General features: G+C 42.6%; 3 protein-coding genes across 4 annotated transcripts; 1 reads left to right on the plus strand and 2 right to left on the minus strand.

The window, feature by feature from the left end:
* Nucleotides 1-20,429: 20,429 nt before the first annotated feature.
* Nucleotides 20,430-23,301, plus strand: CCL1 (C-C motif chemokine ligand 1). The gene is made up of 3 exons (XM_032279370.1): nucleotides 20,430-20,630; nucleotides 21,814-21,925; nucleotides 23,022-23,301. Exons 1-3 carry the CDS (start codon nucleotides 20,555-20,557, stop codon nucleotides 23,122-23,124), a joined length of 291 nt encoding a protein of 96 aa, XP_032135261.1. The 5' UTR covers nucleotides 20,430-20,554; the 3' UTR covers nucleotides 23,125-23,301.
* A 1,730-nt stretch (nucleotides 23,302-25,031) lies between these two features.
* On the minus strand, nucleotides 25,032-27,481 carry CCL13 (C-C motif chemokine ligand 13). Its single transcript, XM_032279383.1, is given in 3 exon segments — nucleotides 25,032-25,614; nucleotides 26,034-26,187; nucleotides 26,952-27,481. Coding segments are annotated over 3 exon segments (411 nt in total). The 5' UTR covers nucleotides 27,101-27,481; the 3' UTR covers nucleotides 25,032-25,506.
* Nucleotides 27,482-52,546: 25,065 nt separating this feature from the next.
* CCL8 (C-C motif chemokine ligand 8) lies at nucleotides 52,547-54,943 on the minus strand. 2 transcript variants are annotated; one of them, XM_032280903.1, is made up of 3 exons: nucleotides 54,419-54,494; nucleotides 53,614-53,725; nucleotides 52,547-53,186 (listed from the first exon to the last, which is right to left on the minus strand). In XM_032280903.1, exons 1-3 carry the CDS (start codon nucleotides 54,492-54,494, stop codon nucleotides 53,093-53,095), a joined length of 282 nt encoding a protein of 93 aa, XP_032136794.1. In that variant the 3' UTR covers nucleotides 52,547-53,092. The 2 variants fall into 2 exon arrangements, with proteins under 2 accessions (XP_032136794.1, XP_032136792.1); XM_032280901.1 differs by having other exon boundaries at nucleotides 52,602-53,186; nucleotides 53,614-53,731; nucleotides 54,419-54,943.
* Between the last annotated feature and the right edge of the window lie 16,836 nt (nucleotides 54,944-71,779).

Genomic DNA, 71,779 nt, shown 5'->3' on the forward strand with positions numbered 1-71,779 from the left:
GGAGTAATAAGATGACCTTCCTCTCTTTCAAGAACTGAAGGATATAATGACCGTGAAAGAGACAGTTGAGATGCTGGTAATGTTCGCTGTCATGTGTACCCACCTCCCCAACCCGAAGGTGTGGGGGGTGGGGAGGTGTGAGAGTGAGAGAGAGAGAGAGAGAGAGAGAGAGAGAGAGAAACTCCTCCACTGTGGAGACCAGTTAACTGCCTTTGGACTATGAACCATCTCCAGATGCCAGGCCTCAGCTTGCTGTTGTTTTCTTTAATTAGCAAGAATGAGCTGACTCAAACGTAGCCTGCATGGTTTCTGCTGTCACTAGGAATCCTCAGCAAAGTGACAGACATGCACTGCTAGTGATTGCAGACCTACCAGGTGCTGTGGGCTCAGGTGTCCCACTCACACTCACGACACAGCTGAGCTGGGGACAGGGAGGCATGAAGAATGATGACAGAAAACACCAGATGTTCCATGAGACCTTTGGCAACCTCCCCTTTCTGTGGGGCCCCGAGGACAGGATTGATTCAGCATCTCCTAGCTGAGCATGTGCTACCCTAAACTGTGTAATGTGGGCATGACAGGGCTCTCAAGTCAGACAGGCCTGGGTTTGAATCTCGGAGCTACCACTTTGAAGCTGTGGAGCCAGTCCGTTTGGTGCATCTCATCCGTAGTATGGAGAGAATAATACTGACCTTCACTAGGTAATTGTTGGGGTTCAATAAGCCAGTATGTATTAACAGGACAGCTTGGTGCCCAACAGAGTGTTTCCTGGAACTTGATGAAATGGCTAAAAAAAATTAAAGGAGAATAAAAGGAGCTGGGCGTGGTGGCTCATGCCTGTAGTCCCAGGAGGCGGAGGCAGAGGCAGATGGATTATGAGGTTAAGAGTTCAAGACCAGACTGGCCAACATGATGAAACCCCTTCTCTACTAAAAACACAAAAATTAACTGTGTTTGGTGGCAGGTGCCTGTAATCCTGGCTACCCAGGAGGCTGAGGCAGGAGAATCTCTTGAAACCAGAAGGTGGAAGTTGCAGCGAGCCAAGATGGCACCATTGCACTCCAGCCTGGCCAACAAGAGTAACACTTCATCTAAAAAAAAAAAAAAAGAATAAAAGGGCAAAAATAGCCAGATACTTCCAATTAAGACAAAACAAAACAAAAAAATCCCAGGGGGATTTACATTACTCATAGTGTAACTTTTTATGAGTTGTACATCAATGCAGTAATACACAAGCTGACCAATGAAATGATATACAAAAGTCCAGCAACAAAACCACATATATATAAAGCTACGTTATAGGATATAGTTTGTGTGTCAGGTTAATGGGGAAAGGAGAGACTATTCAAAAATTAGACCTGGAAAAACGGCAATCCCTATTAAATAAATTAAATTGGATCCTTACATTATATGATACATAAAAATCAACTCCACATGGTTAAATGTTTAAAAAGTCTTTAAAATCTTTAATAGAAAATATTAATAGAAGTATTTTTTAAATCTTGGAGAATAGGGTTTTTTTTAGTTTTAAAACTTTAAAAAAGTTTATTTAAGTTCTGGGATACATGTGCAGAATGTGCAGGTCTGTTATATAGATATACATGTGCCATGCTGGTTTGCTGTACCTATCAACCTGTCATCTAGATTTTAAGCCCTGCATGCATTAGGTATTTGTCCTAATGCTCTCCCTCCCCTTTCCCCAACAGGTTCTGGTGTGTGATGTTCTCCTCCCTGTGTCCATGTGTTCTCATTGTTCAACTCCCACTTATGAGTGAGAACGTGTGATGTTTGGTTTTCTGTTCCTGTGTTAGTTTGCTGAGGATGATGATTTAACCCTGTGTCTTAAGACAGAATAGTTTTGACTCTAAAAGAAGAGACTGATATGCGTGTATTAAAATTGTTTTCTTTCATAAAAAGACAACTTGACTGAGGAATAGGCTTGCTATGTTATTTTGTTTGTTTTTACCTAGATGATATTATAACTTGGAATAATTAATTTTGACATTCTTTTGTATTTACAGTTTATCAGTTGTTAATTGTCTTTGTTCAAGAGTAGTACAATAGATGCAATGATCTAACATTTAAAATTTTCACATATGGTATATTTCAGAAATTTGAAATTAAACAAAAATCTCAAAGAGCAGAGAAAGGACCCTTCAGGAAATCTTAATAGGGTACTAGGTCCCTTTGGAATTGCCAGTGGGTTCACGGCCTGACATCCTGATATCCATGTCCAAGGTGAGATTCTGAGGGCTAAAGGTAAATACAAATTGAACAACACTTTCTAAGCTGAAAGAAAGCCAACTTGGTTATCATTCATTCCCAGTTTGGTTTTGGATGGCCTTGGAGAATGCTGTGAGCACTGACTTACTGCTATGTTGATTTGGGCAGCTTCTCCACCATCCTGGAAAAGGAGACATGGGCTTTGCATTCTACCCTTGCTCCCTGGTAAGTTGCAAAGCTCTCAACTTTGCTCCCCAAACTTGAAGTGGTCCTTTGTTCACAAAGGGGGAATCACTTGAAATTATCAGATGGGAAATCTATAGTTTGTTGCTTTAAATAAAATAGGAGCAAAATGAGAAAGGTCACCTTGAATTTTCATACCCATGAAGGTCCACGTTTCAGCTTTCTTCCAGTGGCCAAACTGTATTCTACCTTGGGTCTTATAATCAAGCAAGGCTAAAAGCTCCCTGTTTTAAGTGTTTGCTGTTTGTTTTATTTTGGGACAAGAGGGAAAAGGGGCAAAGTGTGAAGGTGAGGGAAAGGTTACCACCTCACAAATATTTTCATTTATTTTGAACGTTAATATCTAGTGCAGTGCCATTGGCAGCAGGAAATTTATGTAATAGGAAACATCAGACTCTCCCTTGGATGGGCCCTGGACCATATTTGTGCTTTTCATTTTACCCCAGACGTATGGAAGGGCACCTACATTGATAATTGTTCTTTGTTCTAAATTGGGTAAACATTGGGTAAAAACCTACATTTGTTGCCTTTTGGTATATGCCAAAGACAAGTGAGAATGTTCAAGAAATTCTCTTTGGCATAATCTTAGTTAAACTGACCACATGTGTAGTTTGCCTGCAGAACATGTACAAGTACAGTCATTCTTTCAATCACAGGCATTTTGTGGTTTTCTGACATGTGTCTCCACTGTAGATATTACTACTTCTCTGCAGTTGGAAACTTACCCTTTTCTAACTGATCATTAACTAAGCCCTGGAGAAAAAAGAATTTACATGTTTTATTAATTACGTAAGGGCCCGTTTCACATCCTTAATAGCCAGGCGGAGTAAGTGGATCAAATAATGGAGAACGGGTACATTTTGTAAAAATATTTAGAAGTACCACTGTGGAGAGAGTGAGAGTTTCTAAAAGCTTGTTTTTAATATTGACAAAAATCATGATCAGAATTTGCTTCCATTTACTATAATTCAAGGGTCAAAAACTGAAAAGCTGAAATACCTTCAGAGTCCCAGGAGGGGCTGGCTATGACAGAAAACAAATGGCATCTAAAGGGGACAGGCAGGGTGTTAATTTGCTCCAGCTGATAGGTAGCAAGCAGGTTTTATATGGTGTCACCTACTTTTCTAATTGATCAAGAAAGGCTGGAGATTTTATGAGATTTGATGTTTGAATTTCGATAATTAAATAGTTTAAATAAAACATATGGCTCCAACAATATATGGTGGGCTGAGGCGTAGACTACTGGTTTGCATCTTCTAATGTAATCGAATTACTTTCACTCCTTCCTAACTTATTATTTGAAGTTTGATTTTAAGCAAATACATTTGCGGTTTTGACCAGCATCGTGTGGCCAATAAATTTTTAAAAGCATCTGTGAAACAATTCTAATTGGTTTGAATTTTGAAAAAAAAGAAAACTCAAAAAAGATGGCTTACTTTAACAGGTTACTTTAAAGGGCATCTACCAAGTAGAAGATTGGCAAGAAAAATTGGATCATAGGAAGAAGTACAGGTAGTAGGTTGAACAGTTTGAGGATGGATTTTTTCCAGAAGGAGCTAATTATATGACCTGCTGCTACCTTTCTTAGGGCCTTCTGATTCCATGGTAACCTGTTTTCTTGCTACTTTGCTTTGGTGCAAGGAGTTTCTTCTGCAGGTTTTCTCATCGATGAAAACACTGCAAGAATACCAAAGACAGCACTGTTTGTGTTAGTGATTTGAAAGAGCTGCATGGTGCCAACATTGATTACTGAAAGTCAACTAATGAGAATTAGAGACTTCTGAAGTACACCTGTTTGCTTACAAGTCTCACTTTGGGGTGGCTGGAAGGTTTTGGAAGAACAGTTTTTCTTTCTTTCTTTTTTCTTTTTTTTTCTGTTTCATTTTTGCTTAAGTTCCTCTTTCTGAGATCTGGAGACTGTCTGCTGTTTCCTGCTCACTGTGAACTCTACATTCTGCCTGAAAGATAGCATTTTTAAAAACTGTTGAAATGTTTTTTCTGTTTTCTGCACTGTATTTATAAATATTTATCTGGCTATATTTCTGTTTCTTTATCTTCTGGACTTAAAAGTGGTAGCAGTTCTTAGGGTAGCATTGCGTGGTGCAGAAATTGATAATTGCGTTGAGTTACTCATTATCGTACTTAACTCTGTGGTGGAGTTTGTTTAGTGTGTACAGGGACTAGAAGGTCAATAAAAATGAAAAACGTTGTCAGGATAGTGGAGTTACTACAATTTGTTAGACTTATACATCTTTTCAATAAAAATATTAGCGTACTTTTTAAGGAGACAACTTAAAAACAAGTAACAAATGGGAGATTATGTTGCAATGCACATACCAACAGGATTAATATAAGAACATATCAAGAGTGCCTTCAGATCTGCAGGAGGCTATATTCTTGTTTAGAAGGATTTAGAATATATTTCTTCATGCTGTTGACTTTGAGGTTGGCCATGTACCTCCCTTGAGCCAGTAGAATGCTAGCAGCTATGACATGCCAGATCCCAGCAGGAGCTTTGAAGGCCTTGCAAGTTTCTGATAATCCTCTTTCTCTTGGACCCTCTGCCAGTAGAATGTCCTGTCCTGAGCAAGAGCTGTTCCTTTAGCCTGGACCCTGGACTTGAGAAGACATGTGACAAAGACTGACCTGACCCACAGCTTGAAGCAGGACTACAGCTGGCCTGAAGACTTGAGAGCGAAAAAGGGAAATGTTTCTTGCTACCAGTCACAGATGTTTTGGGGTTGCTTGTTGCTGCAGCATAAGCTGACCAATACAGAAACTAATACCCAGAAGTGGGAAACTGCTCTAAGCAAAGGATAAGATACAGTTTTGGCTTTTGGAACAGACAGCAGAGAAATTATTCTAAGAGTTACACAAATGGCAACCTCTGTAATGCAGTAGTGAAACATTTGGTAAAACTGTCACATATGATAACTGGGAAGGCAGAAAATAAACCTACTGAACTTGCAGCTTTGGGAGAAGAGGTTCTGAGGCAGAACTGGTTAGTGTAAGTCAGTTTTTACTAGCTACATTTCATGAAGTACTACAGGAAAGAAATGATGTCAGCAAAAGGGCAGGTTCTTGGCAAGTGGAATTGAAAGGGGACATAGAAAGTCTAGAAATTCTAAGGCTAACAGTGTTGAAAGACGCAATAATCTCTCATTTCCAACCTCTGTGGTTGAAAATATTCTCAAAATAGAACATAGCTTCAAGGCACAAAACAAAACAAAGGCATGGCTATGAACACTCAGCCTGGCGACCAAGACCAAATTCAGGGCACAGCTGTCACTGCCTTCGTTACGACTTCTGATAAGAATATGGCACTCCCAGGGAATCCTGTCCGTCAGACAAAACGGCTCATGGAAAGGTCTCCTAAAGCCTGATGGTGTCAAAGTACTTGAAATTACATCGAGAGGGAGAGTAAGACATGTCTCAAAATGGATTGTGGATTTGGCTACTGACATTTCAAAAAGGGTTTTTGAGGGTTACATTGCTGAAAGTGCTGCCAGCCTAGATTAAATAAGACTGACTTTTTAAGGACATAGAAGAATCTTGAGCCCTAGCATTCTATAGGCAGGAAGCAGGCCAGTGAGATTGATAAGAAAAACACAAATACCCAAAAGAAAAATGGCAAAAATGAGGAATAGACATTTACATTTCACAGAGGAGGGAACACTTATGTCTGATAGATATAACTTTCTCATGACAGTGAATATTCTGACCCAGAGATTCCACTTTTCATATATATCTAATGGAAGTCTTGCATATATAAGAATATTCATGTATAAAAATGTTCAGCACTGTTTACTATGGCACAATTCTGGAAAAGACTCAAATGACCATCAAAAGAGAGTGTATAAGTAAACAAGAGAATGCTATGCAATAGAATAAAATATGGCATTTAAAACAAATGAACTGCAGTGATAATGATACAGATGTCCTAGATATTTAAAAAAATACTATTCAACAAATAAGTCCCTATAAACAGTGTGATAAACAGTATGATACCCTTTTTATAAAGTGAAAACTAAAGTAAAACATATAGATATATTTTAGAAACGCACATCACACATTGATCAAATCTATGGAAAAGAGATAGTTAGGGAGTTTGGGGCCTTGGTTACCTTAGGTTGGGGGAGTTAGGGAAAGCAGTATAGAGGGAAAATACAGTTGGATGTAGCTTATTGTCAGGGTCCTTGCTTTTGAGTCATGGCTCACATGGGTTTATGGCATTACTAAAAATAACTAGAACTTTAAAAGCAGGTTTTTGTTTTCGTTTCATTTTGTTTTGTTTTAAAGAATTATGGCATATTAGTGTTGAAAGGGTCCTAAGAAGTTGGTTAGTTTTACTCTCTTATTTTCCAAAGGAGAACATTGAAACCCAGCCTGGGAGAGTGGTTGGCCCAATTACACAATCAATAAGAGTGGCAGAGGCCATCCTGGAGACCAGTGAGATGAAACTTGTTTCTCTTGTCTTCCTCTTATCTCTGCACTGGCACACCCAAGCCAAGGCTGCATCCTTCTTTCCCCTGGTTCCCGACATCTAACCCACCAGTCAGTCCTGCTCTACCTTTATGACATACCTGGATCCAACTACTTTGCACTACCCCCTGGGCCAGCTGCGGCCACTGCCCTCCCTTGTCCGGTTCTCCTACCTTCTCTCTTCTTCTCCAGAAAATCTGTTAAATCTGTTCTTCATACAGCTGAGAGAGACGTCTTACTAAAAAAAGGATCAGTTTCTATCCCTGACTACACTTCATAATTGACTTTCTAATACACAAAAACTCTTTCCTTCCTCCCTCCCTCCTTCTTTCCTTCTTTCATTCCTTCCTTCCTTCCTGAAATGGAGTCTCGCTCTGTCATCCACGCTGGAGCGCAGTGCTGCCACCGCTGCTCACTAAAACCTTTGCCTCCTGGGTTCAAGCGATTTGCCTGCCTCAGTCTCCAGAATAGCTGGGACTACAGGCGTACGCCACCATGACCAGCTAATTTTTGTATTTTTGGTAGAGACAGGGTTTTGCCATGTTGGCCAGGCTGGTCTTGAACTCCTGACCTCAAGACATCTGCCTGCCATGGCCTCCCAAAGTGCTGGAATTACAGGCGTGAGCCACCGCGCCCTGCCAAGACTGACTTTCTAATACACCATGGCCTACCAGGCTTTACAGGAGCTGGCCCCTGCCCTCCTCTCAGACTTCAACCTTAGTGGGGCTGGCTTGATAACACAGCCTTTACTAAGTGCGTCCCTTCCCTGTTTTGCTCCCCTACTCCCTTACTACTTTTCCCTGCACCTCCCCAATCAATTACCCTTACTTAAATCTTTGTCTTATTCAGAGGGTCGCATAAGCAAAGATGCATTAGACCTCATGTTTGCAATTCTCTCTGCCTGGAGCATTCAGCCCCTTCATTTTTCACATCTATTTATCATTCAGGTCTCAGCTCAAATGCAAACTCCGTAATCCTTCCTCTAGTTATACCCTTTTGTTATATTTCCTTCATTGACTTATCCTGTTTGAAATTATCTTGTTCCTTTATTGGCTTGCATGAAAACGATGCCTTCCTCACAGGTATCAGCTCTACAGAAACAAATGTCTTGTGTGTCTCAGTTACCAGCACATACAACAGTGCCCAGTACAGAGTAGGCATCCTTTAAATATTTGTTGACTTAATTAATGAGTGTTTCTTGCTGGGAGGGATGTCAAATACTGCATCAGGAGTAAGATTTACAGTAGCTGCTTGAGTATATGCATTTCTAATGGGCGCAGCAATTGCCTGTGTGTAAATGGATACCGCTTTTGTGTTTTTGAGTGGTTGATTCTCTTTAATGGGTTTAGTCTGCTTCCAAGTACTTTAAAGTGCTCACAATTGCTCAGCTAATTACAAATCCCAATAAAAACCTCCATTAAAGCATATCTTCTAAGTACCTTCAACCCGATAATACTGTTAGAAAGAATTATATATGGTTGAAAGTAAGAGAACCACATTTATTTAATAATAGTCTTAAATTCATCTTGCCTTTCTGTTTATGTACCTGAATTAGTAAAGCCAGAATGCATTCACCTGCTTACTTGTTTACACAGGGGAGACGTTGGCAGAGGCTTGCCCTGGGAAATACTGATGTGGATGCTAAAAAGAAATGCTTCTTTGCAGGCCTTTGGAGGAGACCAATCTTATTACATGGCTCTGACCCATTCCATGTTCACTTGGCATGGATCTGCTTCAATGTGGGACAAGCATCTTTTGGGCTTGAGGGGCTGTGGTTGGGGAGATAAGACTGTATATTAACAGAATTACATGGAGTCTGATGGGTTCTTCAATAGGAGACTTCAGATCTACTGGGGAAAGAGAAGACAGAGAGCCATCACTAGCTACCCATTAAACACTCAGCCCCATACTCTGTCGGGGCATTTGGGTGGAGGTGTGTGTGTGTGTGTGTGTGTGTGTGTGTGTGTGTATGTGTATGATTAATCTGTATGAGCTTTGATTTCCTTATTTATAAAGTAGATTTACAACAACTATTCTATGCCTTGTTGTAAGGCTGAAAGTTACAGATGGGTATAAGGGGCTACGGAAGTCACAAGTTGCTGTGAACATATAAAGGACTGTTATTATAACTGGTAGCCATTGCTTTCTGCTTGGAGACCATCTTCCCTGACAACGTACATGACTTTGTGGTGAGGTTGTAACTGTTAGGGCCCATGAAATGCCCTGAATATGACGGAAGAATGCAAAACTCAGTCCTTGCAGGATTGAGATGACACATTGAATAAAAGGTAGGATTTCAGAGGCCTGGACGTCGTGCAGATGTGGAGAATGGCACAAAGGCTGAGACAGCCTAAGGAGGAGCTGAGCCAGGAAGCGAATGAGGTCTCAGGAGGGAATGCGTGCACGCATGTGTCATTGCAGGCATACAACAGCCTGTGTAGATGTGGGTGTAAAGGCTTAGGGTTTTTGTGTTTTGTTTTTTAGCTCAGTTTGTTAAAACACAGAGTAGACCAGGTTAAAGTCTCAGGTGCTGTGTAGATGGGGGCCCGCTCATTCGTTCATTTACATGCTCATTTAGCATTCGCCAATGCTTAGTACATCTGTGCATTGCGTTAGGCAAGGAGCTGAGAGTCCGGCCAAGATGGCGGGCATGGGAATGAATGAATTACATTTTTTTTTTTTTTTTTTTCGAGACGGAGTTTCGCTCTTGTTACCCAGGCTGGAGTGCAATGGCGCGATCTCGGCTCACCGCAACCTCCGCCTCCTGGGTTCAGGCAATTCTCCTGCCTCAGCCTCCTGAGTAGATGGGATTACAGGCACGCACCACCATGCCCAGCTAATTTTTTGTAGTTTCAGTAGAGACGGGGTTTCACCATGTTGACCAGGATGGTCTCGATCTCTTGACCTCGTGATCCACCCGCCTCGGCCTCCCAAAGTGCTGGGATTACAGGCTTGAGCCACCGCGCCCGGCTTGAATTACATTATAAGGCAGTGTGCATAACCACAGAGAGAAGAGCAAGGCGCCTGGCACTCAGAGAAGAGGGAAAGTTGGGAGGAGGTGGAGAAGGCCTCTGTGCGGGGGAGGCAATTTTGAACAAGGTTTTGTCAGAAGAGTGGAAGCTCATTGGCTGATGAAACAGGGAGAAGGTCACTCCCCAAGAGAGAGGAGGAACACAGGCAAAGAGCAGGGTGTGTCTGGCGGAAGGGTGTGAAATTCAGCCTAGGGGACATCGTGTGTTTATGATGTTATAGGTGGTGTAGGTTGTGGCCAGATTAGGAGGAGCCTTGCAGGATAAGATAAAATGTTTGGGCAGCATCCAGGAACAAATCGGCTGTGAGGAGGTGTGGAGGACGGGTTCAGAACATGGTGTCTGGAGGCAGACAGCTTGTGTTTAAACAGTCATCAGGTATCTCCCTGATGACTAGTTAAGCAACCTCAGACAACTCTGGGCCTCAGTTTTCTGATCTGCAAAGTGGGGGGGGAAATAATAACATCTACTTCCAGGGCTTTAGAAGACTCGACACATTAATACATGTGAAGTGCTTAGAGAACTACCTAGCACACAAGAAGCATTTAGTAAATATTAGCTATTAATTACCATAATGTCACAGAGGGACAGGGGAACATCAAGATTAAGGGGTGGACAGGGGACGAGAAGCCCCTAACCAGCCTCAGAGTAACAGCCATACAAGTTGAAGGAAAACCAGGAAGGCCATGGCAAGGGATGTTTCAGGAAGGAAGGGTCAACAGATCAAGGGTGCTGAGAGGTCAGGCCAGTTGACAGCCAGGGGGGCCTTGGATTTGCAGCAGGCAGTTGACCGATGACTCTGGCCATTGCCGTTTTGGTGATGTAGCAGAGGGCAGAGGCCAGTTTGCAGCATGTTGAAAACGTGGGAGGTGAGAAACTGGAGAGAGCGGAATGAATTATTTCAGTCGCTTGGCTGGGAAGGAGGGTGAGTGAGAGGCAGTCATGGTAAAAGGATGGTAGTGTTGATAACCTTCTGCTCAGTCAAACACCCCGTCCATGCAGTCATTGTCTTCTGTGAGGCTTACCACCTCTGGTCACCTAAGCTAGAAAAAGACTAAAATCTACCTCTTATGGACAAGGACACTGATGCAGACAGACACCAAGGGTGGCAGAGCCAGGACAAAAGCCAGGCTCCCTGTTGCCTCTTCCTTTCCTCAGTGCTGTTCATGGCTATGTCTAAGAGGGGCTAGGAGAGGGGGTGTGGGGCATTCAGAGCCATCTGCCCGTTTTATCACAGCTGGGTGTCAGAGAACCCAAGCATTGAAGGTGGCTAGAAGTGGTTGCAGAGGAGACTGGTGACAGATTCCTTTAATTGAGGTCCTTACTTGTTATGCCAGACACTGTGCTGGGCACCCAACACACCCCATTACTGAATCACATCACGTCTGAGAGGTACAAGGAGTCTTTAGTTGAGATTAGTTCTGCTAGAAACAGTGGCCGAGAAGGAATCCAGGTTAGCAGAATGAATGCCTTCACGTTCTTCCTGTCTGCCCCTTCTCCACAATTCCCCCTTCTGCACCATCTTAGATCTGACTTGCCGACAGCATCTCTGGTCTTTGATTCTGCTGGGGAGCAGGGGAGAGTAGCTGAGGGTGCTGCATGACTTGAGGGTTAAATGTGCCACTTGGAGCTATTTTAGGGGGAAGTGAAACGCGTCTCTCTGCCTCATTTAGGATACATCTTTTTATCAAGGACTTTAATAGGCCAATAAAACCATAATTGTGGGATTCTGGAAAGTCACCTTGCAAGCCAGGGCAGAGGGGACTCCAGAGAGTAACCCAATAGGTACCTGCCTGGTTTCATGGCATCTGACTTGTGCTGTCTTGAAATTCCTAGTTCTTGAAGAAGAAAGTCATCATTTTCATTTTGCATTGAACCATGTAAATTATGTCGCTTGTCTTGGTCAGGGTCACAAGATGGGTGGGAGACAGACTGCAGGGTCTAGCTTCAGCTGGCAGGCAGCAGTCCTGACTTCAGGTGCCACCTTGTAAACCTGGCTCCTGAAACTCACACTCTTCCCAGGAAGCAATGCTTGCCAGCCAGAGCTGAGAAACAGGACCTGACTGACTTAGAATCGGTTCTTGAGAGCAGCTATACAGATGCCTAGTAAAACCAAGCAGGGAGGAAGGAAACACAGGACACAGAGAAATCACAACCTCTGAGCTTAGGCTCTGTGCTGGAAGCCTTTGCATGTAGTTCCATATTCAGTCTTTATGACATTCCTGAGACAAAGGCATTGTTAACCCAGTTTAACAGATGATGATCAGAGGCTTAGGGTGATGAGCAGAATGGACCAGGTACTAGTGAGTGACAACTGGATTAAAATGTGGGTGTCTGGATAGCACTCCATCAGAGGATGGAGGAGAAGGCAAGTCCAGATGCTGGACTCTGGATTGACCAGTGTGTCTGAGGCTCAGCTTCAGTTGCTAAGGGTGAGCAGTTTGAGCTTACTGCAGGATCTGTGGTCAGTTCTGTTCACTCCAGAGCCCAGGAGGCCAGACCAGGTGACAGGGGCTTCTCATGAAGTGGGCCAGGCCTGAGAGACATGGACAGATGAAATCCCAGGACTGTAGGCTCACGATGCATTGGGAAATGAGCTGTGGGCCATGGCGTGTCCTAGGCTGTTCCACCTGCCACCCAAGAAAGGGAAGGGCTCTTTGGGGGACTTTCCCAGCAGCCTGTGGGTGTGTCACTTCAATGATGGGTAGCCTTGCTGGTTTTAGTGGTCATATTTTGAAGTCAATGCTGCCACTTCCTGTCCCTGCATCCTTGCTCTGTGGGGTGAAAATGCAGGGCTTTCCCCCCCCACCACTCTTTGCAAAGGCACTGTGTCCTGGCCTCCAGGTGGGCTGTGGAAATCCTGCAGAACCGCAGCATCCTCACCTTCTCTCCGTCCACAGCGAGCCCTCCAGATATCAGCACACAGCCAGCAACTCACAAGACAAACAGCCTGACCTGGGAACTAAGAGGCAGGGCTCTCTGCAGGGCCATGTTACTGAGTCCCCACAATTCACTTCTTCTTACTTAGCCTCAGGCTGCTCATGTGTAATATGACCCAGTCTAACCCAGGTCTTCCTAAGGGCTTTTCCTGTTCTACTGGAGTGGGGGCCAGGAGGGAGAAGATGAAAGGGCTCTTTCATCCACTGTACCCCTGGGCACCAAGCTGTGTATGGCGTATGCCTGACCCCAGGGACCCCTTGGATACTCACAGAGGTGTTGCAAGGTGAATATTTTTGATACTTGAGTATCAAACAGCTGAAGAACCACGATGCTGAGTTCATAACACACTCTGAGTTCGAGGTGCTTGCTAAGCTTCAGATGGAAGGATTTCAAGTGTGGCTCTTACGGTGGGTGAGGGACCTAAATGCCTCAAAGGCCAGGCTCAGTCCCATTAGGTTTCATCAGAAGGGGAAGGGGCATTTCTGGTAACCTCCCCAGCAGGCCCCCTCCGCATGACTGCTATTAACAGGCCAGACCCAATTGCCGGTCCCAGCAGGGTTGATGCTTTGGGCATGGCTGGTGGGCAGGAGTCTGACCTTGCTTGGAGATCCCGAGTCAGTAAATGCCAAGCTAGAGAGAGTCCCAGTGACCATCCAGGTTAGGGGCTTTTGACAGGGTGGAGAAATGGGATTGGATTATCTGAGAAGGCTTTTCAGGATACCCCAGCTGCCCTGCATTTAGAATGTGGAGGTCTAAAGTGGGATTCAAGCACATGTCTTTTTGACCAAAGCTTCCCAAATGTTCCACGTAAGGATCCCATTTCAGGGCCGGGCGCGGTGGCTCACGCCTGTAATCCCAGCACTTTGGGAGGCCGAGGCGGGTGGATCACGAGGTCAAGAGATCGAGACCATCCTGGTCAACATGGTGAAACCCCTTCTCTACTAAAAATACAAAAATCAGCTGGGCATGGTGGCACGTGCCTGTAATTCCAGCTACTCAGGAGGCTGAGGCAGGAGAATTGCCTGAACCCAGGAGGCGGAGGTTGCGGTGAGGCGAGATCGCGCCATTGCACTCCAGCCTGGGTAACAAGAGCGAAACTCCGTCTCAAAAAAAAAAAAAAAAAAATAGAATCCCATTTCAAGGACAAGAGTCACTGATTTAGGCCAAATTTCTCACTTTTGGGGTGAGGAAACTGAGGCTCAGAGAGAGGAACTTGCCCAACTCCTGCAGAGACCAGGTGGCAGAGCCAGCTTATATTCTGGCTTTCACACGCTCCCATATGCAACCTCGACCCTCATCTTCTCTCCCCAGAGCTCTTTCGCGGCCTCCCCAACCTGGCTGCCTCCTTTCAATCTGTCCTAGCCTTTGGCACCAGCCCTCAGCCCTCTCCACAGCTCTGGCCACCCTCTGTCCTGAGCAAACGAGTAGCTCAGGCCCTCTATTGCCAACAGGGTCAAGGCAAAGCTCAGTAAACAGGATCTTGGGCAACTGGATCCAGCCCTCCTCACCCTTCATTTTTAGCCACTCCCTGCCACGCAGCCTCACACACCCCCGAGTTCTGAAGACAGCAGCCTACATGCTTTCATGCAGTGATGTCACTGTTCCCATTTCCCCAGAGAAATATGTCAGGCACTATTCTAAGTCCTTTATATTTAATTTTCACAACAAGCCTATAAGTAGATGCTATTATTATCCCTGTTTATAGATGAGGCTCAGTGGTTAAGTAACTCAAAGAAGTTACACAAATAGTGTTCAGGGGAGCTGGGACTGGGCACCTGGGCATTCTGGCTTCAGAGCCCACCCTTTTAACCGTTGCTCACTATGCTGCTCCCTGTCCTTCTCTCCTTCCAACCAATTCTGCCTTCATCCTCACAGGCCCAGCTGAAAGATGTCTGCTGAGTGAATGAATGAATGGACCAATGAATGAATGAAGATATTGTTGAACTGCAACCTATCATTGGACTCTCACGTGTTGAATGGTGCTCATTAGCACACATGGAAATTGCAGTCTTCTACCTCGCAGTGTGGTACAGCAAAGCACAGGATTTGGGCCAGAGTTCCTTATCCCGATTCTGATCTGGGCAACCTGTGTGAACTCCTGCCTGCTAACCTCCAAGGTCTTCGTTTCTCAACTGTGACATGAGCTCAGCCATAGTGATGTTAAAATATCTCCTTCTCTCTTCTCCAGCTAATAGTTACTGCACACCAGCGCAGTGTTAAACGCTGCAGTATGAAATGCCGACCGTGGCAGAAAGACCCCTGCTCTCTGGGAGCTTCTAGGTGGGAAGGAGTGTGAACCACCGGGAAATTACACTAGTGTGAGGTGCCTGCTGTGAGGATTGGGCTGGGTTCACTTGGGGAGCTCCTACTTGGAGAGCCTGCAGGAAGTCAGGCACATAAAGTAGCAAAGAGTGCTCCGGGCAGAAGGGGCAGTAAATGCCAGTGTACGTGCAGGCAGCGAGCTGGACTGAGTAGCTGCAACTCTGCCCTCTGTGCTGGGCAGGACTCTGTGAGGCCAACTGAGACAGTTGCATGTCACCCTGAGCACGGTGGGCCATGCTCGTGTCAGAATCAGCAGCATCTTGAAAAGCTGGGTTCCTGTGACATCCTTTGGGGCACCCCTCGGTTTTCCTATTGCTACGAGGGGTTCTCCATGCCTCCTTCACAATGTTTCTGAGACGTAAATAGGAGAAGCCTTCTTAAAAAAAAAAAAAATCCTAAATGTCAGGGGAAAAAATAAGGGAAAAGGGTATGTGGGCAGAGTGTAGGGAGGTGCTGGAAAACATGAGAAAGGGCTTTGAATCCCGAGCTGCTTGGGTGCTCGGGCCTTTGCTGTGGATTTGAACTTGTGCTTGCAGGATGTAGGGGGTCTGCTGCAGACTGGAGGACCCGAGAGGACACTGTGCTCATGTGGGCAATGACGCAAGGCTTGGCGTGGGTGTCGAGCAGCACCAGATGAGAAGGGAAAGAGACCAGGAAGTGGCCCCAGTTGGGGAGAGGGCACTGCTTGGGTTCATGTGCTGACGCTGAGAGTGGGCCAGGATGGAGAGGAAAGAAGGACACAGTGTCACTGAAGCATCTACCATGTGTCTCACCCTGTGGTGAGCATTTCTGCACACTCTGCAGCTCACAGGACATTGTCTCCTCAAAGCACTTACCTTGACTTACCACAATTCCCAATACCAGGGCCCATGTCTGTCTTGGCCCCTGCAGTATCCCCAGTGTCTGGTACCTATTAGGTGCTCTGCAATGATTTTGAATGATTCAACTTTTTCTTTTCCTCTCCCCTCCCTTCTCTTAAATCTCACTTGGTCCTTTGGGTCACCTCAAATAAACATGTTTAAGGCTTGGGGAGTTCATCTTTTTTTTTTTTTTTTTTTAAGACTAGAGTCTTGCTCTGCCACCCAGGCTGGAGTGCAGTGGCACAACCTTGGCTCACTGCAGCCTCTGCCTCCTGGGTTAAAGCGATTCTCCTGCCTCAGCCTGGGGAGTTTATCTTAAAAACATCAGGAGAGTTGGCCAAGTCCAGTCAGCTGTGCAGCTTATGAGAAAGAGCAAAGACTCAGAGAGCATAAGTTACTTGCCCAGGGTCAAGTGGTGGAGCTGAGATCTGACCCAGCTGTGTCTGCCTATCCTGCTTTTCCTGCATAGCTTGCTTCCTCTCTAAGTGAGGGAACTCAGAACACTTGACCCCAGGGCTGGACAAAGCAAGACCAGTATTTCTGTGGTTGTATGATGCTGGGCAAATGACTCCTCCCTTGTCAGTTCCTGTGCCCTGATCTGCAAGGATCAGGCTGAACTGCAAGGCAAGCAGGCAGGGCCAAGCTCTAGGCTGCTCAGGACATCCAGGAGGAGGAAAGAGGGCTGGAGCACTCCTGGACACCCTTGGACATCACTGGATGTGGCCAGAGATCTCTTAGGAGGCAGCTGCATGGGCTGAACTCTATCTGATTTCTACCTATCCTCTGTAATTGGCACTTATTTCGTAAAAGATGACTAAGCAAACCTATCTCCGGGCAGTTCTGATTTTCAAATGTCTAACCAAGAAATGTGTTCATATGAATAACTGGTTCAGTGTTTATTCTGAGAGCATCTCTTATACATCAGTCCATCCTATGCCATCTGTCCCAGCTTGTTCAGTTACACAACTATTTAATTGAGTTATGACTTGGTCCTAGCCTTTATACTAGAGCCTGGAGAAGCCTGTGTCCTTGGCAGTCACATTGGAGTGGACGCGATACCGATTACGTTTCTGTGTGATAAGAGCCTCCAGCCAGCTCCTTCCGTGTGCTGAAGGAGCCTGGAGAGGAAAAGCATGACTAAGTCTTGCTGCTCTCTTTTTTGCCTGTGCTGGTCTAACTGCGGCCACAGTGAGGTGGGGGAGGGGAAGCCAGTGGGGGAGGAACAGCCTGTTTTCCTTCTTGACGGGGCTGGGCAGCAACCCCAGGAGGAGGGGAAGAGCAAAGAATTTCCGAGGTGGTCACATTTTCCCCTCTCTGCTTCCTACACCTAAAGGATCCGCAGTTACATTCAGCTGACTGACCACCCAGTTGTATCTTCTCTTTCTCCTGACATCCCATGGTAAAGGAATAAAAAAGAATTCATCTCTCATAGAAATACCATTCAACCCAGCACTCCCACTACTGGGTATATACCCAAAGGAATATAAACCATTCTTTTATAAAGATACAGACACACACATGTTCACTGCAGCACACTTCACAATAGCAAAGACACGGAATCAACCCAAATGCCCATCAATGATAGTCTGGATAAAGAAAATGCGGTACAGGTATGCCATGGAATACTATGTAACCATTATAAGGAATGAGATCTTGTCCTTTGCAGGAACATGGATGGAGCTGAAAGGCATCTCCCTCAGCAAATTAATGTTGGAACAGAAGACCAAACCCCACATGTTCTCACTTATAAGTGGGAGCAGAACAATGAGAACACATGAACATGTGGTGGGGAACAACACACAGTGGGGCATGTCGGGGGCACTGAGGGGCAGGGAGAGCACCGGGAGCAACAGCTAAGGGATTAAGGAGCTTAGTACCTAGATGATGGGTTGATCTGTGCAGTAAACCACCATGGCACACATTTACCTATGCAACAAACCCGCACATCCAGCACATGCATCCCGGAACTTAAAAGTTGAAGGAAAAAGATGGATACGTAGCGCACAGTGGGATGAATCACACATAGTATTTATCCATCCCTAAGGACAAAGAGAATAGGATATAGACAACAGTAGTCCGTGGTTTCAACCACTTTTAGGTGGCAGGAAGCAGTTGAAGGGAGAAATGGTACTTGGTTGGGCTGAGTGGAGGAAGTTAGCTATGGACTGTGCAAAAAGTGTGTTCCCAGAGGCACCTGCACATGAAGGTCAAAAGACCAGGCCTCAAGTCCCATCGTCCCTGAGGTCAACATGACCTTGGACAAGTCACTTTCCTCTCATTTTTCCATCACAATATGAAGTGATTATACTAGATATGTGATTCTCACCTTCTGGTGTCTGAGAAAATTACCTAGAATTTTTTTCTTTCCAACATGTACGAGTACATGTGTTTTAATTCTGATTCTGAAATGGAACTAAGATATTCTGATTTTTGCAAAACCTTAAGAGCCACTGTTTCAGATAGCCTGGAAGGGCCCTTTCAACTTGGACAGGCCAGATTCCCATGTAGGTGTTGGTTTGGGGGGCGGCCTGAAGGAAAGTGTTGCAGGAATATAAGACTTTTTATATGGCGTGAGGGTTCTCACAAGAGGCTGAGATCCTATCTGCTGGGTATGGCAGAAGTGCCTTTGTGGAGACAATGGCATTTGCAATGGGTAGGATCTTCACAGAGGGAGATAGAGAGGTGGGCTCTGCAAGGGGAGGTTACAGCAGAAGCAAAATCCTTAGAGACAGTATAGCAAGTGGCAGTTACTTGCAGTCAGGAATTGCAATTACCTGAATGTCTTGGCATCCTCTGAGGCATGACATGAAGAACCACAAATGTCCAGATGAGAAGCTCGGTGCTCCATCCAATTGATGGTGCAGAGTCACTGCATGTTTTTGTGCTAGAGAGTGTGTGATCAGAGTACATCAGTCTAGCCATGTGATACACATGGGCCTCATGATTTCAATGCCTAGAGTTGGCTCAGCTACTTTTCTTGAGCACCTACTATGTGCTCTTTATTACAAGCGCTACATACGTCTTCATGACCCAGACTCCTCTGGAGCTGTACAGCCACATCTCTCTGAAGCCACTCTCTCACTCCTGTCACTTTCTTTGCACCCTACACTTCAGCTTTTCCTGATGACTCGGAATGAAGTGTGCTCCCCTGATGCCTTGTCATCCTCACACAAGACCCCGCCTCTACTTAGCATTCCCTTCTCCACATCAGGGCACAGAAGGCGTTGCTTAAAGAACATCCTCCCTGCTGGGGTGGTGGTTTACACCTGTAATCCCAGCACTTTGGGAGGCCGAGGCAGAAGGATCGCTTGAACCTAGGAGTCCAAGACCAGCCTGGGCAACACAGTGAGACTCCATCTCTATGAAAATAAAAAATAATTATCTGGGTGAGGTAGTGCACACCCAGATACCTACTTGTGAGGCTAAGGCGGGAGAGTTGCTTGAGCCCAGGAGTCTGAAGCTGCAGTGAGTTTGCAACACTACACTCCAGCCTGGGCGACAGAGTGAAACTCTAGAGAAAAAAAAAAAGGCAAAATTCCCTGACTGAGGCGGGAGGGTCGCTTGAGTCCAGGAGTTTGAGGCTGCAGTATGTTTGTGCCACTGTGCTCCAGCCTGGGCCACTGAGCGAGACTCTAGAAAACAAACAACAAGGGAAAATTCCATGGCAGGACCTCAGATACTAGTAAGTAGCTCTGGGTGGTTTTTGCTTGTTTATTTGTGAGTTGAAGAGAAGTGGCCGAGGTCAGGCAGTGCATCTCGTTGGTAACTGCCTTCCCTGGGGCTACCCAAGGACCTCGAACAGAATAAGCTACTGAAAAGTGGTGAGGCTTGAAGAAAAATAGAAATAGCAACTATCTAGGCCACTTGACATAGAGAATCTTATTTAATTCTTATCGCACGCCCTTGAGACATGTATTGCTATTTGCATTTTGTGTGGATATGCATTTGGGTAAGTTTATGTAATCCCTCCCTCGTCTGCAGAACTGGGATTCAAATGCAGGTATATCTCTGTCCAGGTCCAGACTCTTCTGCCCTGTGACAGCAGCTGCATGCCTGGATGGAAGGACGCAGGGTTGGACAAGCCACACATGGGTCACTTCCTTTCACTTACTTTTCTTAGCTTCCCACTCAACCAGGGCAGTTCCCACGCACTTTTTCAAGATTCTTATCGGCTCCCACACTTGGGGAAATTCCCAATGTCACCTATCAATCCATCACCACCACAAATACCACCCAGGAGAGGCAGGGAAAGGAGTTTACCACATGGTCACTGGGTGTGAGCAACTGTTCCCTGTCCCTGTGGCTTCTCACTTGTGCCTCCCACCATGGCCTGGAAAACTCCACCTGGTCTCAAAATAAAAGCCCTCGGCATTGCAGAATGGCACAATGGTGATCTTGTAGCTTCACCAGACTCATCAAGGCTGCTCCAGGAAGGCCCGAGCCAGACCACTAGACATGCAGATCATCACCATGGCCCTGGTGTGCTTGCTGCTAGCTGGGATGTGGCCACAAGATGTGGACAGCAAGAGCAGTGAGTATGGCAGGCATCACTTTGTTTCTCTCTGGGGAGAGTAGAAGTGTGGTCAGCCACTCTGGGGTTGGAGCAGGTCTCACCAACTCTTATCTCCCTTCTTCCTATCTAAAGAGGAGGAATGGTGAACTTGGGTGGGCTGGGGGTGAGGGCCAGTGGGAGAACCATGAGTTGGGGCTAACACAGAGAAATGAACTTCCAGCTTCAGTACAAGGCAGCTCTGCTTCATTCAGGCCCAAGGGAGGGAACCTGTGAGGTTACCTAGGTAAAGCTGGGAGCCCCAAAGTCTAGGGCAGGGCCTGGATGTAGCTTCCACAGTGTGACAGACACTAAACAGACTCTGAATGCAGGACCAGGGCTCTATCAGTCAGCTGCACTTGGGGAAGTCACTTTAGCTCTCAAACTCTACTTTCTCTATCGGTGAAATGGAGGTGATGATGTCCACTCTCCAAGGCTGTTTGGAGAATACTAACCTAGTAACAGTCATGAAAGCGGTTGTGAACAGAAAAACTAGGAGGAAGAAGCTGGGATTGGAATGCAAGTCTCTTAGGGGATGAGGTGTAGGAGGAGAATGCACAAATGGACAGAGTGGGGGTTGGGGGCTCAGAAAGAGCAGAGGACCAGGGCAGGAGGGGATTTAATAGGCTGAGTAGGGAGCTAGCTAGTTCCTGGGAGCTCTTCCCTTGTCATCTCATCAGTTTGGACTCCTTGGACAATTCCTAATCTTCCCCAGGTCAGGTCTGCGAACTGTGGATCACAGTGTCCTGGGTCAGACTAGCCAGGCCCCCAGGGTGTAGGGCCCAGAGCCCTTGGACATGAATATTGGGGCAGAACCATGCACGTGTGGTGAAATACCAAAACTGGATGAGCTTTTAGAAACCAGGCTCCAAAAAATCTCATTTTACAGATGAGAAGTCTGGCGCTGGGGTGGCGGTACACTTTCATCAAGGATACTCAGTTGGTGTGCGGGGAGCTCAGATCTGAACCCCAATCTTCTGACTCTCACCTAGACCCAGAACGAGGTAGCCGATGACACAGAACCATGCCGGCACCCTGTAGATGTGGTCTCCAAGCCAGGGCTTGTCCTGGGGGGCGTTTTTTTGTTTGCTTGCTTTTTAAAATTTGTGCTACAGGTGGGAGGTTGAGAAATGGATGCAAACCACCATTTGTGTTTCGCTTCTAGTGCATGTGTCCCTCTCCAGCTGTTGCTTCTCATTTATGAAGAAAAAGACTTCCCTGGGGGTAATCCAGTGTTACAGAAACACCAGCTCCAGCTGCCGCCAGGATAGTTTCATGTAAGTGATCACCTGTTCAATCTCTCCCTAGAGAACAGAACTCCGCCAGCCTGGAATTAGAATAGTAGACACTAGATGGCAGTATTTCACCAGAATAAGGTTTCTAAACCCAGCGCCGCCAACACCTGGGTGCAAGTTGCGCTTGGTCGCTAGGGGGAGCGCTGAGCTCCCTAGCAGGTGTTGAGAGGGATGCATCTGTGCTCCTGCAGTGACTTGTGTTTCCTGAAACTCCAAGGTGCCAAGTATTATATCCCAGCATTATAGGCTCAGAGGAAGGAACTGTTTAACAAAAGGGACTATTGTGCAGTGGAAAGAGCAAGGGAACCAGGATTAATTCCTGCCTCTGGATTTGGAACCTATAGTCTTGGGTAACCTTGGACAGGTAACTCCTTTGTACCTAATTATCTGTGTATCCTTCTGTATTCCTTACCTGTGAAGGGGCATAAACATGATGCCGGCATCACAGGGTCTTTATAAACTTAACTGGGGTAGCTTTCACAAACCAGTCAGCATTTTAAGGCACTTTCATGTGTATTATCTCTGCCAATCCTCTTGGGGCACATATTTTTGTTATCATGAAAAGTGAAGTTCAGGAAGATAGAGATATTTGTCTAAGATCACCCAGATAGTAAAAGACAAAGTTGATATATAGATTGGACGATAGTCTGGTTTAGGAAATAAGAAGATCAAAAGAGGAACACACACACACACACACTCACACGAGTCCAATGCAACAAGTAAGGTCCCAGATGGACATAGAAACATTAACGCTGGAGCAGAGAGCTATTCTTGGATGGGAATTTTTCATCCCAGCTAATCATCAGAATGTTTTCAGGGTCTTCAGCCCCACCCTGATACAACAAATTGAAACCAGCAGAGGGGTCCAGGAAGCTCAATTCATAAGCTCCTGGTGTGTTGGCTCTTTCCCGGCGTGCAAGCAACAGATCTTGGGCAGCAACTTCATTTACAGAGGGGAGCTCAAGGCCCAGCAAGAGCACCCTAGGGCACCTGGCAGCAGGAAGAGATGGGGCTTGTGCGGTGCCCACACAGTGGTGGCGTGGGTGGCTCAGCCCTCTCTCTTTTTCTCTGTTCACAGATTCAAGCTGAAGGGAGGCAAGGAAGCCTGTGCCTTGAAGACTGACAAATGGGCTCAGAAGTACGTAGAAAAGCTGAGCTACTGCCCGCCAAAAAGAAAATGAGCAGATTTCTTTCCGTCATGGGCTCTGGAAATCACACGGCTTCACTTTTCCCTGAAGCCCCCAGCCCTGCATTGTTCCTTCTGCCCCACGTTTGCTGGGACATGGAGGATCAGCTTGGTCTTTATAAGCTATGTTGTCACAATTTATACATTTAAATTATAGAATCATCAACCCCCACCCCTCTGTGTCTCTTGGATTTCAGAGTGAAAACTTGATGGGCATTGGGAGGTGGTGGCCAGGGGCTGAAGGATGGGGAAGGAAGAGGGAGGCATGTTGCACCTGATGCCAGGGGAACTGAACTAAATTAGTGACTCTCTACCTCTCAGTAGCTGCCTTTGTCCTGGGGAGTAAGCTTTGACTGGTGTGGTGGTGCAGATTTTCTGCCTCCAAGTTTGGCTGTCAAGAGGTGTACAGTGGAAGAGAAAGCTGGGGTTCACAGCTGGGTCACATTTGGGTGCAGGACTCTCCTTCTTCCTGCCCTGCCCAGAGGGCTCGGGGGGTGATATTATAACTAAATCACAGCTGCCCTATCTGAAGGGGATCATGTGAGATTTTCTGCCTGTGAGGTGGCTGAGGGCTAAAGAGAGATGCAGCAAGTTGGGGTGGGGGGTGGCGGATCTGGTGATCGAACCCAGGGCTGCTGCCTCCCAGGACAACTCCTCCTGGCGTCCTAAATTGCCAACTGTACTGCCTGATGCAGTGTGGTACAAGATCCAGGGGACAGGCCCTGCTGTTGTCAGCAGTGCCGATCTCTCCTTGGGTGTCCAGCCATGGGTGGGCTCTGGGTCTGATCGAGATGCCCACCCAGCTTATCTGGAGGAGTGAGGCTGTCTTGGGAAGAGCAGGAGAACCCTTGGTGGAAGAGGAGGTTCTGGTGCTTTAAAAGGGACAGTCACAACCTCCAATTTGTACGAAGTATGATTCGAGGAGAATAGCCAGGGAAGGAAGTATTTCTAGGTTTTGGGGTTGGCATGCCTTTAAAGGTCACTTTTAGAGGGCGAAGGTCTCATGCTGTGTTTCCCTCTTTCCCCATTCAACATGTCACACATCTGGCCCAGTCTTCTTAATCTGCCTCCTCCCCTCTACCCCCATAACTGCCCTTCGTCTCCCACTATTTCCTCTTGCTTAGACAATTGCAGTAGGCTGTCTTCAGCCTTCCCTTCCCAACTCCATCTCATTCACAGCCACTGGCTACTCTTCCTGGCACCCATCCTTCTCTCTGGATGACTCAAAAACCTTCATACGTTCCTCTTGCCTTCAGAACGAATCTAAACCCCACATTCTGATATTCCAATTCCTCAAGAGCCTGTCCTCAACTTTCCTTTCTACATGTCTCCAACTTTTACACCGTGGAACTCTGAATCTGACCATTTTGGGGATATTCCCCCCAAGGCCCTCTCCCCACATTGCCATCTTGCACCTCCCCTGGAAGAATCTTTGCTATGACCACACTTCCTCATCCTCTAAGGTCTGTTCTGCCCAAGTCCCCTCTTCCCTGCTGATCCTGGGGCTCACTAGGACTCAGTCATCTAGTTTCCCCCTGGGAGTCAGGGGCACGCAAAGTCAGAATCACTTGCTGCTTGCACTGGGGAGGCATGGATTGGAGCAGGAGACTAGCGTGGGAGGAAGGGGTTTACTTTGGGTAGGCGTGTGGTTTTAAAGGAAGAAATGAACTGAATATGAGACTGAGGAGCTGCGAGCCAGGGGTGTCTATGTTGGGGACTGGAGCCCTTGTTCCAGAACAGCCTGGGCTGGTGAGGCAGGCCCTCCTTGAAACTCAGATGAGCCAGGCTAGCCCCATGGCCAGGGTCTCTACACTCGCCTTCCACTAGCATGCTCCACCATCCACCCACACCTCTGAGCGCCCTTGCTGATTGGAAGTTACCCCTGAAGAAAACATCACTGTGTAAGAGACTTTAAATAAAGTGTATTTTCTGCAAAATGTCAGCAGGCCTATTATTGCATTCGTCTTTCCACAATAACATATTTAGCAACACCTGACATTCACGAAGAGTTCTCCTCCCTGCCTTGCAGCAACCCTTCATGTCCGTGACTCCCACGGGCACACTCTCAACCCCTGCCAGCAGAAGACAAACCCACGGCCAGTGGCTCACAGTGGAAGGCACGGCAGCCCACAGACAGGAACCAACTTGCTCAAGGCCTTGCTTTAAAAAAGATCACCCATACTCAAACTCCAAACCAGCAACAATTCAAATAACAGTCAACATTACTTAACACAGAGTACATTTTGCATCACAAAACAGAACGCATTCTATTTGCAAAGGATGGTAGAAATACTCCAAAGTATAGATGAGGAGGCCAGAGGAGAATGGAAAAGTCACTTTGCATACTCTGGCTTGATTTCAGTGTGGGCAGCAGAGTTCAAGTCTTCGGGGTGTGAGCTTTCTGGCCCAGGCATTTCATATAATTCTGAACTCATTTCTCCTTTGGGTCGGCACAGATCTCCTTGCCCAGTTTGGTTCTGAAGTTGTGGAGGAAGGAAAGCTGGCACTGTTAGGATGGAACTCTTTGAGGGTTTACCCAGGAGATGACACACTGAGCTGTAAACCTGCCTGGCCCACCTGCTACAGGTGAAGGGACATCCTTCTGGGACAGGAAGTAGGAGGTGTGTGGACAGGAGCGTTCTCTGGAGGCAGCTGCTGCTCTTGCTGGCCCTGGGAAACTGATCCTGGCAACTGCTAAAGGCTGTGGGCTGGTGCCCATCCAGTGAGCAGGGCATGGGAAGTTATAGACCCTCTTTCGGCCTGTTGAGCAGTCAAAATAGGAGGATTTGCATCATATGTTCTGGTTAGATCTCATCCTGAGTCAGATACCAAATCAGTCTGATGTCTGTCTCCTGGGGCAGAGGGTGGAGAGGAGCCAGGTGAGCAGGAGTTTTCTACCCACATGACAGCCTTCTGGGGACACTGCCTGTTGGTGATCTGATAGTTCTTCAGCCTCTGCAAGGAGATCTTCTTACTGCTAAATGTGAAGCAGCAGATGGATGGGACATTGAGTTCACTTAGAAATAAAGTTACAAAGGAAAAGCCTTTGAGGATGTGTTAGGCTTTTCTCAGCTGGAATGCAGCAAGGTGAATCTGTATGGGCTGCAAAGCAAAGAGGAAGAAGTAGATCTTACTCACCCCCAGGCCCAGCACTCGCACCCTAAACCCTGAGGTGAGGTGAGACCTGTGACATGTGCCTCAGGGTCTCAAACTCTCAGCTGCATGGTGGGGACGTGTCACTGCCATCTAGGGGAGGCCATGGGCAAGGCCAGTGGGAAAGGTCCTGTGTGTGGTCCCAGATCTGCAGAGTTTGGGATGATCAGATGAGGTCAAAGAAAAGGCCCTAAATTTGGAGTCAGAAGCTTAGGTTTCATTCTTGCTCTGGGATAACCTGGAGGTGTCTGGGTAGGGTCTCTTCTGTCCCCAACCTGCGCTTCAGCTTTCTGTCTTTAAAATTAGATGTTAAAGTAAACCTCTGAGGAACCTTACCGCTCTGGTGGGCTTAGAAGTAGGACAACGGCTGGGTGCGGTGGCTCACGCCTGTAATGCCAGCACTTTGGGAGGCCAAAGCAGTCAGATCACTTGAGGTCAGGAGTTTAAGACCAGCCTGGCCCACCAGGCTGGTGAAACCCTGTCTCTACAAAAATACAAAACTTAGCTGGGTGTGGTGGCAGGTGCCCGTATTCCCAGCTACTCAGAAGGCTGAGGCAAGAGAATTGCTTAAACCCCTGGGAGGTAAAGGTTTCAGCAAGCTGAGATCACACCCCTGCACTCCAACCTGGGCCACAGAGTAAGACTTTGTCTTAAAAAAAGTGGGGGTGCCTGGGCTTAGGGCTTTCTAGAAGAGAGAAACAGAGAAAAAGGAAGGGAGAGATGAAGGGAAGAGGGGCCTTAACTGGCTGAGCAAGCCCCTGGGGGCTGAAGGCTGCTGTTATGAGCAGCAGGCACAGAAGTGCTCCAGAGACTTTCATGTTGGAGGGCAAGAGTTGGAGATTTCACAATGTTTCTTGGTCTCTCTGCTCCTCTGGCTGTTCTGCCTGCCTTTTACAGGGAGTGAAGACGGTTGGAGCTCTCAGAGGACCTTGGCCTGAGCAGGGTAATGACCAAGTTATGATGAAGGGGGGTCCTGAATATGCTGAACTGGAGGTGCAGACCAAAGACTTTTCTAGGAAATTCAAGAGGAAAGCTGAGGTTGAAGCAGCACAGCATGGCTTCCTTCTGGCTGTCCAGGCCACAAGCAGCCAGAGAGGAATGTGCCCCAACCACTCACCATGGGAAGCCATCCAAGCAGCTGTTCTCTGCTTACTTTCTCCAACAGGAAAAAGAAAAACAATGAAAATTAATTCCTGTGGGACATGCAGGGCTGTTACATAGGTAAATATGTGCCATGGTGGTTTGATGAACCTATCAACCCATCACCTAGATATTAAGCTCCACCTACACTAAAAAAAACTAAAGGAAAAGGAAAAGGGTACATATAACCAGTTGCAGAGCCTACATACACCAAAAAGAAAATAATAAGAACCTTATGCCAAAAATTTAATTTAGAGGAAATGGATGACTTTCCCAAAAATCTAACTTACCAGGGTCCACAAAGAAATAAAAAATAGAAAGTCATTCTAAAGCTATTAAAGAATTGGAATCAGTAATTGAAAATCTTCCCACAAAACATTCTCTGGGCTCAATGGGCTTGAACAACAAATTCCTCCAAGCATTCAGGGAACTGATCATTTCAATCTTGTGCAATCTGTTCAAGAGAATATCAGAAGACTGTACACCACTCAATTTATTTTGTGTCCTACCTTTGATACAAAAATGTGTCAAGACCCACAGGAGAAAAGGATATTACAAGCTGTCCCTTCAGACACACATTCCATTATTTTCCATTCTATTCTCTGCCCTGGGAACCCAATCTTGGTGGGTTATATCAGTGAGGTTGCTGGCCGTCTAGCTTCTGGTTGAGTTTAGTCACAACGGAGCCCCTGAGGACAACAGAATTGGGTGAAGTTGAGTTTCTTCTTCCTCTGTTGCCTCCCTGTGTTCCTCAACATGGATACATCCCTCAACAAATGGTTTTAACTTCTTTCAAGGTAGTCTTACCAAGACTCTCCTATCCAGGTTTGGTGAGGTAACCCCTGCTCTTTCTTTTTAGATTTAGGAGTACATTCTTTTTTAAAAATTTTATTTTAAGTTCCAGGATATATGTGCAGGACGTGCAGGTCTGTTACACAGGTAAACATGTGCCATGGTGGTTTGCTGCACCTATGAACTCATCACCTAGGTATTAAGCTCCACCTACATTAGCTATTTATCTTGATGCTCTCCCTTCCCCTCACCACCTGACAGGCCTCAGTGGAATAGCCAAGACAATCCTAAACAAAAAGAACACAACTGGAGGCATCACACTACCTGACTTCAAACTATGCTATAAGACTACAGTAACCAAAACAGCATGGTATTAGTATAAAAAGACACATAGACCAATGGAACAGAATAGAGATCTCAGAAATAAGGCCACATATCTATAACCATCTGATCTTTGATAAACCTGACAAAAATAAGCAATGGGGAAAGGATTCCCTGTTTAATAAACTGTTCTGGGAAAACTGGTTAGCTATATGCAGAACATTGAAACTGGACCCCTTCCTTACACCTCATATAAAAATGAACTCAAGATGGATTAAAGACTTAAATGTAAAATCCAAAACTATAAAAACCCGAGAAGAAATTCTAGGCAATATCATTCAGGACATAGGCACAGGCAAAGATTTCTTGATGAAAACGTCAAAAGCAATTGCAACAAAAGCCAAAATTGACCAGTGGGATCTAATTAATGAGCCTCTGCACAGCAAAATAAACTATCATCAGAGTGAACAGACATCCTACAGAATGAGACAAAATTTTTGTAGTGTAACCATGTTCTTAACAGCCTCAGAGTAACAAACACCCCCGTGGTCTCTCTTCACCAACTTACATCTTTGTAAATAGCTTCTTTATTAAACCTTTCTCCAAGTCTTCCATTTAAAGTGTTATCTATTTCTTGTTGGGACACTTACTTATTGACATAGAATTGGACCCATAAAATAGACCTTACAAATAGGATTCTGGGATTGGGTTGCTCATATATTTTGGGTGCATCATGGAAAGTAACACAGTAATAGAATCTGTCCACATCATGATCGCTTTAATTACCACCAGCAGCAGACTGCTTTCACAAGCCCTCCAAGTGATCCTGATATACACAAAAGTTTGAGAACTATGGGATTATAGCATACCCCACTGACATCACTGATCTATAAAGAATAGCCACCATGGAGCTCTCAAGCATGCTGCCCTCCTCCCACATCTCATCAAAGCATTTCTTAATACCTCGATTAAAGGGCGTATGCCCCCTGGGGATCCCTGGGAGTGCAGTCAGGGATGGCTCAGCAGCTTGCATATAGATAGAATAGATCCATTCCAACAGATCCACTTCCTGAGTCTCTGGACTCCTTCCTAGCATTCCAGGGAATTTCTGGCATTTCAACTTCATTAACTGAAGGCTTATTTTTTAATTTTTAATTTTTGTGAGTACATAGTAGGAGTCCATATTTATGGGTTACATGAGATATTTTGTTGTAGGTATGCAATGTGTAATAACTACATCAGGGTAAATGGGATATCCATTGCCTCAAGGATTTATTGTCAGGTAGTTTATTTGAAGGTTTTCTTATTGTTTTCTTGTTTATAGCTCTAGGAACTTAGAGCTATAAATTAACCTCTTAGCACTGCTTTTGCTGTAACCCGTATGTTTTAGTATACTGTGTATCCATCATCATTCGCTTCAAGAAATTTTTCATTTTCCTTCTAAATCTCTTCATTGACCAACTGGTTGTTCAGGAGCATATTGTTTACATTCCTGTGTTTGTATAGTTCCCCAAATCACTCTTGTTATTAACTTCTGGTTTTATCCCATTGTGTTCAAATATACTTAATACTATTTCAATTTTTAAAATGTTTTGAAACTTGTTTTATGTCCTAACATCTAATGTATCCTTCAGAGTGATCTATGGGCTGAGGAGAAGAATGTGTATTCTGCAGCTGTTGGATTAAATGTTTTGTAAATATCTATTAGATTCATTTGGTCCATAGTGCAGATTAAGTCTGACGTTACTTTGTTGATTTTCTGTCTGAACGATCTGTTTCAATGGCTGAAAGTGGGTGTTAAACTCTCCAGCTGTTATCCTACCGGAGTCCGTCTCTCTCTTTAGCTCCAACAATATTTGCTTTATACATACGGGCACTTCAATGTTGGCTGCCTATATATTTTTAATTGTTATATCCTCTTGGTAAATTGATGCTTTTATCACTATATAATAACTCCCTTCGTCTCTTTTTTATGGCTTTTGTCTATTTTGTCTGGTATTAGTAGAGCTACTCTTGCTCTTTTTTGGTTTCCATTAGCTTGGAGTATCTTTTCACATCCCTCTTGTTTTCAGTCTTTAGGTGCCTTTATAGGTGAAGTGTGTTTCCTGCAGGCTAGGCAACAGATCGTTTGGCCTTGCTCTTCCATCCATTTAGCCACACTCTCCCTCTTTTGATTAGAGAGTTTAGTCTATTTACATTTAATGTTACTATTAAGAAGTAAGGACTTACTCCTGTCTTTTGTTATTTGTTTTCTGATTGTTTTGTGGTCTTCTCTTCCTTGTTTTCTTCCTTCCTATCTTCCTTTTGGTGAAGAGTATCTTCTCTAGTGGTATAATTTAATTTCTTGCTTTTTATTTTTTGTGTATCTGTTGTGTGCTTTTAGATTTGAGGTTACCATAAGGGTTGCAGACAATGTCTTATAACTCATTATTTAAAAACGGATTATAATTTAATACTGATTCCATAAACAGGCAATGAGAAAACTGATAAAACCTCTACTCTTTAACTTCATCTCCCCACTTTTTAACTTGCTGTTGTTTCTGTTTATATTTTACTGTACTATCTATGTCTTCAAAAGTTGTTATAGTTATTTGGATCGGTTCATCTTTTTGTCTTTCTACTTAACATATGCATAGGTTATACACCACAATTATTACTGTTATTCTGTGTTTTTCTAAGACCTCGGTGGTCTTGGATAAAATCCAAAAGAATTCTCTGGACTACCAGGCAGAGACGCTTGTTTTTTTTTAAATTACTTTCTCCTAAACAAACAGAGTATCTCTCTCTGTGCTGAGATCCCTGGAGCTGGAAAAGAAGTTACACAACTACCCCTGTGACCACCACCACTGGGACTGAACTGTTAAGCCTAAAACCAGTAGAGTACTTGGTCTTTCTCAGGGCCAACTGTACCCACTAGCTGACTACTGGCTGTGTTCATTCAAGGCCCTAGGGCTCTACAATTAACACGTGGTGAAGTCAGCCAGGCCTACGTCCCTCCCTTAAGGGCAGCAAATTCTACCAGGCCTTAGACAGGTCCAGAGATGCTGTTCGGGAGCCAGGCTCTGGAGTCGGAAACCATAGTAATATACCTGGTGCTCTGTTCCACTGTGGCTGAGCTGGCACCCAAGCCACAAAATGAAGTTCTTTCCACTCTTTTATTTCCTTTTCCCAGGCAGAGGAGTCTCTCCTCATGTTCCCCACCACCACAGGCCCATAAGGAATACTGCCAGGATACTTCCAGTGTTCGCTTACGGCCGAAGGGCTCTTTGGTCGGCTTGTGGTGAATGCTGCCAGGCCTGGGACTCACCCTTTAGGTTAGTGGGCTCCCCTCTGGTCCAAGGTAGGTCCAGAGATGCTGTACAAGAGCCAAGGCCTGGAACTAGGGACCCCAATATCCACTTGCTGCTCTTTTCTACTGTGGTTGAGCTGCTAAGCTAAAGACAAAGTCCTCTTTACTCTTTCCTCTGTTTTTCTCAAGCAAGGGGGCCTCTCCTTGTTGCTATCATATCTGGGAATGTGCTGGGTCACACAGGAAGCCAGTACATCTCAGAGTCTCACCCAAGGCCTATACTACCTGACTACGGCAGCTGGTTATTCAGCACCCCAGGGCTCTTTAGTCAACAGATGATGAATCCTGCCAGGACTGGGTCCTTCCCTTCAAGGTAGTGGATTCTCTTCTGCCCCAGGGTATATCTGGAAATATCCAGGAGCTAGGCCTTGGAAGAGGGGCCTCACAACTCTTCCTGATGCCGTACTGTGGCTTCCTACTGTGGCTGAGCTATTTAGCATCCAACTTGTAAGACAAAGGTGTTTTTTTTTTTTAATCATTCTCTTTTTTTTTTTTTTGAGACGGAGTTTCACTCATGTTACCCAGGCTAGAGTGCAATGGCGCGATCTCGGCTCACCGCAACCTCCGCCTCCTGGGTTCAGGCAATTCTCCTGCCTCAGCCTCCTGAGTAGATGGGATTACAGGCACGCACCACCATGCCCAGCTAATTTTTTGTATTTTTAGTAGAGACGGGGTTTCACCATGTTGACCAGGATGGTCTCGATCTCTTGACCTCGTGATCCACCCGCCTCGGCCTCCCAAAGTGCTGGGATTACAGGCTTGGGCCACCGCGCCCGGCCTAATCATTCTCTTTTTAAGTGAAAAGAAGGGGTCTCTTTCAGAGCTGCAAGCTGTGCGGCATGGGGTTGGGGGAGGGGTAACATAAGCACTTCCACGACTGCCCCAGCTGGTGTCTCACTAAGTCGCATGTCGCCCACCAGTTCACAGCACTACCATTTGCCTAGGAATTGCAATCCTTGTAACCTAGACTGCCTTCCAAGTTTATTTAGAACAATTTAGCTGGAGCAATTTAGCCCATGGTGGCAAGGCATGCTAGAATTAACATTCCAGCTGCTGAGAAAGATAATTCCTCTCTGGCCAGGGTAGGTCTAAATGCTCCCTCTGTGGGTACTGGCTGAGCTCTGCCCAGTGTTGGAGCACTGAGTTCCAATGCAAGTCCTCCAATCACTGCACTTTCCCTCCCCAAACAAACATTTTCTTTCTGCTCCATGCGGCCACTGTCAGGAGATAGGGGAGGGGTGGGGTTGGCACTTTGAGATTCTTTCCAACTCTCTTCAGTGCCTCTTTCAGTGATATGAAGTTACAGCCAGTCACTGTGATTACTTCTAATTTTTGTTTCCTATGAAGGCGCTTTTTGTGTATAGATAGGTGTCCAATTTGGTGTTTCTGCAGGGATGATAATCAGTGGAGCTTCTAATCAGCCATTTTGCTCTGCTTCCTTCTCTTAGACTTCTTTTTAAGTGCAGACTTTAATTAGCCAGTCTAGTTGACCATTAACATCCCTTCCAGGTACTTGTGCCCATACATTAAATTCTGGATTTGGGCAATTGAGCCCTATATGTTATTTTTCTCAGGCTAACACTCTTAAAATTGATTCTCACAGATATGCCCCAAACGTTCCTGGAAACAGGACGAGTGAGGAGACATTCAACTCTTCCCAGCTGTAAAGACTGCTGTCTGTCCTTTCCTGTGATTCAGGACTTACTATTACATAGGAGAATGTGTTTAAAGGCCTGGAATCTGGGGTCAATTAGGCATGAGTTCAAGTTTTGTATCCATCATTTACTGGTTATGTGATTTGGAGCAAATTGCTTCCATCTCTGAGCCTCCATGAGGAAACTGATTGGTAATCACTACTGCACTGTGATGCTGGGAGAGTCAACAAAATAATGCATGGAGAGTTCTTAGCACACAACAAAAGTGTGTAGTTCTAACAAGTTCTCTCTGACAACTGATAATGATGGTCTGGGGACCACTCTTGGAGAACCAATGCTGCAATGAGACTGGGGTTGCTGACCTCAGTGAGAGAAATGGGTTCCAGGAGCAACAAAAGCCAGGTGGTAATGCTTATTAAATAGCAGATACAGGGTGGGCACAATTATTCCAAGAAGACACAGGGCCAGAATAGCAATCTGAGTGCTTTCATTGGCCGGGATTTGTGGCTACGATTATGGGATCCCTAGAAATGAAACAGATGGGATACTTACTGAGGTGCTGCTTGACTTTAGGCAGAAAATTCTAGTGAGCAGAAAGCTAGTGTAAGTAAGCTCCTGTGGAAGATGATCATGTCTCTTACCCAGTTTTCAGATCTAAGCCAGTTGATAGACCTGAAGTCTCTTGATGGATGGGTAGACCAGATCTTTTTGAGGAAGGGCCCCGCAATACTGGATTGGCAGATGAAATACAGGGCCCTTAGTGATATGTGACTTTCAAATAAACAAGGAGTGGTTTTTTTTTTTTTTTTTTTTTTTTTAACAGCATACATATGCCTCTTGAAATATTTTTGCTTAATCTGGCAACTCATAGGTCTAATACTATAAATCTTCTTTTATGCCTTTTCCAGAAGAACCTGCTGCCATAAATCAAGGTGATTCTGTACTTGGGAAAGAAATACCGAGACCTTCTGGGGCTACTTGCTGATGGCTCTGAATGCATGGTATTCTATGAAGACCTGAAAATCTACCCTGATTCACCAGTCAGAGTGAGAACTTTTGAAGGTCCTATGTTAGTAATGCAGTCATGTCTAGAGTAGAAGTTCAGCCAGCTGTTTCCCAACCTAACAATCTTTATATAACAGAAGTCTCCGAGATCTATAGAATCCTATGATTTTAGAATCACTTTGTTGCTGTAGAATCTTAGAAACCAAGCATCCTGCCATCTGCCCATGATAATACTGGGCAATCTTAGTGTCCACAATCTTAGATAGTAACATAATAGAGTTGGCAAATTTATGCAATGTTGTGGTTTTCAGAGATTTGTTTACCTTCTAAAGTTCATTCTCAAGGATTAACTTACTGGCAAGTTCTGATGTAACAGATTAAAATTAAAACTGCTCAAGGAAGCAGAGCTGGGGCTCCTTGTACATTTACTTTTCCGTGCTCATCTCATTTCACTTGTTAAGGCTCTGAGGAGCACCACAATGGTGAAAACTTTTCATTTTATAGGAAACATGTCTAACTTCTGGAGTGGCTACTAAAAAAGGGAGGGAGCCAGCACTAATCAATATGCTCAGCCTCCAGGTCTGAGTCTTTCCAGAAAGGCAAGGCTGCAGAAGAAGAGGGGACTTCCATTGGGATGCTGGGGGAGAAAAGCCTATGCATTGCCCATGAAAACATTACAAGACCACTTCCTTACATCTTCCTTCATAGCACCTACACTTCTTATAATATCCCATCACTATATGCATTGCTTATAATATTCCATCAACCTATAATTCCATTTATCCTAAACAGAAATCATTTGAGACCTGGTATAAATCATGTCTCATTTATAAAGACTTCCCAAACTACACAGATATCAAAGGAGGCCAAATCTGAAATGAATGGTTGGTTACCTCCCAGGGCAAGCTTTACTGCTTCTACCCTGGAAAACCCAGTCTCCTTTCTGCACATTCTCTGGACAAGCACGCAGTCAAAAATGAATGCTTACGTATGATACGAGAGTCTAAGAAGCCACAGGGGGCCTCCTTCTCTGTACGAGAACTATCATATACTTTATCTTGCAAACCAGACAGGAATAAACCAGGGTTGTCCCAGACAAAATGAGATGTAGCATCTTCCTGTCCAGTGGGGACTCGGCATCTTACCAGTTGTTGCATCACCACTTTAGTTGTTTACTTTTTTTTGCGTCTGCTGCCCTTTCCTTCTGGGGAACTAGCAGGGGGTTGCCTGGAGCTGCCCTTTCCCAGGACCAAGTTGAAAATGCCAATAGGAACAACCCTATATTCAGCACATGGTGGCGCTGAGAATAAGCAAAGAAACAGAAGCTTTTCTCTTGGAGCAGCATTTTGTAGAAATGCATTTACATTTTAAAAAATAATACACGATGATTTAGAATACTTGAAAAGTATATCTCAAAAATCATAAAAAATATTATAAAACAACTTGTACACTCAATGTTGACGCAGAACCACAGTAAACTTTCTGTTGTTCTTTTTTTTCTTTCCATGTGTGCCTATTAGGAATTTTACTGGATAAATGTTAGTCTCCATTTGTTAGTTAATACTATTTCAAAAGTCATTTTACATATCTCAATAACTGAATTTCTTCATGGTTGAATAGTGATCTGTTAAATGGGAACACTAGCACCTGTCTATGACCATACAGTGCTATCTGGCATTTAATCGATTTTGTTGGGAAAATAAGTGATGTTTGATGCCATGATGCACATAAGAAATATTTATCAGTCAATATTCCACCTTCCAGAGGTGACCACTACTTTGACTTCTGTCATCATTGGCTGTTCTTGAAATTCATATAAATGGAATTATACGGTATGCACTCTTTTGTGTCTGAAGTCTTGTGCTCAATGTAATTTTTTAAAGATATTGTTGGATTTTTTTTCTGTTTATGCTACATAGGATTCCATTTTATGAATATTCCATACTTTATTATTCTAGATCTCTGAAATTCTTCTAGTTTTCTGCTGTTATGAATAGAGTTGTGGTGAACACTCTTGTTCAAATCTTTTTGTGCATATATGAACTCATTGATTTTAAATATTTACTTAGAAGTGGGATTTCAGGGTCATTGGATAAACATATGTTTAATTTTATTACAAAGTGCTAAACAGTTTTGTAAACTTTCCTCCAGAAATGTATCAGATTTTTGCTCTATATTTCCATCAATACATGGTATTATCAATTTTTTTAATTTTATCCATTTTGGTGGATTCGTAGTAGTATTTTATTTGATATTCAATTGCCTTTTCCTGATTACTTGTGATGTTGAGCTCCTTTTTCTATGTTTACTGATTATTTGAATATTTTTTGTGAAATGGCTGTTCATATTGAAAAGAAAAACTCACTAGCTTTAGAGGTCCGAGTGGTTTTTGATTGCATGGATGAATTGTATGGTGGCGATGTCTAAAATTTTAGTGCACCTGTTACCCCAGTAGTGTACATTGTACCCAATATGTACTTTTCTATCCCTCACCCTCCTTCTACCCTTCCCCCTTCAGAATCTCCAATGTCCATTATACCACTCCGTATGTCTGTTCATACTCATAGCTTGGCTCCCACTTATGAGTGAGAACATACAGTATTTGGTTTACCATTTCTGAGTTACTTCCGTTTCCATCCAAATTGCTGCAAAAGATGATATTTCATTCTTTTTTATGGCTGAGTGGTATTTCATGGTGATATATACCAAATTTTCTTGGTTGATGGTCACTTAGGTTGGTTCTATATCTTTTTAATTGTGAATTGTGCCGCAATAAACATATGCATGCAGGAATCTTTTGATGTAATGACTTCTTTTCCTTTGAGTAGGTACTCTGTAATGAGGTTGCTGGATCAAATGATAGATCTACTTTTAGTTCTCTGAGAAATCTCCGTACTGTTTCCCATAGAGGTTATTCTAGTTTGCATTCCCACCAGCAGTGTGCAAGTATTCCCTTGGTTTTTAACTTTTTAATCATGGCCATTCTGGCTGGGGTAAGGTGGCATCCCATTGTGGTTTTAACTTGCATTTACCTGATGATTTGTGATGTTGAACTTTTTTTTTCACGTTTCTTGGCCATTTGTGTACCTTCTTTTGAGAACTATTCATGACATTTGTTTACTTTTAAGGGGGACTATTATTATTATCTGCTGGTTTGTTTGAGTTCCTTGAAGATCCTGGATATTAGTCCTTTGTTGGATGCATAGTTTGGAAATATTTCCTCCTATTCCACGGGTTGTCTGTTTACTCTGATACTTATTTCTTTTTCTATGCAGCAGCTGTTTAGTTCAATTTGGTTTCATTTCTCTATTTCTGTTTTTGTTGCATTTGCTTTTGGTGTCTTAGCCATAAATTCTTTGCATAGGCCAATGTCTGGAAAAGTTTTCCTGGCTTTTCTTCTAGAACTTTTATGATTTCAAGTCTTCGATTTAAGTCCTTAGTCCATCTTGAGTTGATTTTTGTATATGGTGAGAAATAGGGATTCAGTTTCATTCTTCTACCTTTTGCTTAGAATTGCTGTGTCTATTTGGGCTCTTTTTTGGTTCCATATGAATTTTAGAATAGTTTCTTCTAATCCTGTGAAAAATGAAGTTGGTATTTTGATAAGAATTGCATTGAATCTGTAGATTGCTTTGGACATTATGGTCATTTTCATAGTATTTATTTTTCTAATTCATGAGCATGTTATGTATTTTCATTATTTTGAATCATCTATGATTTATTTTGGCAGTGCTCTGTAGTGCTACTTGTAGGGACCTTTCACTTCTTTGGTTAAGTATATTCCTAGATATTTTATTTATTTCATTTTATTTTTGTAGCTATTATAAAAGGGATTAAGTTCTTTATTTGAGTCTCAGCTTGGTTTTTATGGGTGTATAGCAGTGAAACTGATGTGCAGATTGATTTGGTAACCTGGGACTTTACTGAATTCATTTATCAAATCTAGGAGCCTTTTGAAGAAGTCTTTAGGGTTTTCTAGATATACAATTATATCATTGGCAAACAGAATTGTTTTGGCTTCCTCTTTTCCAATTTAGATGCCCTTTATTTCTTTCTCTTTTTTTCTGTTTTTATTTGCGTTGTTTTCTCTTTCTGTTATTTTGTTTTAATTCACTATATCGTCTGAATGGAAGTATCGTCTATTTAATACAGTATATTTTCTCATAGTCTTTAGCTTATCTTTTTACTTTCTCAATAGTATCTTCTGCCGAGTAATTGTTTTTGATATTGATAAAGTCTAATTAATGTGTTTTAAAAAATGTGTTTTGTTTTGCTTAAAAAACATTTTCTGCCACAAGTTATAAGAATACTCTCCTATGCTTTCTTCTAGGTATTTTCTAGCTTTGGCTTTTGTATTTAGGCATATAATCCATCTTAAATTAATTTTTATCTATAGTGTGAGGTAATGGAGAAATTAATTTTTTCCATACAGATATTTGGTTGCTCCAGCATAATTTATCCAAAAGACTTCTTATTTCTACAAAATCAATGTGCACAAATCACAATCATTCCTATACACCAACAATAGACAAGCAGAGAGCCAAATCATGAGTAAACTCCCATTCACAATTGCTACAAAGAGAATAAAATACCTAGGAACACAACTTACAAGAGATATGAAGGACCTCTTCCAGGAGAACTACAAACCACTGCTCAAGGAAATAAGAGAGGACACAAACAAATGGAAAAACATTCCATGCTCATTGATAGGAAGAATCAATATAGTGAAAATGGCTATACTGCCCAAAGTAATTTATAGATTCAATGCTAATCCCATCAAGCTACCATTGACTTTCTTCATGGAATTAGAAAAAATTATTTTAAATTTCATAGGGAACCAAAAAAGAGCCCATACAGCCAAGACAATCCTAAGCAAAAAGAACAAAGCTGGGGGTATCACGCTACCTGACTTCAAACTCTACTACAAGGTTACAGTAATCACAACAGCATGGTACTGGTACCAGAACCGATACATAGACCAATGGAACAGAACAGAGACCTCAGAAATAACACCACACATCTACAACAATCTGATCTTTGACAAGTATGACAAAAACAAGCAATGGGGCAAGGATTCCCTATTTAATGAATGGTGCTGGGAAAACTGGCTAGCCATATGCAGAAAACTGAAACTGGACTCTGTCCTTATATCTTATAAAAAATTAACTCAAGATGGATTAAGACTTAAAAGTAAAACCCAAAACCATAAAAACCCTAGAAGAAAACCTAGGCAATATCATTCAGGACTTAGGCATAGGCAAGGACTTCATGACTAATACACCAAAAGCAATGGCAACAAAAGCCAAAATTGACAAATGGGATCTAATCAAACTAAAGAGCTTATGCACAGCAAAAGAAACTATCATCAGAGTGAACAGACATCCTACAACATGAGTGAACATCTTTGCAATCTACCCGTCTGACAAAGGTCTAATATCCAAACTTTACAAAGAACTTAAATTTACAAGAAAAAACAAACAACCCCATCAAAAAATGGGCAAAGATATGAAATGACACTTCTCAAAAGAAGACATTTATGTGGCCAAGAAACACATAAAAAAAAAAAAAGCTAATCATCACTGGTCACTAGAGAAATGTAAATCAAAACCACAGTGAGAAACCATCTCACAAGTTAGAATGGTGATTATTAAAAAGTCAGGAAAAAACAAATGCTGGTAAGGCTATGGAGAAATAGGAACACTTTTACACTGTTGGTGGGAGTATAAATTAGTTCAACCATTGTGGAAGACAACGTGGCAATTCCTCAAGGATTTAGAACCAGAAATACCACTTGATCCAGCAATTCCATTACTGTGTATGTGCTCAAAGGACTATAAATTATGCTACTATAAAGACACATGCACACGTATGTTTACTGCAGTCCTATTTACAATAGCAAAGACTTGGAGCCAACCTGGATTCCATTTATGATAGACTGGATAAAAAATGTGGCACATATACACCATGGAATACTATGCAGCCATGAAAAAGAATGAGTTCATGTCCTTTGCAGGGGCATGGATGAAGCTGGAAGCCATCATTCTCAGCAAACTAACAAACGAATAGAAAACTAAACACTGCATGTTCTCACTTATAAGTTGTAATTGAACAATGAGAACACATGGACAGAGGGAGGAGAATATCACACATAGGGGCCTGTTGAGGGATTTGGGGAAAGGGAAGGGAAAGCATTAGGACAAATACCTAATTCATGTGGGGCTTAAAACCTAGATGATAGGTTGATAGGTGTGGCAAACTACCATGACACAGGCATACCTATGGAACAAACCTGCATGTTCTGCACATGTATCACAGAACTTAAAGTTAAATAAAATTTTAAAAAAAGAAAATGTGGCACATATACACCATGGAATACTATGCAGCCATTAAAAAGAATAAAATCATGTTCTTTGCAGCAACACAGATGGAGCTGGAGGCCATTATTTTAAGCAAATTGACACAGAAATAGAAAACTAAAGACTGCTTGTTCTCTCTTATAAGTGGGAGCAAAATATTGAGTACACATGAACACCAAGAAGAGGACAATAGATACCAGGGATCATTTGTAGGTCAAAGATGGGAGAAAGCTGAAGTTTGAAGAACTAATGATTGGGTAATATGCTCATTACCCAGGTGACAAATAATCTGTACACCAGACACTTATGACATGCACTTTATCCATGTAACAAATCTACACATGTACCCCTTGAACCTAAAACAAAAGTTTGAAAAAAATTTTTAAAAACAACTGTTGGGACTTAATTGAGATTATATTGACTCTTTTTTTTTTTTTAACTTCTAAGTTCAGGGATACAAGTGCAGGTTTGTTACATAGGTAAACTTGTGTCATGGGAGTTTGTTACACAGATTATTTTGTCACTCCGGTATTAAGCCTAGTACTTATTAGTTATTTTTCCTGATCCTCTCCCTCCTCCCACCCTCTGTCCTCTGTATGTATGTGTTGAAAGGCACCAGTATGTGTTGCTCCCCTGTATGTATCCATGTATTCTCATCATTCAGCTCCCACCTATAAGTGAGAACATGCAGTATTTGGTTTTCTGTCCCTGTGTTAGTTTGCTAAAGATAATGGCCTCCAGCTCCAACTTAAATTGACGTCTTAGTATTACTGAGTCTTCTACTCCATAAATGTGGTACATGGTTCTTCATTTATTTAGGTCCTTCTTTATTTTCCCTTGAGTATGTGTGGTAGTTTTCAGTACAGAGGTCTTACACATCTGTTGTCAAATTTATTCTTATTATATTTTGATGATATAATAGATGGATTTTTAAAAATTTAATTTCTAATTTCTTATTAGTATAAAGAAATTCAAGTGATTTTTGTATATTAGCTTAATTCCTGTGATCTGGAGAAATTCACTTAATTCTAGTAGTTTTTGTAGATCTCCTTGTATTTTCCATGTATATAACCATGTCACCTGTGTATGACATTTTAAGTTCTTTCTTTCTAATCCTTACGTCTCTGTTTCTTTTTAACGTACCTTATTGCACTGCCTAGGACCTTGAGAACAATATTGAAAAAGAATAGGAGATGCTTCTTGTCTTGCTCCTCATCATTTATGGTGCCCCTGCTTACTTCCTGAAGATCTGTGTTTCTGTTGGAATCATTTCCCTTAAGATTTTCTGATAGTGAAATATTGTTATTCTAGTAACAAATTCATCCAGCTTTCATTTTTTTTTTCTGAAAATGTCATTAGAGTAGAGCAACACTACAAACAACATTTACGTAGTTGACATGTCTGTAACCAACAACTTCAGCATATATATTTTTTTCCAATACATGTGGAACATTTATCAAACTGATGCTCTGTGTTGGACTACAAAGCTAATCTCAACAAATAGAAAAGGGTTGAAAACATAGAATGTGTTCTTTAACCATTATGGAATTAAATTAACACCAACAATAAAATGATTACTTTTTGTAATATCTCAAAGCTTAAAAATTCAGTCAATTTTGTCTAACTAATTCATAGATTAAAGAAGAAATCACAATGGAAATGAGAGTATATGTTGAGATAAGTTATGATAAAAATGTGTCATATTAAAATGTGTGGGATTTAAAACCTGTGTTTAAGAGATTCACCGGCAGCCAGGCACGGTGGCTCACACCTGTAATCCCAGCACTTTGGGAGGCCAAGGCAGGTGGATCACCTGAGGTCAGGAGTTCGAGACCAGCCTGGCCAATATGGTGAAACACCTCTACCAAAAATACAAAAAAATTAGCCAGGTGTTGTGGCGGCTGCCTGTTATCCCAGCTACTTAGGAGGCTGAGGCAGAAGAATCTCTTGAAGCTGAGAGGGGGACGTTGCAGTGAGCCGAGATCGTGCCACTCACTCCAGCCTGGACAACAGGAGCGAAACTCCATCTCAAATTGAGGGAGAGAGAGAAAGAGAGAAAGACAGAGAGAGAGAGAGATTGATTCATAGCAGCAACTCACTCACTGCAAGGGAGGAGAAAGCAGGAAGATTTGGAGCCTGGCCTAAACTTTGCTGCCAAAGACCCCTGCTGAGCTGCAGCACTTCAATGGGGTTTAGGAACTGCAAATTCTCATGACCACACCAGCAAGGGCAAGGTGTTCAATGTGACCAGAGGTCACAAGTTCCAAGGGCCCAAAGGGCCGGATGGGATCTTTGCAGAAAGACACACACTGGGGGCCCTGCTACCTTTTGCCTGGATAAGGGAGCACAGCAGGATGAGCATGATGACCTTTCTGACCTCCTGCCCACCCACCAGGAGTCCCTGAGTGACTGGGACTCTCAGTTCACATTCAAGTATTCTCACCTAAACTGCTGAAGGAGGGGAGGTACCCACTGTGGATTCAGATAAGGAAGAACCAAAAGATGAGAATATTCAGAAAAATGATTATTTTACAGAATCATTTGTAACATACAGTCTGTCTTTAAAATATGGTGATTTCAATATTTAGAAAAGTTTTGAACTTGCTGGATCTTTTAAAATTAACATCACTAGTGACACTGATAAAATTAACTTATGTCTTAGAATGGTATGTTTGTGTGTCACAAACCAAGAAAGCAAACGGCAGTGCTGTAATACAAATGGTAATACCATTTTTTTTCTTTTATCTGTACAGTAGTTAGTACAAGCTGAATTTAAATGTGTTTATTCTGAGACAAGAAGACCCGAATACTTCCCAAAATAGGCAGAAACGTTAAATGTGCACAAGAATAAAGAACCGACTTTTAGTTGTGATATTCTCTAAAGATGGAGAAATCCCTTTTATTCCTCAATTGACTTGACTGCATGATTTGTTTTATCTATCTCTAAAGCAAATCTGCAGTGTTCCAGAGTCTTTGGTGTTGATTAAAGAGCTGTCCACCAAAAAAATGAAGTCTCAAACCCAGGCTCAGTTGGACACACACACACACACACACACACACACACACACACACACACACACTCTCTCCCTCTCTCTCTCTCACTGTGTTCCAGGAGTGCTTTGCTGTCCTTGCCATCACATGATTACTTAGATACCCTCACAAACACAGTAATCTACAGTTAGGATTAAATTAGTATCTGATCATTCAAAAGAAAGCTTTGGAAAAAAACCAGCTGGCTTATCTAAAAGCCTAAACATATGCAGAAGATTGTAGGACTATCTTTCCAATTCCCAGTGTTCATGGTAGGGCAATAGTTATTTTACACAGTTCGAAATGAGAGAGGGGCATACAGAATGGAAACAGATGTTTGCCCTCCTAAGAGCCTTCATACACACCCCCGAGCAATGAGGAAACAGCACACTAGACAAGTGATTTTTAAAGTATATTCATAAGGTAATAATTACTCTTCTGTTACTACAAAACTCTAGCCATGGCTGTGGTTCGCTCTTTTGGTTCACACTAAGCTTAAGTGGTCTACACAGTGGTATGAATTGGTAAAAGTATTATGTGAACAACTAGGGAAATTTCTAACTCTCATAATTGCAGTTAGTTAAGTAATCATTGTATTTTCTTCGGAACTGTATTTAATGGTTGAACCTCAAATCAGGAAACAAAATGAAGTGCTTTGATCAGTTAATAAAGCAATTTTACCCAGGGAAAAAGATAGAATTAAATGAATGTATTAAAAAGAAAAGCTTAAAATTATAATCTAAGTATTCATCTGAAGAATTAGAAAAAAGGTAGAAAATCAAATCCAAAAAAATAAGAAAAAAATAAAAGCAGAAATTAATAAAAACATAAAACAAACTTCCAGTGAAGAAAAACAACAATGCAAAATGTTTGCTCTTTGAAAGATTAATAAAATGTTAATCCCCTTGCAAGATTGATCAAGGAATCAAAAGGGAAAAGTTACAACTTAGCAATACCAGAGATCAAAAAGGAGATGTTATTACAGAGACTACAGATATTACAAAATAATAAAAAAATACTGCGAACAACTTCAGATTGATATATTTAAAAATTTTATGAAATGGATGAAATGTGAGAAAAACAATTTATTAAAGAGAACTAAGAAAGATAGAGCATTTTAACATTTCAATTCTAGTAATTAACTGAAACTGTAAATAAAAACTTTTTTACAGATTAATTCCCGAATGCTTTACTTCTAAGTACCAAAGGAAATAAAAACATGAATTTTTATAAAAATATTTTCAGAGAATAATTAAGTAAGAAACATAGTCCAGTTTATTTTATAAGTGCATTATAATATTGAGGCCAAACCCTTAGAAGGACTTTCAAGAAAAAAAATTATAGGGCAATATCTTTCATGAGCACAGATGTAATAGCCCTGAATAAAATGTTAGCAAATGGAATGTACTATCTGAAAAAACAATAAATTGTAATTAGATTGGTTTGCTTTTAGAAACACTAGCTTGTTTTAAAATTGGAAAACCAATGAATGTATTTTATCATAAAATAAGGTAGAAAAATTACATAATCATTTGAATTAAAAAAATCATTTATTGAGTTTCAAAGCCATTTCAAAGCTAAAAGAAAAAAAAAAAAACAAACAAACTAGCAAATATAGGAAACTTCCTTAATTTGATAAACATCATATACAAAATACCTCCAGCAAGCATAACACTTAATAGTGGAATATTGAAACCTTCCCTTTGAGAGCAGGACTAAGACAAGGGTGTTCACTTTTATTCAACATTGCACTAGAGGTCCTAGTGAATGAGATATAAGAATCTGAAATGAAATTATCATGACTGTAAAGGAAAGAATAAAGCTGTCATAGTTTTGCATGGAACATTGCTTTCATGAAGAACATCTAAGAGTCTATATATAAGCTATTAATGAGTGAATTTAGCACAATTGCTCATTAATAATACAAAAATTGATTTTACTTTTACATGTAACTAATACTAAGAAATGACATTTCATAAGTGACATGATTTCCAATAGTTTATAAAAACCTTAATACCTAAGAATAAATCTGAGAAGACATTTGCAATACCTAGGAAGCTACTAAGCATTACTGAGATAAGCAATGCTCTTGCCTTAGCCTCCTCAGCAGCTGGGACTACAGCTACGTACCACCACTCCTGGCTACTTTTGTATTTTTTTAGAAGAGGTGGGGTTTCACCATGTTGGCCAGGCTGGCCTCAAACTCCTGGCCTCAAGTGATCCTCTCGTCTTGGCCTCCTAAAGTGCAGGGATTACAGGCATGAGCCACTGAGCCTGGCCATGAGACACTGCACCTGGCCCAGATTGGTTCTTAAGTGTTTTTAACATGTCTCCATCTTTCTTCGAGCACTCCCTTTGTCTTTGACATAATAGGATATTCTAGTTCTGGAGTTAGCCACTTATGCCAGGAGCTCTTGTTTCTTTAGTGTAGGATAGTATTTATAAACTGGGCACTGATGTGCACATTACCACCCATGTGCCATTTTTTCTAGGCTCAGTGAACATAACTGGTATGCATATGTTTATATGTTCCCCCATCACCATTTCCTTCCTTCTTTCCTTTCTTCTTTCCTTCCATCCACCTACCTATCTATATTTGAAACCACGAGTCTACCCCTAATAAGTTAATGAACTATAAGTTCACCTCCAATTCCAGGCCAACATCCTAGGGTTTTTTGTATTTTTTTAGCCTTCCAACTTTCCATATTTTTTACAGAAGCTTCTTCAGCATTGAGGCACTTGACTTCCATTATCTTTGATACATTTCCATTTCTGTTATTTGCTCAACCCATTTCTATGTCTTCATTCTCCTAGTTATGTGGCTAACTTAGGCCCAGCCCTGTTGGTCCTGATTTGTGGGCTGCCCTCTTGAACCCAAATCTACCAAACATGTTGATAGAGTCTGCAATCTCAGCCCCATTCTTAGCTCCAAAGAATATGCTGGGTAAGTCCCCAGTCATGGTCTTAGCCTCAACCCTGGAGAACATGCCAACCAAGTACCCAGCCAAGTTCCTGGCCCTAACTTTAGTGAACTTGCCTGTTGAGATCCAGGTGTTGACTGAACAGAAGGGAAACAAGTATTGATTATATGAAACAATGAATTGGGCACTTAAGAAAATACAACCAAGAACCCTTACAAAGTCCACTTCACTCCCATGCTACATCCACTGGAGCAGGTACTGGTATCCACAGCTTAGAGACCTGAAGATGGATCACATCACAGGAGTCTTTGCAGACACCCCCCAGTACCAGCCCAGAGCCTGGGTGCTGGGTAGACAGATCCAGAAGAGAAACAACAAGCATTATAGGTTGGCTGTCAGGAAGCCTCATCCTCAGGGGAAAGGAGAGAGCACACATCAAGAGAACACCCTGTGGGGCAAAATAATCTGAACAGCACTCCTTGAGTCCTAGATCTTCCTTCTGACGCAGCCTACCCAAATGAGAAGGAACCAGAAAAACAATTCTGGTAATAGGACAAAACAAGGCTCTTCAACACCCCAAAAAGATCACACTCGCTCACCAGCAATGGATCCAAACCAAGACAAAATCTCTGAATTGCCAGAAAAAGAATTCAGAAGGTCAATTATTAAGCTAATCAAGGAGGCACCAGAGAAAAGTGAAGACCGATATAAAGAAAAAAAAAAAAGATACAGGATATGAATGGAAAAATGTCCAGTAAAATTGATAGCATAAATAAACCACAATCACAACTTCTGAAAATGAAGGACAGTTAGAGAAATGCAAAATGTGCTGCAAAGTCTCAGCAATGGAATCAAACAAATAGAAGAAAGAACTTTAGAGCTTGAAGAGCAGGCTTTTGAATTAACCCAATTGAACAAAGATAAAGAAAAAAGAATTTGAAAAATGAACATAGCCTCTAAGTAGTCTGGGATTAAGTTAAATGACCAAATTTAAGAATAATTGGTGTTCCTGCCAAAAGCAATGGCAACAAAAAATAAAATTGACAAATGGGACCTAATTAAATTAAAGAGCTTTTGCACAGCAAAAGAAACTATCATCAGAGTGAACAGACAACCTACAGAATGGGAGAAAATTTTTGAAATTTATTCATCTGACAAGGGGCTAATATCCAGAATCTTCAAAGAACTTAAACAAATTTACAAGAAAAACACAACCCCATCAAAAAGTGGGTGAAAGATATGAATAGACACTTCTCAAAAGAAGACATTTATGAGGTCAACAAACATATGAAAGAAAGCTCATCATCACTGGTAGTTAGAGAAATGCAAATCAAAACCACAATGAGATACCATCTCACACCAGTTAGAATGGTGATCACTAAAAAGTCAGGAAACAACAGATGCTAGAGAGGATGTGGAGAAATAGGAACACTTTTACACTGTTTGTGGGAGTGTAAATTAGTTCAACCATTGTGGAAGATAGTGTGGTGATTCCTCAAGGATCTAGAACAAATTGGTAAAGAGCATATCACACTGTCATTGTTTGCTGATGATATGATCATATACCTAGAAAATCCTGAAGATGCATCCAAAAAGCTCCTATAACTGGTAAATGAATTCAGCAATGTTTCAGGATATGAAATTAATGTACACAAATCAGTAACCCTTCTATACACCAACAGCACCCAAGCTGAGAATCAAATCAAGAACTCAAGCCCTTTTATAATAGCTGCAAAAAAATCCAAAATACTTAGTAATATACTTAACTAAGAAGGCAAAAGACCTCTACAAGGAAAACTACAAAACACAACAAGGAACACAAATCAGCAAGAAAAAATATCCCATCAAAAAGTGGACTAAGGACAGAAGTAGGCAATTCTCAAAAGAAGATATACAAATGGTCAACAACCATATAAAAAATGCTCAACATCACCAATAATCAGAGAAATGCAAATCAAAACCACACTGCGACACCAACTTACTCCTGCAAGAATGGCCATAATAATAATAAAAAAAAATAGATGTCCGTGTGGATGTGTTGAAAAGGGAACACTTTTACAATGATGGTGGGAAAGTAAACCAGTACAACCACTGTAAGAAACAGGTTGGGATTCCTTAAAGAACTAAAAGTAGAACTACCATTTGATCCAGCAATCCTACTACTGGGTATCTACCCAAAGGAAAAGAAGCCATTATACAAAAAAGATACTTGCATGTGCATGTTTATAGAAATTGCAAAGATATGGAACCAGCCCAAATGTCCATCAATCAACAAGTGGAAAAATAAACTGTGATATCTATATCTATATCTATATAGATATAGATATAGATATAGATATAGATATATAAAAATACATATATTATATACGTGTGTGTGTGTGTTTATACCATGGAATATTACTCAGCTGTAAGAAGGAATGGAACAATGACATTCACAGCAACTTAAGTGGATTTGGAGACCATTATTCTAAGTGAACTAATTCAGGAACAAAAAACTGAACATCCTATGTGCTCACTCATAAGTGGGAGCTAAGCTATGAGGGTTCAGGGGCATAAGAATGATACAGTGTGCCAGGCGCGGTGGCTCATGCCTATAATCCTAGCACTTTGGGAGGCCGAGGTGGGTGGATTACCTGAGCTCAAGAGTTCAAGACCAGCCTGGCCGTCATGGTGAAACCCCATCTTAAAAAAAAAAAAAAAGAATGATACAGTGGATTTTGGGGACTCCAGGGAAAGTGTGGGAGTGGGGTATGGGATAAAAGATTGTACACTGGGTACAGCATACACTGCTTAGGTGATGGATACACCAAAATCTCAGAAACCACCATGAAATAACTTATTCATGTATAAAAATAATAATAAAATTTTTTAAATGGCAGCTGGGATTTTTATAGGGATTGTGTTGAATCTATAGTATGGAAAGCCTTGGCATCTTGATGCTATTATGTCTTCTAGTCGATGAACATAAGATTTCTTTCCATTGATTTAGATCTTTAATTTCTTTCAATGATGTTTTATAGTTTTCAGTGTACAAGTCTTGCATTTTCTTTAGATTAATTCCAAAACTGTATTATTTGATGAAATTACAAACAAAATTGATTTCCTAAAAAAAAAAAATTAATAAAATAGAGATTGAGGTGAGGACCTGTGTGCAAATGATTCATTTGGGAAGGGACCTCAGACTTCAGGACTGAGGAGGCAGTAGAATGAGATGAGGAAGGAACAAAAGCCAATGCAATTTGCGTTATCAAGGTCAACATACTGGATAGTGGGAACTGATTCCCCAAGAAAACCTGAGAAACCCAGAGAATGATCACCAGAATTAACCACTGGATAAAAGGATGGCAGAAGCATTTGAACATCTGCCTTCACCCTTCATTGTGGAAGGTTACCACCCAAAGTGTTCACTCTTCCACACTTCTGAGCCTTGGGCAAGTGTGCAGTGGAGTCAACAACTCCTGACCCAAGATGGCACCCAGGAGGAGACTATGGGCAGAAAGTGAGAAGTGAGAAGAGGCAGAAAGCAGATATTGAGTGAATCAAGTGAGTCAGGGACTGCCACAGATGGTCTGCCTTAGCTGAGGGTGAAACCTAGGTGAGCTTAAGAGAGGTATGTCAGCTCTGAGTGACCTTTCCAGGTCTTGTCCACAGTTTACAAGATAGCGAATCAGGGCTTACAAATCTGAGCCCGTTTATGGAAGGATGTGGATTTTAAAACACAAATATTTAAGTCAGGGCACATAAAACATCAATCGCTTAAATAAGATGACATGTTGGCCGGGCGCGGTGGCTCACGCCTGTAATCCCAGCACTTTGGGAGGCCGAGGCGGGTGGATCACGAGGTCAAGAGATCGAGACCATCCTGGTCAACATGGTGAAACTCCGTCTCTACTAAAAATACAAAAAATCAGCTGGGCATGGTGGCGTGTGCCTGTAATCCCAGCTACTCAGGAGGCTGAGGCAGGAGAATTGCCTGAACCCAGGAGGCGGAGGTTGCGGTGAGCCGGGATCGCGCCATTGCACTCCAGCCTGGGTAACATGAGTGAAAATCCGTCTCCAAAAAAAAAAAAAAAAAAAAAAAAAAATAAGATGACATGTTACTTAAGGCGCATTATGCTCAGTGTTACTGAACAAAGCTCACTGCCATTTGAAATGACATAATCCCAAAGTGAACCTGGGTAAAATTTCAGAAAAACAAACAAATTTGTATATTTTTGCTGTGGCCTGATGTCAGTTTTGGGAGAGGCTTCATGCCTTTAGAGTTTGGGATTTGTGGTCCAGGGTTTTATAAAACCCGGAACCCACATCTCTGTGCCCAGTTGGCCTTGAAGTTATGGAAGAAAGAGGTTAGAGTTGGATGGAGCCTTTTTGTAGACTCTGCCTTGGGGTTGGGGATAGAGTGATGGAGGTTATCTTAGTCCTTTTGGGCAGCTATAACAAAATACCTTAGACTGGGTAATATATAAACAAGAGAAACTTATTGCTTGCAATACTGTAGGTTGGGAAATCTAAGATCAAGCTACCGGCAGATTGGTGTCTTGCAAGGTCCTCCTCATAAATGGAGGATTCTCTGTGTCCTCACATGGTGGAAGGGAAAAATAGGATCCTTTAATCCTCTTTTACATGATTGTCAATCCCATTTATAAAATGGCACCTTCATGATCTAATCGCCTCTTAAAGGCCCCACATCTTAATAGCACCAAAATGGGGATTAGATTTTAATGTGAATTTTGGAGGGACACAAACATTTAGAGCGCAGCAGGGACAAATTAATTCCGTGCCTCGGACCTACTAGCCCTTTAAATAGTTGCCTTGCAAGATTGTAATAGATGGGTTTATGCCCTGTGTCAATTATTCCCCTCCTTTTACAACACTGTACCTATCAAGTCACCCTGTCTGGCCCATTCTTGCCAACTTCACCTCCACTATTTACCATCCTGCTTCAGGTCCTCGTGATCTCCCTGCACCCCTGCAGCCTCCTGCTATAAGGCCCTCCCTCCTCACTCAATCCTGCACTCAGATGCCAGGTTATTCTTCCTTATGCTTGCCTATGAGTGGATCACTCTCCCCCTCTGCAATTTCAAAACTTTTAGTGAGTCCTTATTACCTGCTAAATTCCCAATCTGAAATTCAAGAACCCCTACAATCTGGCTGCAACCTTTCTAAAACCCTAACTCCTCCATCTTTTTGGAGTCTGGCTGGGTGGGACTCCTCCCTCCATCCCATGGCCCTCCTCTCCCTCATGCACCAGCTCTGAAGAACCCTGTGCATTTGCTGTCTATCACACACACCACCCCTCAACGCCAGTCATGTTGAAGACTCGCCTTTAATAAAAGCCCTGGCTGGACCTGGGTTACAGACATCTAGTTTCTTCTTAGGTCCAGATTCATTCCTGTGATATTACTCAGTTTGAGAATTAATTAGATGGAGAAAACCCTGGGGTTATGGAGAAAAGTTTGAAGATTGTTACAAGAAATCAGGAGCGAGACTTTGGGCAAAGGTCCGTGTAGCAAGAAAAGGCGGTAGAGGGGCTAATGAATAAGGGCTGCTGAAGTTAGGGACTAGAGCCAAAGAGCCGGAACATCCTGGCCTGGTCCCAAGTTTTCTGGGATCCTTGATGGAGTCCAGCCTGACCAAAAGACATTCCTGAATAATGTCCCCTTCCCTGCCCCAACTGCCACCCATGATGCCCCTCCATGCCTCAAACTCACTTGGGGTGATTATGTTACCTCACGAAGAATAAGACTAAGTAGTTTTAAATTATATATATTTTTCTTTTTGAAAATTTTTTCAAAATTCTGTAGTTATATACAGTAACATGAATTTCAACCGCAGCAGTACAAAGCACACATTTGACTTACAGGAGCATGGATTGCCAAAGAATTCAAAAGTGTTTCACCCCGATGATCCATGAGAGGACCTCGCAACACTACAGACAGGTAGGAGGGAGAACAATGACTTTTGCCGTGAACTTAATTGAGCTCACAGGAAAACAAAAACAAAAAACACATCTCCAGGATTTTGTATGTCACATTCACCAGGATGTATGGCAGATAGAGTTAAAACAACAATAACTTAAATATAATTAAATATTATTTAAGAAATATTGCGCTTTAAATTATTTAAAAAGAATCTCTTTGGGGAAGTGATAATAAAATAATGTCACACTGTACCTGGGGGAGCTTGGGGAAGATAAATAAGGTTTTCTTCAGGCTCTGATTCTTAGTTCAGGTATGAAGGCTCAAGGCTTCAGATTTTGGGATATTTGGTCTAGATGCTTCATGGAATCTCTGACCCATTTCTCCTTGGGGTCCCTGCCCTGTTTGGTCTTGAAGCTGTGGGGGAGAGAGGCCACAATTAGATGGAACACTTTGAGGATCCTATCCAGGACTGTGGCCCATTAGTCCCTAAACCTGATCAGTCTTTGGTTCTTAGGTGAAGGACCTGGACCCGAGAGAGGAGGGAGGGGTAGAAGGAGGGGAAGAGTGAGAAGAAGAAACTCCAGAAGGAAGCTCTTTTTTTTCTGTCCAGGTGAAACCCTTCAGGCTCCTGGCTAAAGGTATTGGGATAGCTTTAGTGATTCCCTAGAAGGGGATCCTAGACAGATTATGGACTCCTTCTCATGGGCTGAGTTTCTCTATGGGGTAGAGGGGCCCTTTGGATAGATGGTATATCCATCCGACTCATGTGGACACTAATCCTGACTTCTCTATGTGGTCCACCAGAACTTTTGAATGGGGGTACCAGGCACTGCCCACTCACATCACAGCTTCCTGGGGACACTGGATGTAGCTGATTCTTGTATAACTCTCCATCCTCAGGATAGGAATTTTCGTATTGATCACATTAAAGCAGCAGGTGATTGGAATGGAAACTGCATCTGAAAGAAATTTTGCAAAGAATGAGACATTTAGGACCCACTGTAAGTGTGCATTTGTAAGGGGAAGAGGAGAAGGAAGAGGACCAAGAAGTCACCATCCCAAGTTCAGTGTCTTAGTCCAGATCCCAGAGATAAAAATGTTGCTGTGAGTCTGTTTCCTCTATTGAACTATGGGGCCCCTCATTGTTGACTGGGTAAGGAAACATCTTGAGTAACAAGCTAGTCCTTGTCTACTAACCCAAAACTTCTGACATTGTGAACATTAGTTCTAAGACATTGCTTCCCAGTTCTTCATCCCCATGGGCTTTAGAGCTAGCCTATGCCATATGCTGAGACTCCTCTGGGTCCTTATCCTACTTACACAGCCACTGTTCTGGAATCTGCACTAACCGCAAGTAAAATTTGAAGCTTCAAGCAATGTTTTCTTCCTCTCCACTACTTCCTGAAATGTCCTTCACATCCACAATGAGAAACAGTTCTTCCTTCTGTGTCATTTCCCCAAATAATGGGAGGGTTGTTGCTGTAGTGGCTCCACCGCCTCTTCCAAAAACTGGGATCAGGAAAGATCAAGGGAACCAGCCTCAGTGACCTGAGCCTTTAGTTTTGGTTCTGTTTCTAATGAGCTGTGACATAATGGCTCTTCTTAATTCATCTCTTGGTCTCCCTTTAGGGAGGGAGAGGTCTTGCCTGGCTGAGCAAGTCCCTGGGGGCTGAAGGTGGCTGCCATGAGCAGCAGATACAGAAGTGCTGCAGAAACCTTCATGTTGGAAGTCAAGGGTGTGAGCTTCAGCATGAGAAGTGGTTTCTGGGTTGTTTTCAACCTCTCTGCCCCTCTGGTGGCTCTGCCTGCCTTTTATAGGGAGCAGAGAGCCTGGGCAGGGTCACAATCAAGGAAGGATGAAAGTAAGACCCTGAGTATGGTCAGTAGACACCAGATCCTGGGCTGATTTCCACATAACAAGAGAAGGAAGCTGTGAGTTTCTATCTTTTGCTTAGGCTCTGTGGAGCAGAAGCTGAAGGGTGTGGGACTGTGCTCAACAAAGTGACCTCATTGAACTATTAAGGGCTCTGATTTCCTTGAAATGGAAAATTGTCTATCAGAAAGGAAGAACGGAAGCTGAGGTCATAGTGGAAGAGAGCCAAGGGCCTGTCTCTCTGTGGGTAACAGAAGCCAGGGATGGACCCTAAGGCTTTGCTGGTGCTCTCCATCACACTTGAGTCACTTGCAGTTCTAAGCCAGGCAAGCTCTTTTAGAACCCCAGCCACAGAACCTTGGCAGAATGATAGAATCCTGGAACCAAGTCTTAATGCCATAAAATCTTAGTGCTGTGGAGCATAAGAACTGGACAGCACAAGCTGGTCTTGTAGCGTGGTAGTTTCCAAATATTTTATTTAGATGCTCAAGTTTCTTTCCAAGTGAAATTATATGGAGAAGCCCAATATGTCATAGAGATTCAGGTGGAATGGGTTAGTTTGCAGAAGGCCTTCCAACTCCTTTGGTTCACACACAGTGGGGCTGTGGGTGGGGCGTGGCGAGAAGGAACCAGGTTTGCAAACCACTGACCTCATTTACTTCCCCTACTGGCCTGATCTATCCATTATTACAATATCATACAGTAGTTTTCCTGCTCTAAGAATTCACTGCATTCTTCTCTTCATTCTTTTTCCTCTCTTCACAAATCTCTGGCTACCACTGATCTCTTTGCTATCTCTGTGAGCTTGTCTTTTCCCAAATATCATATACGTAGTTGGAATCATATGGTAGGCAGCATTTTCAGACTGGCTTCTTTCACTAAGCAATATACATTTAAGGTTTCTCCATGACTTGTTGCGGTTTGATAGCTAATTTCTTCCTTTCTTCATTATTATTACAGTATTTTTATTGTGGTAAAAATGCACATAACCATAAAATTTACCATCTTAACCATTTTTAAGTGTACCATTTAGTGGCATTAAGTACATTCACACTGTGTGCAACAATTTCAATAACTCTTTTCATCTTGTAAACAGAAATTCTATACCTATTGATCTCCATTTTCCCCTCCCCCAAGCCCCTGGCAACCACCATTTCTACTTACTGTTTCTGATTTTTTTTTTTTGTAAGACAGAGTCTTGCACTGTCACCAGGCTGGAGTACAGTAGTGTGATCTTGGCCCACTGCTACCTCTGCCTCCTGAGTTCAAGTGATTCTCCTGCCTTAGCCTCCTGAGTAGTTGGGACTACAGGTGTGTGCCACTGTAATATTGGGGTTCAGGGTGCCCTCAGCTCCCCTGAGAGGATGTTTCTCCAGGTTCTTGGTCTCCTGCCTCTCAAGAATGAGAGAGGGGACCATGGCGCAGTGCGCAGTAGATGCCAGACTCAAAAGTGTTTGTATAAAGTGATTTATTTAAAGAGAGAGAGAAACAGGAGAAGGAGAGAGAAAGAAACAGCTAACTCTCACACTGAGTGACAGAATCCAGAAAGATGGAATCCAGGAGAGGAAAACAGGAGAGAGATGCAGTTTCAGAGGGGAAGACAGGCTTCCACGAGAGAGTGTGGAAGGGGACCCCAGAGGGGAAATCCAGGAGAGAGAATGATGGCATACATGAAGGGAGTGTTCATGGAAGGGGACCCAAACATGGAGTCCAAAGGGGTGTAGAAGAAGGGGACTTTTAACCTGGGAGTAACCCCCACCTTCTCCAAGACCCCAGGCCAATGAAAGGAGTTCCTTGGGAAATTCTTGCCCTTAAAACTATGCCCCCTTGTGGACCTGGAAAAAGAGCGTATTCCCTCATTCCCCTACTTTGAACAGGAAAGCCCAACTTCTGTTGGAACAGAACTTTGATCCTCTTTAACTACGTCCTGCTGAAATGGGGCCCTGCAGTTGAGGTTTCCTCCAGAGGGGAGCCTTTCAGGGGTGCAGATTGATCGAGATGTCCACAGTAGAGCCCATGAGCCAAGGACATCCAGGGTTCCAGCAGCAGGATTATTAAAGACTGTGTGTCAAAGTGGTCCCAATTTTCCAGTATACATTTTAATGGGGACTTGAGCTTGGGAATAGAAGCACCCATCCGAAATCGAACTCAAGGGATGCCAGCACCCCTGGGTAAAGAAATTATAGCCACTTCGACCTGAGGTGTCCCCCAGGTAAAATGGGTACTGAAATGAAATGTCTTTCAGTCAGTATCCCGAAATTTCGTGTGCCCAAGATGCAGGATCCATCTTAACAGAGGGCCTCCCATGTACTTGATTCCAATCATGACCCACCAGCATCATGGGACCACGCTCACTGCCTGCATGACCTCCAGTGACTACTATAGAGGCAAGGAAGGAAAGGAGCTATTGGGTTGGGTATTCACGTACCAGCGAGCCCTACGAGGCCAGTGAGGCTCAGGAGATGTGTACCAATATTTCCCAGCAAAAGTCCAATTTACACAAGCCAGATTGTAAAACTGCCCCAGAAGGGTAAAGTTCTAAGGAGGGGCCATTAGAGCACACAGTTCAAAGAAGGCAGGCCCGGCATGGCTGATGCCAGAACAATACCCTTAGGATCCAGGTCTCCTCTCCCCTAACCCATCTTCCATTGTAGGAAAATGCTCTTAAGGTTGTGAGATCTGTCATTGACTATTTGGGCCCTGGAGCCGGTTTAACTATGATCTTCTAGATGGAAAAGTTCTGCCATAGGGAGAGCCAATCCTAAGCAAGACAAATTATACACCAAATACAAAGTCTCATAGCCTTTAGCTTCTGAATTTCCCCAAAAGGTTTTACCAATTCAAGGCTAACTCCACCAGGGAATTTGAACCAGCAATCTTGCAGTTGCAGGCCCTACATCTTAACCAATCAGGCCACTTGCATTAAGGGAAGGCAGAAAGCTTTCTTAAGCCGTATTCTGAATGAGAATGCTGCACCCTAAGGCGGTGTGGCTTACCTAAAAGCCGGGCGGGGCTGACAACCTTCAGCGGCTTCCTTTCCCTCACGAGCAGGGTCAGAGGAAAAGAGCCGCTTGCCGCCTCACTTTAAAAGCTGCGTTGCAGCCGCTGCTGGGCCAGCCCCACCCTCCTCGGCTTTCTGCCGCCATGTTGACCCTGTCAGAACCACCTGCGCAGTTGGGCCACTCCCCGAGCCACTGTCCACACAGGGATCCCCGCGTCCTAGGGAGCCTTTTTACCCTGCTGCCTGGGACTGGAGAATGCCGCAGAGGCCTGCCAGAATCGTGCGCCAGGCTGCTGCCCTCCCCGTCCGCTGCAGGCTTACGCTATACCTTGCCCCGCCCCGCTGTTTTTTATTGGCTGACCTCTGCGCATGCCCGCGCAAGGCGCGCGTGTGCGCTGGGTTCCGCCCCCAGGGCTGGGCTGTTCCTGGCTGGAGAGGAGCGGAAAGGGGAGGGTGCTCACCCTTTCCACCCCACAGGCTCCTGCAGGTTTTGGTCCCAGAGATAATATCTGAAGGATAGAGAAGGAGAGGGAAAGCAGAGAGAGAGCTTGGAGGTAAAAAAAAAAACAAAAAACAAAAAACTGCGCTTTTAATTCTGGCTGGGCGGTGTTGCTTAAGAGGGGCTAGGTCGTGCCTCCAAGGCACCGCCACCGCTCAGGTACCTCACAGCCCTGCCCCGCTGCAGCTGCTTCAGGTGTTCTTAAAGAGACAGGACAGAATGGGGCCAGTTTTACTCATGATTTTGAAGTCTTCTTCTCTGGCTGTACCACTCTTCTGGTGTTCTCCTTTCCTGGCTGTACCCCTCTTTCTGGTATACCCTTCTCCTGGCTGGCTCACCAAATGTAATATTGGGGTTCAGGGGTTCAGGGTGCCCTTGGCTCCCCTGAGAGGATGTTTCTCCAGGTTCTTAGCCTCCTGCCCTCTCAAGAATGAGAGAGGGGACCACAGCAGAGTGCACAGTAAATGCCAGACTCAAAAGTGTTTGTAGAAAGTAATTTATTTACAAAGAGAGAGAAACAGGAGAAGGGGAGAGAAAGAAACAGCTAACTCTCACATGGAGGGAGAGAGGCCAGAAAGACGGAATCCAGGAGAGGAAAGCAGCTTCCACACTGAGTGGAAGGGAATAGAGAGAGATGGAGTTTCAGAGGGGAAGACAGGCTTCCACAAGAGAGTGTGGAAGGGGACCCCAGAGGAGAAATCTAGGAGAGAGAATGATGGCATACACGAAGGGAGTGTTTGTGGAAGGGACCCAAACGTGGAGTCCAAAGGGGTGTGGAAGAAGGGGACTTTTAACCTGGGAGGAGCCCCTGCCTTCTGCAAGACCCCAGGCCAATGAAAGGCGTTCCTTAGAACTTCCGCTGGAGCGATTGAGTCTTAGTTTCTTCCCACGCCCCGCGAAATTCAAACATAACCGTTAAATCTCCCAGATGGAGATTGGTCGGCGGGGGGGGGGGGGGGGGGGGGGGGGGGGTGGGCATGGTGCTGGGAAATTCTTGCCTGTAAAACTATGTCCATCACCACCATGCCCAGCTAATTTTTAAAAAATATTTTTAGTAGAGACAGGGATTTACCATGTTGGCCAGAATAGTCTTAATCTCCTGACCTCATGATCCGCCCACCTCAGCCTCCCAAAGTGCTGGGACCACAGGCTGAGGCACCTCACCCAGCCTATTTCTGATTTTGACTACTCTAGCTACCTCATGTGAGTGAAATCATAGTGTTTTTCTTTTGTGACTGGCTTATGTCATTTAGCGTAATGATCTCAAGTTTCCTCTGTGTTGTAGCATATGATGTGCTACATATACTTAGGGCTGAGTCATATTCCCTTGTATGTGTATAGCACATTTTACATATCCATTCATCTGTTGAGAGCTCTCTATTCTGTTCCATTGACCCATTTGTCTATTCTTTTGCCAATACCACACTGTCTTGATTAATGTGGCTTGATAGTAAATCTTGAAGTTGGGTAACAGTTAGTCCTCTGACTGTTCTTTTTCAGTACTGTATTAGCTATTCTGGGTCTTTAGCCTTTCTATATAAATATTAAAATCAGTCTGTCAAATCCAAAAACAATAACCTGCTATCATTAGATTGGGATTGTGTTGAAGGTACAGATCACGTTGGGAAGAACTGACATGCTGACAATATTAACTCCACCTATCCAGAAACATGGAATATCTCTTCATTTATTTAGATTGTCTTTAATCTTTCATCAGAAGTTTGTAGTTTCTCTCATATCTTAGACTAATTTCTAAATTACTAGAAATGTATTCTAAATACTTCATTTTACTGGTGCTAATGTAAATAGTATTGTGTATTAATTTCAAATTCTAATTATTCATTGCTGATATACAGGAAGTTATTGAATTTTATCTATTAACCTTGTATCCTGTAGCTAAAATTGTCTATTAGTTGCATGAATTTTTGTTGCTGATTGTTTGTGACCTTCTACACAGACAATCATGTCTTCTACAAACAAAGGCAGTTTTATTTCCTTCTTTCTAATCTGTGCATGTTTTTATTTTCTTGTCTTGTGCTATTGTGTTGCCTAGGCCTTCCATTATTATGTTGAATTGGTGCGGTGAGAAGAAACATCTTTGCCTTGTTCTTAATCTTAGTAGAAAAATATATAGTTTCTCACCATTAAGTATGACATTGGCTGTAGGTCTTTTTAGGTGCACTCTATAAAGTTGAGAAAGTACCTCTCTATTCCTAGTTTGATGAGAGTTTTTCAATGATAAATGGCTGTTGAATTTTGTAAAATGTTTTTGTCCATCTATTGATATTACCATAATATTTTTTCTTCTTTAGAAAGTTGATATGTTGGGTTATACCAACCAATTTTTGAATGCTGAACTAGCCTTGCATATCTGGAATAAATATCACTTGGTTGCAGTGTATAATTCTTGTTATGCATTGTTGGATTTTATTTGCTAATAGTTTGTTTAGAATTTTGTTCATGAGTTTGGTTTACATATTTCTGTTGGTTTGTAGTTTTCTTTTGTTGTAAATATTTTCTGGTTTTGATGTTAGGGTAATTCTGGACTCATAGAATTAATTAGGAAGGGAGTAGAGGGGGCAATTACAAAATCTGTTTCTCAGGAATTCTCATTGGTTTATAGAAAAAACATAGGTTAGTAATTGGCAATGTATTGTTGAACTATAGGGTGTTTATCTAAAATTTCACCATCAAATCCAAGGTCAAATATTGCCTTTTCAATTAATGTGTCTAGATTTCTCAAAAGACAGTAAATATTCCCAATAATCTTGAACTTTAAAAGCTCTGTGGGAGTTCTTATATATCAGTGTACCATAATTAACTTAAGACTTTATTTCTCTATAGCTGGGAATTATACCATTTCCATTTTTATGGTTATAAACAATACTTAGGAAAAAGCTGATATAATATAACATTATTATTAATGTCTTCCTTTAATTTTATAGCCAAAGAATTAATAAATCAAAATATGTGGATATTATTAAAGCTCTTAATCAAATGAACACATTGCTGGAAAATTTGCCCTTTCACTGAAATGTGAGTCTATTATTCTTAAAAACATTTGATAATTACTAAGAGGAAGACATATGTCTTGTTAAAAGAACAAAGAAACCTATAATGATAGAGGTTAGGAGAGTGGTTCCTTTGCAGGTATGGACATCATGAGGGAGCCTTTTGGGAGCCAGGAATGTTCCACATTTTGATCAGAGCTGTAAATGGTTAACTACACATGTAAAATTCATGAAACTCTACAATTAAAATGTCTGCACTTTACTGCACAGTATATTGAATTATACTTCAATATAAAGTAAATCAAAGAAAAAAGGTCAACATTTTTTTTTTACATTTTATTTGTTTTTTAATGTGTATGTGAGTTACTTTATTTTTCTTGTGATTAATATGCTTCCGTTCTTAAATCAAGTGGCTTTTTATGGTTTTGATTCAGAAGAGATTTTTAAACATTTACCTTACACATTTTTTATTTATTACAATTACTGTGTGAACTTTTAACAGTAAGGAATTTGAAGAATAGGAAACATGTGTGTCATCAGGATTTCCTTTAATCAGAAAGGAAGTTGAGTTGCTCCAGGATGGCAACTTTTTAATCATTTTGGGGGATGGTTCTCTGCCAGATGTACTGTTTGGCACCGATCTGAATGTGTGCATGGGGTCGGGGGGATTGGCTTAGGGGTGGAGTTTGTGTATATTTTTCATGCAACAATAAAGTCATTGTCTTATGTAATACCTTGATGACTTTGTTGATTTCTCCTCTGAGCTGACTTCATATGGAAAGTACATGAATGTTCAGACAACAGAAGTAGTAGTGAAAATTATGATTATTGGGAATCAAAAAAGGCTAGTAGAAATGAAGGTAATTAAGCATCAAGGAACTTGGGTCTAGTTCTGATTTGTCCAGTAGCCTGCCCAATGTGGCCTTGGGCAAGTCTTATTGACTTTGAGATTCATATCCTCATCTATAGAGTATGGGGTTTTGACAAGTTTTATGATAACAAGTAGTTTTTGATCATGTGTCAACTTTACGAATTGGTGGTGGATGACTAGAAAGTTTTGTTGTAAAAATTTAAAACAGTGAGGCATTACCTTGGGTTTTTGAATATAATGCTGTGATTGATTAATGATGTCTGCTATTAGTACAGTAATAAGAAGTGATACCATCTATGTACCCTATTCCAGAATTGAATAGTACTTAAGTTCTTCTCTAACTTGATTCACCTGTAATTGTCTGCAGCAAACCAAATCAGAGAGCAGAGACGCTCAGGTGATAGGCAATGTCAGAGAAATGTTCTTGGCTGTCAGCCCTAAGACAGGCAGAATAGCATGATGGTTAAAAGTCTGAATTCGGATACTGGGAACACTGGTTAATATCTTTGTCAGAGAAGGCTCAGATTATTTAACTGCTTTATATTCCAATTACCTACTTATTCTTTAATTTTCTGGTGTGGAAATGGATATTTATTTTTATGCATTTTATAACTATTATCTGATACCGAAAACTTGCTTTGAAGAGTGAATAGCATATGGTAAGTGATCAATAAACTAACTGTAATCAATAGTTAAGTAAGGTGGGTGTAGTGTCCAGAAGATAAGTGGATACAGTTACAGGGATGGACCTTGGGAAATATTTGTGCTGTGGATGAGGAAAAAAAATAATGTGTCTCCCAGGAACAGGGGTGAAGTGAGATCCTGGGATCTTGCCATAAACCAAAAGACTGGACTGTTCTGGGAACTCAGAGGGAATGGGAGTCAGGTCGCAGTGCTCAGAGACACCAAGGGGCTTCAGAATTCTAGTTCTGAAGTTAGGAATCTCAGTTGGCAAGCCACTTTGATTATGCAATTTCCCTCTCTTGTTTTATTTTTAAACTGAATTTGAGAAATCCTTATGTAAAAAGTTAAAACGAAACTTTAGGGCATGCAAATTCAGCAGCTGTTCTGTCCAGTGTCCTGGCTGTGTTGTTCAGAGACGTGGTCCTTCTGCCTCTCCTGTTTCTTCTCTCTTTGGTGGCTTCCCCATGAGCAGTTTTCTAGGGCAGACTTGACATCTGTCAAATAAGACATATAGGACAAATATGTCTGTGGCTAAGTGGCTAATGAGCAGAGGCTGAGATCAGAAGCAACTGTCTGTGAATGAAGGGCAGGAAACGTATACTTTGCTGTGGAACCAGACCTTCTAGATTCTTACCTGGTTCTTAAGGAATGAAATTAGGTGCGAGAGCATTCTGGGAAGCAGAATTTCTGCTTTCATTTTTTCAGCTCTGCTCCAACTGTCCTTAATGATCACAATCTTGTTTTTTTTTTTTTTTTGAGACAGTGTCTCACTCCGTCACCAGGCGCCAGGCTGGAGTGCAGTGGCGTGACCTCGGCTCACTGCAATCTCTACCTCCCAGGTTCAAGCAATTCTCTTGAATGACCATAATCTTATAGAATGAGTTGAAAGAGGCAGTTGCGTTTAATTTATTGAAGCATTTCCCTTTACAAATGAAACAATAACAAAATGATTTGTTGTAGGTTGTATGGCTACTTCATGATAAGCTAGGACTGGCAAGTGGTCATTTCAGAACAAAAGCCATCATGCAATTCCAATTAGAGGGCAAGAACCAGGCAGAAAAGCCACAGCAAAGTGCCCAGAAACCTCAGAAACCCTCTAGTGCGCTGACCTCTTCAGACCTGCCTGGAATATCCAGATACCTGGGGCATTTATTAATGACACAAAAGAGATGTCTTAACATGCCAAAATACAGAGTCAAATTTTCAGAGATGAAGCCTTGAACTCTCTGTTTCTGAAGTACTCTAGGTGACCAGGTAATTTTTAACCAAAGCCATTCTGGGAATCATTAATCAGTTCGAATGCCTCATTTACAGATGTATAACCTGAGGCACAGAGTGGGAAAATGATTTCCCCAAAGTCACTTTGACAATTTAGTAAAGCATCAAACCCAGAACTCAGCAATGGGGTCACCATGCCCAGTTACCACTTGACTACCTCATTTGCTCCCTGGTACCTGGTAGGGTCTTCATTGTAGTGGACACTCCAGAATCTTTGTTGTTTTGCCTCTGTAAGTTCATATTGCAAGGATAAGCAATCTTGGGCCCAGCTGGAATACAGATGAATGACTTCAAGAAGGATTACTTAATATGTCTTAACAAAGGAGCATGAACAGCTTCTGTTAGGACTTGAGAACACGGAATTTACTACTTCAGTCCCTTCCATCATCGGACCCCACTCAATGCCTAATATTTGCTCGACACAGGAGACCTTCTGAGACCCAATAAACTGTATGGGGATATCTGTTCTTGTCCTTTATAACTCCCCGGAATCAATTGAAATTTTAGGATAAAGTCTTGAATGAGGTTTGGGAATAGGGTTGGGTGTAAGGAGGAGAGGTGGGCAGAGCTGTTTATTATGAGAACTAAGAAATTGTCTTGATGACAGCGAACCATCCAGTTGCCCCGGGCGCTTTGAGAGTTCTATTGGGATGTCCATGGAAGTCTCCTGGCCTGCCCTGCTGGTTATTTGGGTGAATACTCCATAATCCTGGGTTCCTGGATGGCTTGGTAGCGTAGATTCTGGTTATTGTGTCCCCCTGCTCTGCCCCTGCTGGTGGCCCTGGTGATGTGGTCCAAGACACACAGGTAAGGACTAGGGGTGAAAATGGAATTTGTCAGTTGAATCCCCTCCTTTCTTAAATCTACAGATCATCGTCTCAACTTTACTGATGGAGCAGCTGCGGATGAGATTAGAGAACTGACTTGCTACAGGTGAAACAGTGCACCTAGGACTCTGGTTGTCCAGGCCAGGCTCTCCCCAGTGCCCCTGGTTTCCAGCGTAATTCCTGGAACAGTGTGGTATGGTTTGGCACAGGATGATGTGGGCTACCTCTTATCCAGGGTTCAAGAGTTTCCTCACCAGTTGCAGAACAGAAGGCTGTGCTCTACTTTCTCCTTACTTGGGCTGCTAGAGTCTTTATCACTGGACCATCACTGGTCGCTGGCAGGTGAAAGAGACATAGAGACTCTTGTTCTAGCTCCTAAGTGCATCTGCCTGGAGGGACACATGTCACTTCTGCTTACATTTTATTGCCCAACGTGGATCACACAGCTTGTCAGTTTTCAAGATGGCCTGGAAGTACAACCCTGCGCTGTGCACAGAAGAAGAACTGGAAATGTCAGCTATCTCTAATCACTACCAGATGTTCCATGTTATCCACGTCTGTTTGGTAAGCATTAAGCCTTCTGATGTTCTTGGCTAAACAGTTTCTAACACTTTACATTCAAATAGTCCAACTCATTTTTCAAAACTATGTTTTAACTGGAGGCAGGGTGATGGGTCTAAAGTATTTCATAATATTTAGTGCACTCCACGGCATTCTAAATAAAACATATTAATGTTGTCAACATAAAAACTGAATCCACAATTGACTTTTTTCTAAGGGTCAGAGAATAACATGATTCTATAAGTTATTCACATCAACTCAGTAAAGTGGGAAATTATTATAAAGCCCTCAATGACAAGGTGTTAATTGGTACTCAGGGTAGTATTTTTACTTCATTATTTGTAAGATCACAATTAAGCTTACTAAGGCTAACAGCCTCTAGGTTAACATCTGCTAGGCACTGTGAAAGAGGCATTGCACAATTAAATGTTCCACGTCACAGACAAAATAGTCAGTTTCATTTTTATCACTGTTTTATCAAGTGGTCTACTTGGTTTCTTAATGTGACCAGTATGCATCATATTCCATAATAGCATTCTGAGCCAAATAGTGTTTTCTTTGTGTAAAAATTAACAGTTCATTTTTATTCCCTGTTTTTAAAGATAATAAATTACAGTATGATGTCAACTGTAGAGTCTTTAGGTCGGTATAATAAACATTAGTGTGTTTTAGACTACATGAACTAGTTAAAAAAAACATAAAACATCTCTCTTGAGGCACCTGCCAACATTGGTGTTCAGTGATGGACGGCTGCAGTGAGGTGCCTGCTTCCACGTGTGCCTCCAACCCTTGCCTGCGGAGCCCATGTCAGAGTCATTCCCACAAGAGGGATCTTCAATAAGAAATCACAACTTGAAGCTTCCAAGTAGCCCAATTTTAGTTATGTGGTTTTAATTAATCAGTTAATTTTAGAGATGGAGTCTCACTCTGTTGCCCTGGTTGGTCTCAAACTCCCAGGCTCAAGTGATCCTCCTGCCTCGGCCTTCCAAAGTGCTGGGATTACAGGCACCCCCACTACTGTGCCCAGCTGCAGCTTTGTGGCTTTAAATTCCATTGTTTTTCCCATTCTAATTTCTGAGATTGGTCTAATCACACATAACTAAAGGAGATAAAGTTTTTTCTAGCTGACCTGTGGCTGCTGAGATCTGCAGGAATACTGTGTTTCTTAAAGAATCTGCCTTCAAAAATTAAAAGATTTCTATTTCATTGGTGGAGGATACTACACTTTCATCACTTATCTGAAGCATTCCCAGGACATGCACTATATTGCTAAGAACAGCTTCTGAAATGTTTCTGGCATTGTCCCCAACACAGAATGAGGTACCTCAAGAACTTGTAATAAATTTAAAATGGTTGCATTTTTCTTGCAGAAAACATAAAATAGATTGTTCCCAAAAGAAAAGGGGAAAAATTTATCTGCACTTAAGATAATCATTTCATTCTGCTTTGGCCTGGACTTTCTCAGTTTTAGCAATTAAAGTCCAGTGTCCCAGGAAACCTCTCAGTCCTGGGCAAATCAGGACAGTTGGTCACTCTAACTGTGTTTTAAACACTACGATTGGATCTGGCTGCTACATTTTTTTATTTTCTCCCTTTCTTCTCTCTCCGTCTCATTCTGTGTGTATATGTGTGTTGATACACATATGTATGCATATATATGTACATAGGTATATACATATAAGATATGCAAACATACACATCTACATACACACATGTATATAAATACATACACATAAAGACATAATATACATATGATTATATTTACAGCTTTTTTCACTTAACATGAGTCATGTACTCTCCCAAGTCATTAAATATTCGTCAATTACTTGAATTTTAATTGCTTCATTATAAAAATATGCCATACATAATTAAAACGTTTCATTATGATTGGGCATATATAATTCATGTTTTCATTTAAAAATAATGTTAATTAATATTATTTTGAAAACTCAAGTTTAAAAACCCTCCCCCATGTCTTTACTGCTGTTAAAATGTAAAGCCTTAGTACATATTGCCATATTGCTTGTAGTAGGCAGAATAAAGGACCCTTTGACTAGGCACAGTGGCTCATGCCTGTAACCCCAGCATTTTGGAAGGCCGAGGCAGGCAGATCACTTGAGGTCAGGAGTTTGAGACCAGCTGGGATTACATGCCTGTAATCCCAGCTACTTGGGATGCCAAGGCAGTAGAATCGCTTGAACCCAGGAGGTGGAGGTTGCAGTGAGCTGAGATTACACCACTGCACTCCAGCCTGGATGACAGAGTGAGACTCTGTCTCAGTAAATAAATAACCCCTAAAAGTTCACTCCTTGAACCCTGGAAACTGTGAATCTGTTACCAGGGAGTTAATTTTAATCATATCTGCTTTAGATAATGGCTAACTAGGAAGGAGTTAGAGAAAAGGAGGAGAGAGAGAAAAGGCAGAATAGCCACCTCTTTGGGTAATGCATTCAGGCTGCTGGACCAAACAGCTGCAGGACTTGGGCAGTCCTAAGTTTCACTTTAGCTTTTCACACTAAGATCTCTGTGGATGGAATCCAGGGTACAGACCTTGAGATGGGGAGATTATCCAGGTGGGCTCATTTAATACCACAAGTCCTTGAAAATGGATACTCTTTTCTGAGTCTCATCAGAGAGAGGAGATGGAAGAAGAAGACATGCATAGTATGAACAATACTTGACCCACTATTGCTGGCTTTGAAGATGGAGGAGGGGGGCTCTGGGCCACAGAATACAGAGGCTTCTAGAAGCTGGGAAAGGCTCTTGGCTGACAGCCATTAGGAAAAGGAACATCTCAGTTCAATAACCCAATAACTCAAAGGAACTGAATTCTGCCAATGCCTAGAGCAATCGAAAAAATGGGTCCTTCCCTAGAACTTCTAGACAGAAACACATTCCTGATAATACCTTGGTTTTAGCCTGCTGAAATCTATGTTCAACTTCTGACCTTCAGAATTGTAAGATAATCCATTTATATTGTTTAAGCCACTAATTTTGTGGTAATTTATTAATGCAATAATAGAAAACAAATACATTATTAATCAAAAGTATATGCTACTTTGTTAATAAAAATATCATTGTAGATTTAGGCAAAACTAACTCATAGTGGTAGCACTGAGACTAGGTGCTGTTTTTGGGGGGTATTGACTGGCATCAAATGTGAGGGAGACTGGGGTTTAGAAATGTTCTACAAATATTGATCTGGGTGGCGATTCCTGGGGTGTATATACGTAAAATTGATTTAACTCCTTGAACTGTATTGTAGGAAAGTATTGCCTCAATTTAAAAGTTGTCAGAAAGAAACTATTCCAGTATGAGGTTGTTTAAATTTGTATTAATTGGTTGGTATTTTTGTTTACATGTTCAATGGTTTATGTTTTTATCTGTGAATTATCTGATAGTCTTCTTCACTTAAGAATTCAATTATTTGCCGGGCGCGGTGGCTCACGCCTGTAATCCCAGCACTTAGGGAGGCCGAGGCGGGTGGATCGCGAGGTCAAGAGATCGAGACCATCCTGGTCAACACGGTGAAACTCCGTCTCTACTAAAACTACAAAAAATTAGCTGGGCATGGTGGCGCGTGCCTGTAATCCCAGCTACTCAGGAGGCTGAGGCAGGAGAATTGCCTGAACCCAGGAGGCGGAGGTTGCGGTGAGCCGAGATCGCGCCATTGCGCTCCAGCCTGGGTAACATGAGTGAAACTCCGTCTCAAAAAAAAAAAAAAAAAGAGTTCAATTATTTTTAAAAATTTATTTATAAAAGACTTTAGATCTTCTACCTTTTGTTTATCCAATTTAAAAAAAAAACCACTCTGGGTCATCTTTTACCAATATAGAAGCGCCAGAACTTGAAACATATCCCTAACCTCAGGATTTCCTCTCACAAGAGGGAACTCTTACAAAAAAGCATCTGGGACTGTCCCTGCCAATTGCCTCATAATAACACCGATACACGGAGTCAAATTTTCTTTAGGAATTATGTTTGTATAAATCCCCAGTCCACATGCAAGGCAAGTGTCACACAGAATAAGCTCAGAACGTTTTTATTCTCCACTGATGTGTCTTGACACATTTTCATTTCTTACCTGCATCCAGAGGTAAAAAAATGAAAATAGTAGTAAAAGTCCATTACAAGAAAGCAAAGTGGGATAGTAGCATGCAGGGCATTTATGTCAAGTGCATAATCTCAGCTTGCCTGCTTAGTAGCCATGGGACCTATTTAGATATTATTAGGTCCACCTGCTTCATGTATCAAATGTGGGGATGTACAAGATCATGGATGGCCAATAGGTTTTCAATGCAAGTGTCAACTTGAGAGGTTTATCGGCAAAGATAGTTTATGTGGACTATGAGAAATAGTGATATGATTCTTTACTGGTACCCTCCGTGGGTACAGGATCAGGGAAGAGCCCAGCTCTGGGACATGTTGACTATTTGTAGGCCCGGAGATTATCTGTGTTCCTCTCTATTTTATTCTCCCATGATTGATTATCATCTTGAAATGAGTCCAATCCAAGACCCGGACACTTAGGGCATGAGGAATCAGCAGAGTTCTTTGCTGTTTAGCTCTAGGACAGGCAAGATAGTGGTTAAAACAATGGACTCTTGAGCCAGATTGCCAGGATTTGAATGCTTGGATGTTTTGAATGCTTATCTCAGCTCCCCATGCCACTGTTTTCCTATCAGCAAAATGGGTGTGAATTAAACTAGCTGACACAGGAAATGGGCATTGAAAAGTGAGGTGTTAGCACATGGTAAGTGTTCAATAAATTCGTTGTTATAGCTGTTGATAATGAGAATACAGTGATCAGAGGATGCTAGGCAGAGACCCAGGACATGAACTATTGAAGGATTCCCCTAATTGTCTTCATGCTTCCAGATGAAGACATGATAGAGATGGACCCGCAGGCATGCCAGGTATGCCTGTGCTGTAATGAGGAAATAAAAGGAGTCTCCCCAAAACAGGGAAGCATGAGACCCCAGGATCTTCATATTCACCAGAGGCGCAGAATGCTCTGGACCCCAGAAGGAATAGGAGAAAGATCCCAGGTATGACACATACCCAGAGACACCATGCCAAGTTCTGGAGACAGTTCAGAGCCTATAGTCAGAAAGTCCCTTTGTTTCGCAATTTCCCTCCCTTTGGTTTTGGTTTTAATGTGGATTTCAAAAACCTTTGTGTGAAAAGCTAAAATGAAACTTAAGACTGCTCAAGTTCTGCAGCTGTTTGGTCCAGCAGCCTGAATGCATTCCCTGGGGAGATGGCCATTCTGCCCTTTCTCTCTCCCCTTCTTTTCTCGAACTCCTTCCTAGTTGACCATTATCTAAAGCAGATGCAAAAACTTGCTCATAGTTTAGGAGCTGGTGAATGGGGAGACCACGGTCTGGACCACAAGTTAGTAGCAGACAGGGATCAATTAGCATTGAAAAAGAAACAAATCTCCTGCAGTGGAAGCTGTTCTGTATTAAGTCCTGTGAGTCACAAGTTCTGAAGAATGGCTACATTCTTCAGCTTTATCTCAGATTTATTCAGAGATCACAAAAGTCATAGAAATAATGGAAAGAGACGCTAGAAGGGAGAGATGAAGTGCTTCACAGCAGGTCACACAGCTGGCTTATGGTGATCCAGGGCTGGAGAGGGAGTGAAAGACCACACAGGACTTGGGCAGGTCATGACAAAGACTGCCATGCAAGTTCAAGGCAGTGGGGTCAGAACTGACGTGTGAGAGAACAAAGAAACCTCAGAGAGCATCGGGGTTCTAGTGCTCGACTGAGCTGTACTTCGTATCCCCAGGAAAACTGGTTAAAAACCTGATGGGGGCGCTGTTTCACAACCCAATGTCCTGACTCAGAATCTTGGGATAAGGTCAAGAAATCTGTATTTTCAGAAGTAGTTCTGGTGATTCTGATTCATAGTCAATTTGGAAACCATCAGTCTAGTGAGAAAGGTAAGCCGGGTCTCATGGAAAAAAGATGATTTTCACAGACTAACCTGACACACAGCCTAAATGAAGAGCTGAGGATGCAATGCCCAATGATGTGCAATGCGTTCCTGTTTGGTTGCTGGAAACTGCTCTATCAGAGGCCCCAACATCTCCAGTCTTTTGAGTTTATAGGTTCATACACAGGAGTCAGAGGACAAACAACCTGAGAACTTCTTCAACATAGAGAGATACAGCATTTACCGTTTTCCACTGCCTTCTGCCCAAGCCTAGCCGAGTGCCAGAAACTCTTCTGAGTATCAGTGCATATGGTGATGTTTTAGTTATTTTTATTGCAACTCACTGCGTGCTTCTGCACTTGATTGGCATTTTAGAGTTCATTCCTGATTGGTGTTTGCAGATGAGATCTTGGTGGGAGGAGAAGAAGTGCACAGAACTACCGGATCTGGCATGAGGATGAA

Source organism: Sapajus apella, unplaced genomic scaffold, assembly GCF_009761245.1.
Source record: "Sapajus apella isolate SASKATOON/1434 unplaced genomic scaffold, GSC_monkey_1.0 scaffold12, whole genome shotgun sequence".
NCBI classification, from domain to species: Eukaryota; Metazoa; Chordata; class Mammalia; order Primates; family Cebidae; genus Sapajus; species Sapajus apella.

Coding starts and splice junctions, on each gene's coding strand:
- CCL1 (XM_032279370.1), top strand. CDS start 20,555: ATGCAGATCATCACCATGGCCCTGGTGTGCTTGCTGCTAGCTGGGATG. Junction 20,631..21,813: donor AGATGTGGACAGCAAGAGCA/GTGAGTATGGCA, acceptor TTTCGCTTCTAG/TGCATGTGTCCCTCTCCAGC. Junction 21,926..23,021: donor TGCCGCCAGGATAGTTTCAT/GTAAGTGATCAC, acceptor CTCTGTTCACAG/ATTCAAGCTGAAGGGAGGCA.
- CCL8 (XM_032280901.1), bottom strand. CDS start 54,524: ATGCTGAAGCTCACACCCTTGACTTCCAACATGAAGGTTTCTGCAGCA. Junction 53,732..54,418: donor CCAGGGACTTGCTCAGCCAG/GCAAGACCTCTC, acceptor AATTTCTTTCAG/ATGCAGTTTCCATTCCAATC. Junction 53,187..53,613: donor TGTCCCCAGGAAGCTGTGAT/GTGAGTGGGCAG, acceptor TCTCCCCCACAG/CTTCAAGACCAAACAGGGCA.